Source organism: Podarcis vaucheri (assembly GCF_965113315.1).
Source record: "Podarcis vaucheri genome assembly, chromosome: 8".
NCBI lineage: Eukaryota > Metazoa > Chordata > Lepidosauria > Squamata > Lacertidae > Podarcis > Podarcis vaucheri.
In genome coordinates this window covers 87,436,767-87,508,575 of record NC_138766.1, presented here as the reverse complement: position 1 = coordinate 87,508,575, position 71,809 = coordinate 87,436,767, and the positions used below count along the sequence as shown (strand labels likewise).

Below are 71,809 nucleotides of genomic sequence, written 5' to 3'. Positions count from 1 at the left end.
CCCACACAGACATAAAACTCACTGGATAACTTCAAACCAGAGTTCCTCAGCCTGACCTACCTCACAGCTTTGTTGTGAGGATAAAAAGAGGAGCAAGACGAACCATGTATACCACCTTGAACACATTGGAGGAAAGGTGGGTATAAATAAATAAATGGACTGAATTTTAGGAGGCAGCTTCTTATACTTTTCTGTTCCTAAGACCTCATACAGAATCTTTCACAGCTGTGTTATCTTTTTACCTTTTAACCCCAGGGGTTGAAGCTTTGCTTGTCAATCATCATCATCATCAATCGATGCTTAATTCTGCCACACCAATTACTCGTCTTTCTGCTCTTGCAAGTGAAGAATTTCTAATGAGCTTTTCGCTTACCTGCGACTAATGTTGGATCAGATATTGAGATAGAGAGAGAAAGATAAACAAAATAAGTAATCCTGTGCTGGAAGGTTTGCAGACACCAATGCAACTCTCGAGTCTTGAGGAAGCATTCAATGCATTTAAGAGCGCATGACAAGATGTGCTGGAATGTGCCTGCTTGCCTTCATTTATGCTTAATCAGTTTGCCAGTGTCATGTGACACTGTCAATATAGTCTTTAGGGGATTGTGAATATGTACACTAACAGCTCCATTTGTAAAATATACAAAAGTGCTTTGAAAGGCTCCATTACTCTTCAAAAGCCTCCAAGTAAGTTATAACCACTGAGAAGCACTTTGCTCCCCACGCAGGAGATTTCCAATACAGTCAGGGAAAGAAAGCCCAGCAAATGGGCTGGAAAGAGCAGGATAATGGTACAGAGGGGATACAGAACCTTTTTCCAGCAGGAAGAACTCATTTTTTATGGGAAACCTCGAGAAGGGAATACCTATAGCCAAACTACTCCCACTCTTGATCGGAGAGTCCTCTTTCTATAAAAGTAGGAAGCTTGGAATCTCACTTTGAATCTCACACCCACTTGTAAGCAGAGAGTTCTGTTTGGATAAAAGTAGGATGCTTGATATTTCTCAAGCCTCTTTCCTCCCAGATGCAAGCTACACAAATTCCATGCATGGCAGGAGAGAGTGCAGGAAGGTAAGGAAGCCCTTCTCATGGCAGAATTGGGGTGAATGGGAAGGATGAAGGCTGGAAAAGGTGCAGAAAGACTTTGGGAGTACATTTGCACCTCTGCTTCAGGCAGTAAAATGTCTTGCACCAGCACTAACACATCACATCCTTTCTTCTTGCTCCCCCCCTCTTTGGTGTCCACACATATTTCTTTTCCTTCATGCTGCTCCTCAAAGGCAGCCTTTATGGTGAAGCTTCTGGACTCCTTTATATTCATCTCTCCTTCAGTCTGTGTTGGTATCCAGCCCAACCATACACACATCCATTTTAAAGCCATGCATACGTTCAAAACTATATATATATATATATATATATATATATATATGCCGGAATCAATCCTGTCTCTACCTGGAGCTGCCACTGAGTGAATCCTTTCTGCACACTAAGTCAAAGCTCTGCAGATGAACAAGAGCCCTCAAAACACCTGCAAGCATAAAGTGTATATGTCTCTGGAGACTTTGATAAGTGTTTTCTTTTCTTCTTTCTTTGTAATAGGTTCATTTCCTGAACACACAGGAGATTGTTGAAGTATCTGGACTGAGAAAATAGAAACCTCCCCATGAATAATTGGAACAATAACTAGCGGATATGAACATTTTACAGGATATGAATTAGCCCTACCCGGCAGAGACCGAATCTGGAATCTTCTGCATGCAAACCACTCAGCCTCAGATTTTGGATACAAAACTCTATGTATACCTCTCTAACATACATTGAACTGGGATTTCTATGGCAGGATATGAGAGGTTATTCTTTTGTTCCATTAGTTTCCCAATGAAAATCTGAAGTTTACTGTTGATTTGGGCCAAACATCCGCAGGGTCTTTGAAGGGACATTCAACAGCCTAGTGTTAGTCCTTAAGCTACTAAGGCGATCAGGCACTGTAATCTCCAGAACTCATTCTTTCCTAGCCTGCCACTTGGGATCCCTATGATTATGTTCATGTCAGTGTACAAAATGCTTGCTAATTATCCCACTGAGCAGTGGCTCTCCTGCCACCCTTGCATGTTAAGTATGTCCACATACCTGTGAGAATCTGTGGCTCAGATATCATGGGCAGGAGGAAGCAGGAGTAACAGTGTTCTGTGGTGGGGAAAGTAGGCAATCGAAGGATTTGCAGGAATCAATGCAATCCCCAACTTGCAAGGAAAAATCGGCTCAGCGGTGGATGGGTCTTTGCCGTGCCGGCGACACGGGGACCCTTAAAAACCGCAGGCGCGGATGCCTGCGGACTGAAGACTCGGTGGGCACCTTAAGCGCCCCCCCTGATTCGCGAAGAGCCTTTTTAAAGGCTTCGGAGGGGATACGGGGGACGGCGCGGTGCTGAGAGTCGATCGCTACCGCCGCTGAGTGAAGCCGCGAGCCATGACTGGAGAGTGCTGACTTCCTTCCTTGAAATTTGGCTGAAAAGAAGAACCCGTGAGTAAATTGGATTTGGAATTTAAAAATTTTATCTACTGAATTTGAGACGATCGGGGGGTGTGTTAAAAGGAAGTCCGCACCCCCCCTTGCAGACGATCCAGAGCAACGATAAAAGAACTAAGCTGGAGTGCCTACCCTTTAAAGGGTTAGCTTAAAAAGACAGTAACTTCCAAGATTTGGAAAAGAAACTTTTGAGCAGGAGAGAGGAGTGTTAGAAGTGGTGTTTTCTGATGTAAACAACCCCCCCTCCCGGGCCCGGAAGCGTCCTGTTTTGGAGCTTGCAAAGAAGTGCAGAGTTTGACAGCTGTCAAAGCTGTCAAACGGACTGTTAATAGTAGAAAAATTGCTACTTAAGATCCCTCTGGATTAAAAGGAGTTACAATTGAACCAAAATTGTTGGAAACAAAGAAACAATAATAAGGCAGAGGACTGTTGGAGAAAAGAATATTAAGTAACCAGATTCCCTCTAGGGGGAACTCTGTGGAATTACAATGGCTGTGGATAGAAAGATACTGGGAGAAATCGAAAGGATGTTCTATTTGGTGGGAATCTTACAGGAGCAGACTACGGCTATGAGCGAACAATTGATGACCTTGACTTCTGAAACAAGTAGTTCTGCTGAATGTAACGAAGACCTGCCTGAGAAACAATCCACAGCTGAACCAGAAATGATAATTAAAGAGGAGGAGAAGACAAAACAAGAAAGACAAGAACTGAAGTTGGAAAACACTGATCAGAAGCTGACACCTGTGGAATATAAACAAGGAGACTATTGGAGTAAACCTACAATAAACCTACGAAAGAGGCAGAAGATGAAAGTGGAGGCCCTGGGAGTCTATGAAATTAAGGAATTTAAAATAAAGAAATATAACTGGGGCCTCCACATAGACTCTGACTTTGAATACCTTCAAGATTCATACCTTGTGGAAATTTTTCAGCAGCTGTTTGCAAATATGGGAAGAGATTTTGGACTGACTGTGAAAGAATTCTTTCGAGACGTGATGACCGGCATAAAGGATTACCAACAAGACCGGCGGAGAGGGACTGAAAGAGATTTGAGAGCCTCGGACGTGAGGAACCCGGGCTAAGAACTGTTATTTTGGACATGTTTTTAGAAGGGACGCAAACCGGGGATGGGAGGGAGGGAAGAATCTAGTTTTAACAACACTCAAGACCATGGGATTTAGTCAATAAGATTATTACTTAAGACAAAATGGGAAATCGATGGAAGGGAACTGAGGTCCAACTTAGAAAAAATTTAATTTTGCTTTTTTTATATATATATATAAAAGGGCTAACATTAGGATGGATAAGGAAATGTCAATTTGCTGATATAAATTTGGGAATAGGGATGCAAGGGAGGGGGTGGGGGGAAGTCAACGACCAGGGTTAGAAAATAACTTTTTTCGGAAAGTATACATGTTTGTTGTTTTCTTTTTTTCTGTGTGTCTATTTTTGTGTTTTTGTCTTTGTCTATATAAAATGTGAAAACCCAATAAAAATTCTTTAAAAAAAGGAAAACTTGTAAGTCTGAGCAAGCTGAATTCAATATGTCCTGTAAATTATCCTCTTCTCTTTGTCTGTGCTTAATCAGTTTGCCAACATCTTGTGACAAGAAGAAACTGTTTCTTTACTGGTGATCAAGATAGCCATCAGCAAAATTAGGAGGAGGTTGTTGTTGTCTTAAGTCTCATTGTTTCAGAAAGTACTCTTGATAAAAGGTGGTTTCCTAGTCATTGGGGAGCGGGAAGCAGTTAACAACTCTGTGACTTGATAGAGTGATATTCATTTATTGATTAATAGCATAGTATGCTTCTATCTTTCCATGCTCATCTTGATTAACATAACACAGTGGTACCTCGGGTTAAGTACTTAATTCATTCCGGAGGTCCGTTCCTAACCTGAAACTGTTCTTAACCTGAAGCACCACTTTAGCTAATGGGGCCTCCTGCTGCTACCGTGCCGCCTGAGCACAATTTCTGTTCTCATCCTGAAGCAACGTTCTTAACCTGAGGTACTATTTCTGGATTAGCAGAGTCTGTAACCTGAAGCATATGTAACCCGAAGTGTATGTAACCCAAGGTACCACTTTAATCTACATACAAAAAAGTACAAAAACACAGGGCATATTGCAGCCAATGGATACAGTAACATAAGAGCCATGAGAAGTTTCTTCTGGAAAAATTTAACACCAATTGAGAGAGAGAGGTTTCAGAATGAGACAGGTTTAACAGTGGTTAAGAAGGGTTGAAGTGAAAAAAGATTTGGAAATTTGGTCAATTTTGAAGCTTTCACTGCTAGGCCATATTGCTGCGATAAAAATGAATGTATTGCCTAGAATGTTGTTTTTGTTTCAAACATTGCAAATTGTGGACAAAATGGACTGTTTCAAGAAGTGGCAGAGAGATATTTCTAGATTTGTCTGGCAGGGCAAGAAGCCCAGAATAAAATTTAAAATACTAACAGATGCAATGGAAAGAGGTGGATTTGCCCTGCCAGACTTGAAACTTTACTATGAATCAGCAGCTTTTTGCTGGTTGAAAGAATGGCTGCTTCTTGAAAATGCTGACATTTTGGATTTAGAAGGTTTTAACAATGTATTTGGATGGCATGCATATTTGTGGTATGATAAGGTCAAAGCGCATAAAGCATTTAAAAACCATATTGTCAGGAAAGCATTGTTTAATGTTTGGATAAGATATAAGGATTTATTGGAAAATAAAACCCCAAGGTGGCTGTCACCGATCGAAGCGAAAGCCCTGAAAAAGCTCAATATGGAGGTCAAATGGCCGAAATATTGGGAAATATTGGAACAAGATGGAGATAGATTGAAATTGCAGAGTTTTGAAAAACTAAAGAACAAAGTGTGTGATTGGCTTCATTATTATCAGATAATGGAGGCATATAAATTGGACAAGAAAATTGGCTTCCAGGTGGAAAAATCAAAATTAGAAACCGAACTGTTAGAACTTAAAACTAAGACTTTGTCAAAGATGTATAACTTGCTGTTGAAATGGAATACTCAGGATGAAACGGTGAAATCTGCTATCATTAAATGGGCACAAGATGTTGGACATAACATTATGTTTGCTGACTGGGAACAGTTGTGGACCACAGGTATGAAATTTACGGCATGTAATGCCCTAAGAGAGAATATTATGAAAATGATATACAGGTGTTACATAACCCCAGTCAAGCTTGCAAAAATCTACCATTCGCCCGATAACAAATGTTGGAAATGTAAAGAAACTGAAGGTACATTCTTTCACCTTTGGTGGACATGCCCAAGGATTAAGGCTTTCTGGGAGATGATATATAATGAATTGAAAAAGGTATTTAAATATACCTTCTTGGGACTTCAGGGGTGGCGCCTCTGGTGATGGCGGACTCCCTCTGAACTGGAAGGACAAGCTCCACAAGAAACGGGTCTTTTCCGCTGCGGCGTAGCGGGGACCCTTCTGAAAATCACAGGCGGATGAAGCCTGTGACCGTGGGACTCGGCGGGACCTTTATCGCCCCCCCAACCCATTAAGGAACCCATAAACGGGCTCCGAAGTGAAGAGGGGGAAGTGGCGCGGTGCTGTGAGTCGATTGCTTTTTCTGCGGAGCGAAGCCGCACAGCCGTTGCCGGAGAGCGCTGTCTTTTTCCTGGGACAATTTGGCATTGAAAATAACTAACCGTGAGTACTGGAACGCTAAATACCTGGATTTTAAACATTTCTTTGGCGAAATAAAAGGAACTTGGACTCAAAAATTTACCCTAATTTGGTACTGAAACGGAAAGGGCTAAACAGGAAGTCACCCTTCCGTTTTCTTGTAGTTACAACAAAGCAAAGACAATGTAAACTAGAGCCTTAAAAATCACTTTTAAAGGATCGTCTTTCACCATTCAAAATTGCGGAACCCCCCTTCGGAAGCAGGAGAAGAAGGGGGATTTTTACTGAGTTGTTTAAACCTGCGGAAATAAAGTTAAAGTAAAGTAACTTTCCACTGTCCCGACCCTGGAGCGGGGTGTCAGATTTGACGTTTGAAGCTCATTGACCAGAAATAAATGCTTTGACAGATAGTTAAAAGGAGGGAAACATTGCGATTCAATTGTTTCCTTTCGCTTTTTTTAAAAAAGAACAAATATGGACAAAATATCTTAAAGAAGAAACTGTTGCTATTGTTTTCAAGGAAAAGAGCAATCAGAAGTCTCTCCCCCTAGAGGGGAACTATGAAATTGTAACTAAATCCTGGGAACTTGCAGCGGTTTACTGATTACAACTGTGGGAAAGAGTTTTGTGACCTTGCAGGACAATGCCTTCAGAAGCACTGTTGGGTGCTTTCTGTAATATAAGTGCCCTATTGGACCAGTTAAGTCAGAAGATGGATTTTATGACAAAAGCTGCCAGTGCCTTTGATCAGGTAGTGGAAAATTATATGGAGCCCACTCAGGAACTAAAACAGGAGTGTGCCACGTCAGAACAACAGAAAGAAGAGGACCCTGCTGAATCTGGGACGCCAGGGATGGAGGGACTCTCGGCCCAGCAGGAAAGTGAGCTTTTGGATTTGGCAAATGAACTTGGAAAAAAAACAGACTTTGAAAGATAAAGTTTGGATTGAACTGGAAATGGGGGGTTGGATTCACCACCCTATGCAGGGATGTTTGGACTTTCCGAGTCTGGAAATGGGTCGCCAGAGGTTTGGAGCTGTTGGGACTTCCAATTTTGGAGGGAATCTGAAATATGCTTTAAAACATTATATGGAGCTTAGTCTGGACTATGAGAAAGGGGCTGATTTGTTGAAAAGGGTCAAAGACACTACAAAGCTGGAGTTCCCGCGAGTGAAAGGAAAATATGAAGAAGAGCTGCAATAGGGACATGGAAGAGATTTGAAGGCCTCAGATATTAGGGCACCAGGTTAATGTGCCAGACTAATGGGAAAAAGAAAAGACTGACAACCCCGGGACCAGGGGGAGGGGACGCTGGAAGAAGATTGGATTGCTTTTAATCTATTGTATTTTCTTTTTTGCATTATTATTACTAGAAATGTTTGATGAATGTTGGGAAAATGTTGAAATGAAATTATTTGGCTCTTGTTAAAATGTTTAAAGAATTTGGTAAAAAGGTAATGATTATGAGAAGTTGGTTAAAAAGATTTAAGTTTTAAGCTTTAAGGTTGTTTCTATAAGACAAAACGAGAATAGAGTAAGGTAACATAATGATAAAATATTATGAATTATGGATTTAAGTTTTAAGCATTAAGGTTTTCTATAAGATAAGATGATAATAGAGTAAGGTAAAGTAATGACAGAATATTATGAACTTTCTTTTTTTTATAAAATTTTTTATTGGTTTTTCAGTTTTTATAAACACAAACAATACACAATACAAACAGACAAACACACAAACAAACAAACATGTATAATTTCATATCCCTTTTTCTTAAACCTTACTTCGCCGACTTCCCCCTACCTCCCCTTTCTACATCCCAATTTCCAAAATTATTTCAGCAAATCCTAACATTTAGTTTTATCAAATTTTCCCTTATTCTTTTCTTTTACTTAATCTTTTACAGCTGTAATCTCCTTCCCCCCCTAGAACCACGACATTTTAGCATTCATTAATTTTGCAATGTTTCTTAAGATAAACTTTAAATTTCTTCCAATCTTCTTCTGCCGTCTCTTTCCCCTGATCACGGATTCTGCCAGTCATTTCAGCCAGTCCCATATAGTCTATCACCTTCATCTGCCATTCTTCCAAAGTGGGTAGATCTTGAGTCTTCCAATGCTTTGCGATGAGTACTCTTGCTGCTGTGGTGGCGTACATAAAAAAAAAATCTATCTTTCTTTGACACCAATTGGCCGAACTTTCAAAAGGATTTGCTGTGACAATTATTAATCAAGATACAAGAGATGGGAGGAGGAGGTGGCCATGGAAAGAAGGTAATGGAAATTGGAGAATTTGAAAAGGATGTGTAATGAGAATTGGGGTTGCTTGTGCGTAAACTGCAAACTGCTCCAAGCTAGCCGTGTAGGTAAAACTTTCCCCGGTTGACAGCCCTTGAAACGCGACTGTCTTAGTCACTGGAAGAATCCGTCAGTGGGCGGGACCTAAATTTGCGCCAACATAAGAGTTGTTTGACTCCAAGTCTCCACCTAGATTCCCTGCGTGGAAGCCTTCTGCGCAGCGTGGGCGTGCCAAGCGGAGGTCCTGTGCTCTCTCCGCTGATTTCACTGGAAGAGTCTCTGAACCTCCCCTCCGCCTTGCTCTCGGCTTCCCCTTTCTCCCTGGTGTCCCCTGGATTTCTTTCCCCCATGGGAACCCTCTCTCTCTCCTTGCTAGTTCCCTCCCCTGCATCCCTGGAGCGACTTTCCTCTCCTCTTCCCTCTGGTGGCAGTTCCCTGACATCCACCTCCCTCCCAGGGCCCTCCCCCTCTCCCCTCCGTTCCTCGGACGGCGACGCGGGAAACCCCTGGAAAGAGCTCTCCCCTTCCTCAGAGGATTCAAACACCGCTCTCCATCTGTTGCTATCTCCTTCCGCTGCCCAATCTCCCCAGTCGGATTCCTCTTCCTCGGCTTCCCCTCCTTCCTCCTCTGCTGAGGCTGGCCACCCCTCAAACTCTTCTTCATCCTCAGTGGTGCCAAATTGCTCTCTCCAGAACCTACCAAGGGGTTTGGGCTTCCTTGGGAACCTGCTATGAAACTCCTCCTGCAGGTACTCATCCCTGATCTCTTCCGCAGGAACCCAAGCGTTTTCCGACTCTGGTTCCCCTTCCCAGGCCACCAAATATCCCACCCTTCTCCCTCTCCACCTTGAATCGAGGATTTCTGCTGCCTGCCCACTGAATTCCCTTTCCTCCACCTGTGGATGCCTGGGGATTTCTCTTTCTCCTCCCTGCCATTCCCACCCTTCCCGGTACGGTGAGAGCAAGGACCTGTGGAACACCGGGTGTAGCTTCATGTTGGTGGGCAATCTTAGTCTAAAGGTTACCGGGTTAACCTGCTGCGTTACTTCAAAAGGTCCCAGTCATCTTGGTTGTAATTTCCTACACCCCCCTTTGAACGGTAACCCTTTGGTTGACAACCACACCTGATCTCCCACCCTTATAGTCTCCCCTTCTCTTCGGTGCTTGTCTGCCTGCCTCTTGTATACTTCTTTAGCCCTCTCCAGGTTAACCTTAAGTTGCTGGTGTAAAGCTTCCATTTCTTCCACAAATTGCTCGGCCGCCGACACACTCCACCTCCCCTCCACCTCCCCTGGGAAGGCCCTGGGGTGACACCCGTAATTGGCCATGAAGGGACTCATCCCCGTGGACACATGTTCAGCGTTATTGTATGCAAATTCGGCCAGCGCTAGCTTTTCCACCCAATCATTTCCCCTTTCGTTGACATAGCACCGAAGGTACTGCTGAAGTACGCTATTAGCTCTTTCTGCTTGTCCGTTGGTCTCCGGGTGTCTGGCCGTCGAGAAGCTCACTTCGATGTCCAGCAGGCCCATGAGCTTCTTCCAGAACCTGGAAGTAAATTGTCTGCCTCTGTCGGACAAAACCCTCAAGGGTGCGCCATGCAACCTGAAAACGTGATCTATAAACAGTCTAGCTGTCTCCTCTGCTGTCACTGCATGCGAGCAAGCAATAAAATGGCACATTTTGGTCATCAAGTCCACTACCACCATGACTGCTGTTTTCCCCCTGGACTTGGGTAAATCGGTCATAAAATCTATGGATACCACCTCCCATGGCCTTTCCGGGATGGGTAAGGGCTCCAGTAACCCCGCGGGTGGTGCCCTCTCCCCTTTAGCCCTCTGGCAGCGCTCGCACCCCCTTACGTATTCTCGAACATCTTCCCTCACTCTTGGCCACCAGAACTGCCTGGTGACTAGTAACATGGTCTTGTGTTGACCAAAATGTCCCGCCGTGGGGTTATCATGGAGTTGTTTGAGTACTTTTCTCCTCAAGTCCCCTTCTGGTATGTACAATGCTCCCTTATAGTACAGCGCCCGTCCTTTTCCTCAAAACCCCCCTGATTTTCTTCTGCGTCTCGTATCTCCCTGATTTTAGTCTGTGCGTACTCGTCATTCCTCGTCAACCCGGTTAGTTCTTGTCTCCCTATCAACACTCCCCCCACACACATCGGTCCTCGGGTATCACATGTCGTGCTTCTGGCTCTCCCTCTCCCTCCACGTACTCTGGTTTATGGGAGAGGGCGTCTGCCCTGACGTTTTCTTTACCGGGCACATACTGAATTTCAAAGAAGAACTTGGAAAACTCCTGTGCCCATCGCACCTGTCTTTGGTTGAGAACTCGAGCAGTCCTCCAATATTCCAGGTTTTTGTGGTCCGTGCACACCTGGATCTTGTGCTTCGCGCCTATCAGGAAATGTCTCCAACGTCGAAAGGCTTCATGAATTGCCAGTAATTCCCGGTCATACACTGTGTAATTCTGCTCCGACTTGTTCAGCTTCCTAGAAAAAAATGCACACGGCTTCCACTCTGATCGATTTCCTGGCTGGAGCAGCACGGCTCCGATCGCTCTGTCTGACGCGTCTGTCTCCACCCTCATAGGCTTTTGCAGATCCACATGTAAGAGTTGCTCCTCCGAAGCAAACACCCTCTTTAGCTTTTCAAAAGACTCCTGAGCTGCTGCTGTCCACTCGAACTTCTTCTTGCTGCTGAGACAATCAGTTATGGGTGCCGTCAGAAGTTGCCAAACCCCAGGCACCTCTGCACGTCCTTCCGGGTCTTAGGAGCCTTCCATTCTAGTACTGCCTGCACCTTGCCTGGGTCCATTGCCAGACCTTTGTCTGACAACCTGTAGCCCAGGAACTCCACCTCTTGGGCATGGAATTGGCATTTCTCCAGTTTGACCCACAGCTGATGCTCCTGCAGCCTTTTCAGTACTTCCCTGACATCTTTCACATGCTGCTCCTCCTTCTCTGAGTAGATAAGCACGTCGTCCAGGAAGGCCACGCAATTCTTGTACAGCAGGGACCCCAGCACGTGGTGCATGAATGCTTGAAATGTGCTGGATCCCGATTGTAATCCGAAGGGCATAACAAGATACTCAAAGGCCCCCAGAGGGGTGAACATCGTGGTTTTCCATTCATCCCCCTCCCTCATCCTTATCAAATTGTACGCCCCTCGAAGGTCCAACTTGGTAAAAACCTTCCCTTTCCTTACCCTGGCCAAAATGTCATCAATCCTGGGCATTGGGAAGGTCACTGGTTCCAACACCCGGTTGACAGACCTGTAATCTACGACTAAGCGGGGTTCCTTGGAGTCTCTTTTGTCCACAAAGAACACTGGACTGCCCCCCACCGCCCTTGCTTCACGTATAAAGCCCCTCTTCAGATTCTTGTCAATGAACTTCCGCAACTCCTGCATCTCCCTGTCTGACATGGCGTACAGCTTACCCACTGGTAACTGAGCCCCTGGGAGTAGGTTGATCTGACAGTCAAAGGGCCGGTGAGGGGGTAGTCTATCCGCCTCTTTCTTGCTGAAGACTTCTTCCAGGTCTGCATACTGAGGTGGTACTCTCACCTTTTCTCCCACCGCCATCCCTGCCACCCTGGCTACTGCAATCCTCGGGGTTTCCCCTTCGTGGCAGTGCTCTACGTAGTGAGCTGACCCAAAGGTGACTGTTCGCTGGTGCCACCCCACTACTGGATCGTGCAGGGCTAGCCAGCTCATTCCCAGTATGAATGGTAGCCCTGCTAATGTGGCAACGTGAAAGGCAATTGTCTCAGTGTGTCTGGAGACCCTCATTTTCATGGGAGGGGTCTGGTGGGTCACTTCCCCCCCCAAGAGTTCTCACCCATCAATGGTTGTTACTTGCAGGGGGTGTTCAAGAGGCACCACCTGGAGTTGGTGTTCTAGTGCAAAATCCCTGCTAAAGAAATTGCAAGAGCTGCCAGAATCCAGCAATGCCTTCACCTTAATAGGGTGTCCGTTGGGGAGCTCTAGCACCACCTCTATGGCTATGGCTGCCCGGGGGGGGTCTGGTTTGGGCACCTTCACTGGTTGCTCGCCTGGCTGCTGTGCCCGCTCTCCTGCAGCCAAGCCTTGCCGTTTCCCTGCTCCTGCTCTCCCCCAGCGGCCCCCACCATTCCTTGCCACGCCTTTCTCTGAGGGCAGACTCTGGCAAAATGTCCCGGCTGTAGGCAGAGAAAACACTTCCTGGTCGTTTTCCCCTCTTTCTTGTGAACCTCGCCAGAGTTTGAAACCCCGCGCGCACGCACTCCTCCAATTTCCATTGGTTCCGCGGGCGGCGCGGGCGGTGCAGGTGGCTCAGGCATGTCTGGAATGCGATTGTCATGCCAACGCTCCACTCTCCCTTCCCGCCGTTCCAGAGCGCGTGCCTCTTGGCGTACTCCCACAGCAAGCGCCATTTTAGTCAGTTGGTCCATCGATTGCGGGCGGGGTGAGCGGGAAAGTTCATCTTTTACCCAAGGGGATAAGCCCTCCTTAAATAGCATTTGTACTGGTTCGGAACCCAGTTCCCACCCGAGTTTGTGGATTAGCATTGCAAATCGTGACCAGTACTCTCTCACTGATTAGTTCCCTTGTTTGCACCCCATCAGCTCCTGGCGTGTCACGCTTTGCTCCACATCACTTGAGAACATATGGTCCATGGCGCTAAAAAAATTCCTCAAGTCCTTTAAGGTGGCATTCTCCGATGCCATTAAGGGCCTAATCCATTCTCTGGCCCCGCCTTCCAGGTGCCCTATCACAAAAGCGACCCTCCCCCCATCGTCTACAAAGTTCTCATACTGCAGGTCCAGCGCATATTGCACTTCTGTCTTAAAAGCATTATAGTCTCTGGTGTTGCCTGAAAACTTCTGCACAAGCCCCGGTACCTTCCTTGCGATGGGGGTGGGCTTTCCCCGAGCATCCTGAGTCCTCCTTTCATCCAGCCGCGCCGCTAGTATAGCCAGTTGCTGCTCCAACACTCTGTTTCTCTCTTCGAGCGTTGGTTCCTTCCTGGCCCCCTCTCCGGCACCTGCTCCTCCAGTTTGACTCATGACGCTACCTCTGCTGCTCTCCGCACAAGCAACGAAGGACTGACGGATTGCTGTAATGAGAATTGGGGTTGCTTGTGCGTAAACTGCAAATTGCTCCAAGCTAGCCGTGTAGCTAAAACTTTCCCCGGTTGACAGCCCTTGAAACGCGACTGTCTTAGTCACTGGCAGAATCCGTCAGTGGGTGGGACCTAAATTTGCGCCAACATAGGAGTTGTTTGACTCCAAGTCTCCACCTAGATTCCCTGCGTGGAAGCCTTTTGCGCAGCGTGGGCGTGCCAGGCGGAGGTCCTGTGCTCTCTCCGCTGATTTCACTGGAAGAGTCTCTGAGCCTCCCCTCCGCCTTGCTCTCGGCTTCCCCTTTCTACCTGGTGTCCCCTGGATTTCTTTCCCCCGTGGGAACCCTCTCTCTCTCCTTGCTAGTTCCCTCCCCTGCATCCCTGGAGCGACTTTCCTCTCCTCTTCCCTCTGGTGGCAGTTCCCTGACAGGATGGTTCTATTTTTTCTTCTTATTATGATTTTCTTTTTTGTAACTTTGTTTTTTTGTGTGTATTTTTTTAAAAAATTCTTTTTTTCAATAAATATCATATATATATATATATATATATATATATATATATATATATATATATGCTTTCGTAGATTTTCACGGGTACAGGAATGCAGGTTTTGGTGTCTTCGGGTGTCTTCCCGTGTAAGAGTCGGGGTGTCTGTGCGACGTTTCGACGAGGTCTCACTCGTCATCTTCAGGCTGGTGCTTTCGGCTTCTTGTTACTGGAACAGAGCAGAGTCTGGTGTTTGAGTTCCTATAAATACTGTTGAGGGGTGTGGTGTATAGCCTCCAACGTTCTGGGCAGAGAGGAAGTTCCTAGATTAGTGTGCCTTTTCTTCTTTTGTTCCTTAATTACTTGAGGGATATCTTGGGTGATTTCATGAGTGATATTCTGAATACCACTGGGTGGGTCATTAAGTGTAGATTAGTTGCTAAAGCTTTCGTGTCTTGACCTCTTGAGCTTGTGAAGAGTTTTTCTGAGAAGATGGCTGTGCTGCATTTAGTTGTGCTCTGGCTTGGCTTCGTGTATAGGGGCGAGCTGTGGTTTTGTGCCTTGTGCCAGCCAGATCTGTGTAGGGATTGCAGGGGGGTGCAGCATCCGGAGGTGCCACTATAGTTTGGCTACTGGATGGAGTCTGTAATATGTCTGTGGAGAGGGTCTGGGTTTGGGTCTGGTGTGGTTGATTGGTGACGGCGTTCTGTGTGCCTCTGGTTCTGGTGTCGGTTTTTGTGGGGAGGGCTAATTTCCAGATGTCTGGCAGGCGGGACGTGTCGTCACGCTTGTTCATGTTGTGAGGGTGTTTCTCTATCTCGATGGCTTCCATGATTATTCTACACCACTCAGACCAATAGTCAGCTCCATAGGCTCACCTCTACAAAATCTCGCTAAATTTCTCGCTAAGCAACTTCAGCCCTATGCAGAATCCATCGCTTCACACGTTACTAACTCCTTCCAGTTCATAGAAACAATAAAGAAGCAATACCTACATCCCGATGACCTACTTGTGAGCTTCGATGTTGTATCTCTCTTCACTCAAGTGCCCATTAATGAAGCCTTGACAGCCATTCAAAACAAATACAACCCCCCCAAATACATCCTGGACCTGACCAACCACTGCCTAACCAACACGTACTTCATCCACAATGGACAAAGATACAAACAGATAGAAGGAGCACCTATGGGATCACCCCTCTCACCGGTCATCGCAAATTTGTACATGGAACACTTTGAAACCAATGCTTTAGACAAGTCAGAACACAAACCCAAACTTTGGCTCAGATATGTTGATGACACCTTTGTAATTTGGCCACACGGGAAAGAAAAACTAGATAGCTTCCTCACACATCTCAACAGCCTACACCCCAAAATACAATTCACTATGGAAATAGAAGACAACAACCAACTCCCCTTTCTTGACGTCCTAATCTACAAAAAACCTGATGGCTCCCTAGGACACACTATCTACCGGAAAAAAACACACACCAACCGCTACTTGCATGCACAATCACACCACCACCCTGCACAAATAAACTCCGTAGCCAAGACTCTCATCTCCAGAACCAAACGCCTGGCTGACAAAGACCACTTGACAACTGAGTTACAGAATCTCTCAAATGTGTTAATCGCCAATGGATACCAGAAAAACAGGGTTACGAAGCTAATCCAAAAAGAAACACCCCCCAAAAACCAAGACACAGAAGAAAACAATGGCATGGCCCTCCTTCCTTATATCAAGGGCACTACAGACAAAATCAGCAAAATCCTCCATAAACACAATATCAAAACAGCCTTCTGCACCAACCAAAAAATAGCCAATATCCTCAGAAACCCAAAAGACAAAATCCAGCTGGAAAACCAAGGGGTCTATGAAATACCCTGCAAAGTCTGCCCAGCCACGTACATTGGACAAACAAACAGACGAATAAATGCACGTATCGCAGAACACAAGAATGCCGTCAAAAAAGAAGAAAAAACTTCCTCTCTTTTCCAACACATGAAAGAAACAGGACACGAAATTAATTTTGCAGATTCCAAATTGCTCTTTAACATGGAACATCACCACAAGAGAATAATCATGGAAGCCATCGAGATAGAGAAACACCCTCACAACATGAACAAGCGTGACGACACGTCCCGCCTGCCAGACATCTGGAAATTAGCCCTCCCCACAAAAACCGACACCAGAACCAGAGGCACACAGAACGCCGTCACCAATCAACCACACCAGACCCAAACCCAGACCCTCTCCACAGACATATTACAGACTCCATCCAGTAGCCAAACTATAGTGGCACCTCCGGATGCTGCACCCCCCTGCAATCCCTACACAGATCTGGCTGGCACAAGGCACAAAACCACAGCTCGCCCCTATACACGAAGCCAAGCCAGAGCACAACTAAATGCAGCACAGCCATCTTCTCAGAAAAACTCTTCACAAGCTCAAGAGGTCAAGACACGAAAGCTTTAGCAACTAATCTACACTTAATGACCCACCCAGTGGTATTCAGAATATCACTCATGAAATCACCCAAGATATCCCTCAAGTAATTAAGGAACAAAAGAAGAAAAGGCACACTAATCTAGGAACTTCCTCTCTGCCCAGAACGTTGGAGGCTATACACCACACCCCTCAACAGTATTTATAGGAACTCAAACACCAGACTCTGCTCTGTTCCAGTAACAAGAAGCCGAAAGCACCAGCCTGAAGATGACGAGTGAGACCTCGTCGAAACGTCGCACAGACACCCCGACTCTTACACGGGAAGACACCCGAAGACACCAAAACCTGCATATATATATATATATATATATATATATATATATATATACCTTCTTGAAGAAACCAGAGGCCTTTCTTCTTTTTTAAAAAATAATATTTATTCAAAGTTTAAGGTTTCAAAAAGAAAAAAGAACAATACATAATATAAAAAAGAATACAACAATAACAGAAAAAGAGAGAGAGAGAAAAAAAGATATAAAAATACATTCAGTTAAAAAAGATTTTATAAAAAGGAAAAAAAGAACAGATTAAACCTTTACATAGCTTTCTTCCTTTACTTATTTCCTTGACCTCCTCACACCTCCCAATTTTGTATTCTAATTCAAATCGTTTTTTCAGCAAATCCTTCCAACCTTATTTTCATTTAAATAATTCAATTTAAGATAATATAATTTAACATTAACTCTTTCATCACATTCATCAACTCATTTTTCCTTAATCCTTTATCTCATATCTACCAAAACTACCTAATTTTCTTTTCCCAACACCTTTCTAACAGTCCTTAATTTTACAGTATTTTTGAAGATATACTTTAAATTTTTTCCAATCCTCTTCCACCGAATCTTCTCCTTGGTCCCGGATTCTGCCAGTCATCTCAGCCAGTTCCATATAGTCCATCACTTTCGTCTGCCATTCTTCTCGGGTGGGTAATTCTTGTGTCTTCCAATACTTTCCGATGAGTATTCTTGCTGCTGTTGTGGCGTACATAAAAAAAGTTCTATCCTCCCTTCGCACCAATTGACCGACCAAGCCCAGGAGGAAAGCCTCTGGTTTCTTCTGGAAGTTATATTTAAATACCTTTTTCATTTCATTATAAATCATCTCCCAGAAGGCCTTAATCCTTGGGCATGTCCACCAAAGATGAAAGAATGTGCCCTCCGTCTCTTTACATTTCCAACATTTGTTATCGGGCAGATGGTAAATTTTTGCCAGCTTGACTGGGGTTAAGTGCCACCTGTAAATCATTTTCATTATATTTTCTCTTAAAGCATTAAAAGCCATAAACTTAATACCTGTGGTCCATAACTGCTCCCAATCAACAAACATAATATTATGCCCAACATCTTGTGCCCATTTAATCATAACAGATTTAACCGTTTCATCTTGTGTATTCCATTTCAACAGCAAGTTATACAGTCTTAGTTTTAGGATCTAACAATTCTGTTTCCAATTTTGACTTTTCCACCTGAAAACCAATTTTCTTATCTAAATTATAAACCTCCCTTATTTGATAGTAATGAAGCCAGTCTCGTACTTTAGTCTTTAAATTGTCATAGCTCTGCAGCTTTAATCTATCTCCGTCTTGTTCTAAAATTTCCCAGTATTTTGGCCAGTTTGTCTCCATATTGATTTTTTTCAGATCCTTAGCCTCCATTGGTGACAGCCACCTTGGTGTTTTACCTTCCAGCAAATCCTTATATCTCACCCAAACATTAAACAATGCTTTCCTAACAATATGGTTTTTAAAAGCTTTGTGTGCTTTGACCTTGTCATACCACAGATATGCATGCCATCCAAAAACATTATTAAAACCTTCTAAGTCCCAAAAGTCCGTGTTTTCCAGAAGCAGCCAGTCTTTCAGCCAACAAAATGTGGCTGATTCATAATAAAGTTTAAGGTCTGGCAGGACAAATCCCCCTCTTTCTTTAGCATCAGTTAAAATCTTAAATTTTATTCGAGGTTTCTTGCCCTGCCAGACAAATCTCGAGATATCTCTCTGCCATTTCTTGAAACAGTCCATCTTGTCCAAAATTTGCAATGTTTGGAACAGAAACAACATCCTAGGCAATACATTCATCTTTATCGCAGCAATTCGGCCCAGCATTGATAACTTCAATTTTGACCATATTTCTAAATCCTTTTTCACTTCCATCCAACATTTTTCATAATTATCTTTAAATAAATTCACATTTTTAGCAGTCATATGGACCCCTAGATACTTAACTTTCTTGACCAATGTTAATCCTGTCTCCTTCTGAAACCTCTCTTTCTCAATCTCTGTTAAATTCTTCTCTAACACCTTAGTTTTCAACTTATTCAGCTTAAATCCCGCAACTTGACCAAATTCTTGAATTAATTGCAATACTCTTTTGGTACTGGATTCTGGCTCCTGTAATGTCAAAACCAAATCATCAGCAAAAGCTTTCAATTTATACTGTTTGGCTCCGATTTGTATACCTTTAACCAATTGGTCCTTTCTAATCATATTGAGCAAAACCTCCAGGACCGAGATAAAAAGCAGTGGGGAGATTGGGCAGCCCTGTCGTGTTCCTTTCTCAATCTTAAACTCTTCTGAAACTACGTTATTCACAATTAATTTTGCCTTTTGTTCTGAATATATTGCACCTATACCGTTTTCAAAACCTTGGCCTATCCCCATTCCCTGTAAATTTTTCTTCATAAAACTCCAAGAAATATTATAAAAGGCTTTCTCCGCGTCCACAAATATAAAAACTGCTTTAGTATTGATATTCACTTGTAATTTTTCCAAAATATTAATTATGTTCCTTGTGTTGTCTGACAAATGTCTCCCCGGGAGAAAGCCCGCTTGATCTTTATGGATTTCTTCTACCAGCACCTTTTTTAATCTTTTAGCCATAATTTCTGCAAAAATTTTGTAATCCACATTAAGTAAAGATATGGGACGGTAGTTCTTAAGCTGTGTCTTTTCCGCTTCTGTTTTCGGTATCAGTGTAATATAAGCTTCTTTCCACGACTCGGGTGCCTTTCCCCCCCGCCCCCTAATATTTCATTGCAAACTTCCTTCAAAGGCTGTATTAACCATTCTTTCAAAGATTTATAATATTTTGCAGTCAAACCATCCGGCCCTGGAGATTTGCCCAATTTCATATTCTGAATGGCTCCTTCCACCTCTTGGTCAGTTATTTTGTAGTTTAACATTAATTTACTCTCTTGAGAGATTTTTTGTAATCCATTTGTTCTCACGAATCGGTCAATGTACATTTCTTTCTGAGTCTCCTGTGTATATAATTGTTTAAAGTACTTCTGAAAACACTTCCTGATCTCCACAGGATTCCAGAGGCCTTTCTCCTGGGCATAGTCAGCCAATTGGTGTTAAAGAAGAACAGAACTTTCTTTATGTATGCTACAACAGCAGCAAGAATACTCATCGCAAAGTATTGGAAGACACAAGATTTACCCACTCGGGAAGAATGGCAGATGAAAGTGATGGACTACATGGAATTGGCGGAAATGACTGGCAGAATCCGAGACCAGGGAGAAGAGTCGGTGGAAGAAGATTGGAGGAAATTTAAATACTATTTACAGAAATATTGCAAAATTAAGGAATGTTAGATTGATGTTGGATTGAAGTTACGGGGTTTCTAGCGGTAATGGTTTAAAAGAATATGGAAAAATTGGATTTTTAATAGGTAAAAATTTAATGTTATAATATATTAAGATTAAACATCAGGATAATAAGGAGGGAAAGGAATTGCTGAACTAATAAATTGAACTGGAATACAAAAAAGGGAGGTATGAGGAGGTCAGGGAAACAAGTAAATGAAAGATAAGTGATGTAAAGATTGAATTATTTTAAACTGTTTTTTATTTCTTATTTTTTCTTTTTCATTATGTAATATTGTGAAAACTTTAATAAATATTTATGAGAGGTTTCTTCTGGAAAGTGGCAATTTCCTGTAGATTTTCCCCACTCCCACATGTCACCCCCTGCTAACTACTCAAAACTCCTGCCATTTCGTAAAACCTCCACTTTCCTCATATAAGATTCCCCCAAGGATGCACCATCCTCAAATATACCATTGCTTGAATGTATTTAACTCAAACTGCTGCTTTATTTAAAATTGTCATTCCCCCCTCTCAGTTCCCTCCATCACTGCTTTGCACAAATGTCCGCTGTTGTTATAAGTCACCATATCCCCCTTGAAAAGTGCCTCTTCTTTCGTTGGTATCTCTTCTTGTTCCATCTTTGGGCTAATAATATTCTTGCTGCAGTTGTTGCATATAAAAACAATGTTTTATCTTGCTTAAGTATTACTCTACCCACAATACCTAATAAGAAGGCTTCTGGGTTGTTGTTTTTTATAAATGTATATTTCAACATTTTTTAAAGTTCATTATATAGCATTTCCCAGAAAGCCTTCACCTCCTTACACACCCACCACATATGATTAAAGGTACCATCTTTTTCTTTACTTTTCCAACATTGGTTATTTGTTCCATATATTTTTGCTAGTTTCACTGGCGTTAAATGCCCATCCTTGCTTATAAAACCTAGCCGGGAAGGGCTGGGCGATGGGCTTCGCAGTGTGCTGAATGCTTCTGTGAGGGAGCCTTCCCAGACCCACTAAAAGAGACGGTTATCAAACAGATTCTTAAAAAAACATCTTTAGATGCAGCCAATATGGCCAACTATCACACAGTCTCAAATCTTCCATTCCATCATGGGACTGAAACTGTCATGTTAGCACTGGTCGATGATCTCCGGCGGGCTAGGGACAAAGGTGAGAGCTGTTTCCTAGTTCTGCTGGATCTCTCAGCGGCTTTTGACACCATTGACCATAACATCCTTTCGGACCGTCTAGAGGAGCTGGGAGCTGGGGGCACTGTCATACAGTGGTTCCGCTCCTTCCTCCTGGGCCGTGTTCAGAAAGTGGTGGGGGGGATGAGTGTTCAGACCCCTGGGCTCTCACTTGTGGGGTGCCTCAGGGCTCTGTCCTCTCCCCCATGCTTTTCAACATTTACATGCAGCCGCTGGGAGAAATCATCAGCGGGTTTGGGCTGGGTGTTCATCAGTATGCGGATGATACCCAGCTCTACCTCTTTCAAATCAGAACCAACGAAGGCAGTGAAGGTCCTGTGTAAGTGTCTGGAGGCGGTTAGAGAATGGATGGCAGCTAACAGACTGAGGTTGAATCCCGGCAAGACAGAAGTACTGTTTTTGGGGGACAGGAGGCAGGCAGGTGTGGAGGACTCCCTGGTCCTGAATGGTATAACTGTGCCCCTGAAGGACTAGGTGCACAGCCTGGGAGTCATTTTGGACTCACAGCTGTCCATGGAGGCACAGGTCAAATCCGTGTCCAGGGAGTAGCAGTTGATCAGCTTGATCTGGTATGCCGGCTGAGACTCTACCTGCTCGTGGACTGTTTCGCCAGAGTTGTGCATGATTTAGTTATCTCTTGCTTGGACTACTGCAAAGTGCTCTATGTGGGGCTACCTTTGACGGTGACCAGGAAACTACAACTAATCCAGAATGTGGCTGCAAGACTGGTGACTGGGAGCAGCCACCAAGACCACATAACACCTGTCTTGAAAGACCTACACTGGCTCCCAGTACATTTCGAGCACAATTCAAAGTGTTGGTGCTGACCTTTAAAGCCCTAAACGGCCTCGGTCGTTACCTGAAGGAGAATCTCCACCCCCAATTTTTTGCCTGGACACCGAGGTCCAGTGTTGAGGGCCTTTTAACAGTTCCCTCACTACGAGAAGCCAAGTTACAGGGAACCAGGCAGAGGCCCTTCTCAGCAGTGGCACCCGCCCTGTGAAATGCCCTCCCACCAGATGTCAAAGAGAAAAACGTCTACCAGACTTTTAGAAGACATCTGAAGGCAGCCCTGTTTAAGGAAGCTTTTAATGATTAATAGACTATTGTATTTTAATATTCTGCTGGAAGCCGCACAGAGTGGCTGCAGAAACTCAGCCAGATGGACTGGGTATAAATAATAAGTTATTTTTATTATTTTTATTATTTGTATTATTTCATTACATTTTCTTTGAGCAAACTGCACAAAGTAAAATTTATTCCATCTTTCCACAATCTTTCCCAATCTTCTAGCTGTATGCTATGCCCAGTATTTTTTGCCCAATGTATCATTAAAGATTTAGCTTCTTCATCTTTTGTATGCTATTCCAAAAGTAACATACATTTTTGACATCATTTTTACTTTATTACTTAATAAATCCAGTTCAAACCTAGATCTTATATATTCACATCCTTTTTTTTTTTTTGGGTCTTCTTTAAACACTTCATTTATTTGATGATAATGCAGCCAGTCATTTACCAAGGTTTTTTATTTCCTTATAAGGTTTAAGTTTCCACTGGTCATCCATCTCCATCACCAAATCTCCATAGGTGGCCCATCATTCCCCCCATATTTAACTTTTTTTAATAGTTGTTGCCTCTAACGGCAACAGCCACCATGGTGTTTTACATACTATTAAGTCTTAAATCTATTCAACAACTCATATGTTGATTTTGAATTATGTGGTTCACAAAAGCTTTATGGACTTTTGCCTTCTGATAACAAAAATATGCATGTTACCCAAATCTCTCATCAAATCCTTCCAGATCTAATAGAGCTGTATTTTTTAACAATATCCAATTCCTTAATCAACAAAGGCAAGAAGCTTCGTAATACAATTTCAAATCTGATAGAGAGAAACCTCCTCTCTCTTTGGTATCTGTAAGTAATTTAAATTTTATTCTTAGTTTCTTTCCTTGCCAGATACGGTAAATCTTGGAATTACATTTTGCCACTCTTTAAAATCACGAACACCATTTATAATCTCCTATGTCTTCCAACAGGGAAATACATGAAAGGGTTAACATAGCTGTTCAGGCAGGCACAAAAGTAGTCCTAATATAGGATCTAGGGAGGTTCTGAACTGAAAACAAAAGTGGTTGCATAAGGCATTCAAAGTGTGTGTAGAGGTTCCCTTCTGCCAGCCAAATCTACCTTCCCACCCCAGCCTACATCTTTCCCCAGCAGCTCCAACCTCAAGCTCAGAGCTCCCTGAATACATTAAATGTTCTTCCAATGAATGGACCCAGGCTTCCTCCATAGTCGTATACTATCTAGATTTATAAAATAATAAGGATAATAAGAAGTTCATCAAGTCCATCCATCTGTTCAAGACTGAGATTCTATGCACACTCTGAAATCAACAGCCAGCACTGAGCACAGGTCAACAAGGTTACAGACAGAAAGTTTGTAAATTGGGAACTAGATTGTGTCATCAGACTCACAATGATAAAGACAGATTTTGGCAATATTTTTGAGCCATCATAACTGAGTTTCCAAAGAGATCTCCCCTGCCTCTGCAGGGTTTTCATCCTCTTTGAAAATATTCTGGAATGTGGCTTTCATGCTCTGCCTACACCTGCCTCTTTTCTGTCTTCCAACCAGGAAATAAATCAAAGGGTTAACACTGCTGTTCAGAGAGCCGAGTATGAAGGCATATTGTGAGAAAAAAGGAGGTACCGAATGAAGAACAAAAAGAGTGATGAAAACAGCATTGAGTGGGAAAGAAAAAATGATGAAGAAGAAGAGAGCAAGCAGGACCATAATTAGAAGTTTTCCCCTCCTCCTCTGGTGTGATTTAAAGCAGACCCTGACAAAAAGGATCAGAGTGGCGATAGTCATGAGGGGGAGACAAAGGAAGCCATTCACAATAAGCTGAATGCCCAGTGTGCTAGAAATATTGAAATCAGACAGAAGGAGAGTGAAGTGAATTGCAGGGGAAATAGAACAAACTCCCCATATTGAGGCACAAACAGCGGTGGACATATTTGGTGGTCGGTGGCATCGATGCCAAAGTGGGAAAAGGACAGCCACACACCTATCAATGCTGATGGCTGTCAGCAGAAATTGACCGTTGGTGTACATAAATAGGAAAATCAAGTAAAACATGTACTCTTCAAGGTAAGTGAAGTATTTTACCACTATGAAACACATTCTATTAATAAACACAACTGTGAGTAAACCAAAGTCAGCTATGGAGAGGTTCAGGATGTAAGTGGTGAAAGGAGTCCTCTTAATGCAGAAACCAAGCAGCCGGATGACAGTCCCATTCCCCAAAAGCCCAAAAATGCTGATTAAAAGGTAGCTGATATTCAATATATACTGTCCTAATGTCAATCCTGAATGATTACCAGTGCAGCTATTGTTAGAGAGAACAGTTCCATTGTCCATTCCGTAATATTCCTCTCCAGTATTCATTGGGGACGGTGATGGGAGGGTGTAATTGAGCATCGTGATCAATCTTTGCTTTTCTACTTTGTCCGTTGTTTTCCTGCTGGAAGAATTTAGAGAACAGTAGAATTAATCTTTACTAACAGAAATAAGCAAATAAAAAAACTAAAGCTTTGGAGATTAGTCTTTCATACTTTGTAGCTATTTTGGAGTGGGTGGTTAAGGTGACATGACTTGCTCTTTAATTGCCAGGTAAAGGGGCCAGTGGGGCTTGCAGCTACCCGAATATATTTGGGGTTTCAGAGAGTCTCTATGATAGGGTTCCCATATTCCCCAAAGTAAAAATGCTCCCGAGGGCAAGGAACATAGCTCTGTGGTGCAACATCTGCCTCCTGTGTTGAAGGGTTCCATCCCTGACACCCTTGTCTGAAACCCTTGAGAAGTGCTGTCAGCTAGAGTCACACAACCATAGAATCTTAGAGTTAGAAGGGACCCAAGGGTCATCTAGTCCAACCCCCTGCAATGCAACAATGTAAAGCAATACTGGGCAAGTTGGAAAGAGCCAATGTGGCATTGTGATTCCAATTTTGGAGTAAGATCTGGGAGACCAGCCATCAAATTCCCACACAGACATAAAACTCACTGGATAACCTCAAACCAGAGTTCCTCATCCTAACCGACCTAACAGGTTTGTTGTAAGGATAAAAAGAGGAGCAAGACGAACTATGTATACCACCTTAAAAGCCTTGGAGGAAAGCTGGGTATAAATAAATAAATGGACTAAATTTAGGAGGCAGCTTCCTATACTTTTTTGTTCCATAAAACTCATACAGAACCTTTCACAGCTGGGTTATCTTTTAATTTTTTAACCCCAGGGATCGAAGCTGTGCTTGTCAATCATCATCATTATCAATGCTTAATTCTGCCACACCAATAACTCGTCTTTTTACTCCTGCAAGTGAAGAATTTCTAACTTGAGCTTTTCGCTTACCTGTGACTAACGTTGGATCAGATAGAGAGAGAGAGAACCAGAAGTAAGTAATCCTGTGCTTGAAGATTTGCAGACAGCAATGCAACTCCCAAGTCTTGAGGAAGCATTCATTGCATTTAAGAGCTCATGACAAGATGTGCTGGAATCTGCCTGTTTGCCTTCATTTATGCTTAATCAGTTTGCCAGTGTCATGTGACAAGAGAAAAACAATTGTCACTGGGTTCTCAATATAGTCTTTAGGGGATTGTGGTCATGTACACTAACAGCTCCATTTGTAAAATATACAAAAGTGCTTTGAAAGGCTCCATTATACTTCAAAAGCCTCCAAGTAAGTTTTAAGCACTGAGAAGCACTTTGCTCCAAACACAGGAGATTTCCAATACACCCCGGGAAAGGGAGCCCAGCTAATGGGCTGGAAAGAGCAGGATGATGTTACAGTAGGGATACAGAACATTTTCCCAGCAAGAGGACCTCATTTTTTTATGGGAAACCTCATAGAAGGAAATACATATAGCCAATCTACTCCCACTTGTAAGCAGACAGTTCTATTTGGATAAAAGTAGGAAGCTTGGAATCTCTCAAGCCTCTTTGGTCCCAGATGCAAGCTACAAAAATTCTATGCATGGCAGGAGAGAGTGCAGGAAGGTAAGGAAGGCACTCCTCATGGCAGAATTGGGGTGAATGGGAAGGATGAAGGCAGGAAAAGGTGCAGCAAGGATTTGTGAATACATTTGCTCCTCTGCTTCAGGCAGCAAAATGTCTTGCACCAGCACTAACACATCACATCCTTTCTTCTTGCTTTCCCCCCGTTTTGGTGTCCACACATATTTCTTTTCCTTCATGCTCCTCCTCAAAGGCAACCTTTATGGTGAAGCTTCTGGACTCCTTTGTCTTCATCTCTCCTTCAGTTATAATATAGGATCATTTCCTGAACACACAGGAGATTGCTGAAGTATCTAGGCTGAGAAAAAAGAAACCTGCCCATGACTAATTGGAGCAATAACTAGTGGATATGACCATTTTAACAGGATATGAATTACCCCTACCCAGCAGAGACTGAATCTGGAATCATCTGCATGCAAACCACTCAGCCTCAGATTTTGGATACAAAACTCTATGTATAACTCTCTAACATACCTTGAACTGTGATTTCTATGCAAGGATATGAGAGGTTATTCTTTTGTTCCATTGCTTTTTCCCATGAAAACCTACTGTTTACTGTTGTTTTGGGCCAAACATCCGAAGGGTATTTGAAGGGACATTCAACATCCTAGTGTTAGACCTTAAGCTACTAAGGCTATCAGGCACTGAGATTTCCAGAACTCATTCTTTCCTAGCCTGCCACTTGGGATCCCTATAATTATGTTCATGTTAGTGTGCAAAATGCTTGCTAAATATACAAAAAAGTACAAAAACACAGGGAATATTGCAGCCAATGGATACAGTAACATAAGAGCCATGAGAAGTTTCTTCTGGAAAGTGGCAAATTCCTGTAGATATTCCCCCACTCCCACATGTCACCCCCTGCTAACTACTCAATATGTTGATTAAAAGGTAGAATCCCAAAGTATATACCAATGGCCACTTGGATGACTTTAAAAGTGTACTGAGCACATCAATGGATGATCAATTTATATTCTGCCTCCTCTGTGTGATGCAGTATGCCTCTGGTGACCAATATGCAATATATACTGTCCTAATGTCAACCCTGAATCGTTATCTCCCATGGCTAGCAGATACTCTCCCACGGCTAGCAGATACCTTGCTGTCACCCAGAAGCTTGGGGCGCGCTGAACTCCGCACGCCCCAAGCTTCGGGATTAGCGCAGCGGTCCGCTAGCCCTGGGAGATCCGCGTGGCTCTCCCACTGCTAGCGGAGACTTTGCTGGCACCCAGAAGCTTGGGGTGCGCTGAGCTCCGCACGCCCCAAGCTTCAGGATTAGCGCAGCGGTCCGCTAGCCCTGGGAGAGCCGCACGGCTCTCTCATGGCTAGCGGAGACCTTGCCGGCACCCAGAAGCTTGGGGCGCGCTGAGCTCCGCACGCCCCAAGCTTCGGGATTGGCGCAGCGCACCTGGGGGGGGAATAATTTTTTCCCCTTTATTCCCCCTCCCAAGAAACTAGGTGCGTCCTATGGGCCGGTGCGTCCTATGGGGCGAAAAATACAGTCCATCGCTTTATTTCTGACTCTTCAGCACTACATAAAACATGTCCGATCACTTCAGACTCCTTCCAGCAAGTGGCATATACTTCCTTTACATACGCAAGAGTAAGGTCTCAAATTACACTCTGAGCAAATTCTGGTGAATCGCCCTGTAAACTGACTGTAACACTGTTTCCCACAGACAGTTCCTGTCGGAGCCAGCCGTTATACAAATGGTGCTTTTTAAGCATAAAATAAAGACACAGAGGCCAGCAATATTTCCATGGACGGAGGGCAGCTCAATTCAGACTTCTCCTCTCCCTCCAGTCCTTTTATTACTTATTACCCTTTGTTCCTCTCCAGCCGCATGGCTGCATTCCAATGACTCACGTTACCTACATCCGGTCAAGCTTTAACCCACCCACAAACGATATAGGGTTACACTGCCCAGAGGGGGGGGAACATAACTCCTTATAAGGTCAATGCATTCCAACACATTGTAAAGCTCACAGTGCTGGTCAGCCGAGGTCAGGGGGCACCCTGCAATATTACAAGCCTTTACCGTGGCTATGACTCCCACATGCCCTCTTTCTTTATTTAATTAATCAGTACCAATACGGTTATATCGAGAGCGATAGACGTCTCATGTGAGACCGGAAGCGGGCCGCGGACTGGAGAACCATGCAGTACATATAGAGATTATAGAAAGAATACATTGTATACAGCAACACAAAATAATGCAAATAACTACTATAATGATCACTAAAATCAATAAATGTCGAAGCCAACTTCCATCCGGAAGCCAAGAATATAAGAATTCTGATTCCAAGCTACATGGTAGCTTCCTTTCTAGTTTATTAGCCATGCACTGGTGTCACTCCTATAGCACTGAGATTGGTCACTGTGTGTTCCTGTAAGAGAACAAGAGCTATTAAACATGAATTTCAATGTATATTGACAGTTTGGATATATGCCCCATGATTCTTTCCCCTCCTTAATTTGAAAATAAATGGGTGCAGGCTCATGGAGGGTCAAGTGTACTGGGGGCCAAAAAGTTTGCTTAGGGGATATAATATTAGTAAATCGAAAAGATCCATTGACAGGCACATCATGAAGCATTATGCCTGAATGACTCACAAAAGGGCGGCATGTGCATACATAACCAACATTTAGAAGCATGCAATAAACTGGTAAACATAATCATATCTTGTACAAAAATATTCCTCCATATCTTATGATAATTTTCTACCCTAAAAGTCTTATTCAACAATGCTGTTCTTATAGTTCGAGAGTGGCTGAGCCGTGGATGCTGCCAGCCAGAGTAGGAAGCTGACAACTGCTTGCCAGCCGATGAGGTGAAATATGGTGGTTTCAACTGGACTGGGTCATCTGCTTCTCCTTGTATAACGGTGCAGCAAAGGATGGCAAGGCAAATGGTTAGGAAGGCGCATCCGCGGTTAAAGAGGCTTGCCATGGCCGCACGCATCGAGCTGGAACCCACAAAGTCTTGTCCTAGACGTCCACTGCCACGTCCCCTCGTCCCCACGTGATCAGCGGGACAGGTCCATGCCACGCGGGGTCAGGCAAGCGTCGGTACACCACCAAGGGAGTGCCTCCTCCTTCCTAATATGCAATTCAGTGGGGGTATGGGTCCTAAGATGTGGATATAAAAAATGGTTAAGTACAAAAAGAACTTGGTGAACAGCCGAAGGGATATCTGCTGTTGGTATGCTTCGGCCGCCAAGCTGTTTAAGCAATAGGGTTTTGAACGTCAGGTGTTCCCTTTCCACTATAGCTTGACCTGTGGAGTTAAAGGGTATGCCATGAGTTAATTTCACATTCCACAACATACAAAATTCTGAAAATGTTTTAGAAATATAAGCTGGACCATTATCAGTTTTGATATGCGCAGGTTTACCCATGACTGAGAAACAGCGGATAGTGTGCTGAATGACATGCCGAGCTGTTTCCCCCCTCATGGGCGTAGCCCATATGAATCCAGAGTGGGTGTCCACCGTGAGGTGAACCTTGGAGAGTGGAGCCAACACAGGTGTGTGTGTGACATCCATCTGCCAACACGCCAATGCAGACGTGCCCCTAGGATTGACAGCATCAAAAGGAATGGCCAGCTGAGATTTACAACAAGAAGCACATTGGGAAACTATATCCCTTGCTTGGGCCAAGGGAATAGAAAATGCTTTGCCAATGCTTTTGCAGGAAGGTGAAAGGTGTTATGACATAGTATAGGATCAGAAAAGAGAGAAAAGGTAGAAATGTCCCTCAGAGCCGCATCTGCTCTTGCATTGCCCTCTGCTAAATACCCTGGGTGCGATGTGTGAGAGCGAAGATGTGCAACATAATAATGGAACTCTCTATGCTGAAGTAAGGCCTGCAGGGTAAGAAACAAGGAAAACAAGTCAGAATCCAAGGAAGGAGTTATATAAGATATTGGTAAAATAGCAAAAAGGCGATATACATACTGAGTATCCACAATAAGATTGAAAGGTTGAGTAGGAAAGGATTGAAAGGCAAGAATCACAGCTGCTAGCTCTGCTCGCTGGGCAGAAGACTGTGGAGGGGTAAATAACATTTCCTTTTTCCTCCCTCCTCCCATTTCACCCCCCCTACTTTTCGTTCCATCCGTGAAGAGGGTTAGTGCAGAGGGGAGAGGTGTGAGAGACAAGGGGGTAGCCAAAACATAGGTGACCTGTGTCAGAAATGTCAAACGGTCATCCTTTGGAGGATTAAAAATGATGACATTCCGCATGCCTTGAGGCAGGACAATCCACTGATATTGTTGGATGGGCTGTGAATTGTGATATGCTGGCAATGTAAAAGCAAACTGTTCCCTGCCTACTGGAGCCAGTGGGATGAAGATGGTTCAATGTGGCCGAAAGTCAATTGTTCAGAAATAAGCTGTTCAGAAACAAGATGGTGCCATTGCTGCGGATTTTTCTTTTGGTGGAGGCCACCGTTCTACCCACACTGAGGTATCGGTGATCCTGGTTTGCCACGCTGGAAACGTCGTATCGGTGGCTACAGGCTGGTTTTCATTGAGCGCTGCTGCCAGCAAATGGGCCTTGTGGGTGGCTGTACCAACAGACTGAAAAATGCGAAGCATGGCTGCTGTATCTGTGGCAGGGTTGTGTATTATGGTTGTAACGCAACCTTACAATCCTCATTGGCATTTTCAAAGGCCAATTGTTTGATAATTATTTGTTTGGCTTCAGGATTTTCAATTTGATGACTCACTGCTGTAAGCAGCCTGTCCATAAAGGAAGAATATGATTCTCTTGCCTCTTGCCTGATTGAACCCCATCTAGACTGAATACTGGGTTCTGGGATTTTTCTCATTGCTTGTTGATCAGCAAGAGCAGTATCCCTCAATAAGATCTGCAGCAGTGTGGCTTGTACTGAAGCCTGAGCGAAAGGATCACGCCCTATCATGGCATCTATGACGTCTGCGAGGGTAATATTTGGATTATTTCCCCTGATTTGTTGTAACAAGGCTGGAGCATCTGCATAGCAAGCAGTTTCCCATTCGTGGGCAAACAAAACACCAGCTGATGGGGGTAACACTGTACGTGCCAAAAGCTTGATGTCATCTGGAACCAAAGGCTGGGCTAATGTGGCTTCCAAAAGAGCCTGTGTAAATAGGGCTTGAAGTCCATTTGTCCTTACTGACAATTGAAGCTCTTTCAAGATTTTAAAGTCAAAAGGTTGGTGCTGGGCTTGAGTTCCTGCTGGAGCACCAGCAGGGGGCACAATGACAGGGAATGCCATAGTATCCTGAATTAAGGAACAGGCAAGGACTGCACGTTGAAAGGGGGTAGCTGGTCCTGCCTCTGAAAGATTTGGATTATTTCCAGCCAGACCATAGTATTTTTGCAGGATTGGGTCCTCTGGTGAGAAACTGTAGTCTGGAGGCTTGGGGTCTGGAGCTGCTGCTGGCAAGGCAAGTGCTGGTAAGGCAAATATCGGAACAGAGGCTAACACAGCAGACTCTAACACAGCAGGCTGGATTAAAGAAGCTGGAGGTTGTGTTGGCAATGCAGCCAGGGAGATATTTTTTGGTGATAAGGAGCCCATGGCATAATGAACCTTGCACCATGCATTTAAAATCCGAATACTGATGCTGGGGAGCTCATGAAAATGTTCACCAATCTTGTCCCAAAGTTTCAATTCACATGTTCCATTCAAAGGGAACCAGGGATAGTGTTCATCAATACACAGAATAAGCTGTAGCAAATCACCCTCTGGAACTTCCAATTTGTTGGAGGAGAGGAGAAATTGTAAGTCTTTTAAAAATTTCTGTTGGGGATTAGACAAAGAGCTGCCCATTTTTCAAAAATCAATATAATAGAAGGGATCAGACTCACCAGGGATCCTAAGATGCTTCAGCGCTGTGCAACCCTTGCTGGGCGTGGTAAGCCGATGATATCCACTGCTTGGATAGAAAAACCTCTCACGGTTTCTTTTAAAATCCTCTTAGTCTGCCTCAGACTGTTTGCTTTAATTTTGCCTCTTTTCTTTAAGTTGCCTCTTCTTTTAAGTTAGCCTCACACGGGGCACCACTTGTCAGAGCCAGCCATTATACAAATGGTGCTTTTTAAGCATAAAATAAAGACACAGAGGCCAGCAATATTTCCATGGACGGAGGGCAGCTCAATTCAGACTTCTCCTCTCCCTCCAGTCCTTTTATTACTTATTACCCTTTGTTCCTCTCCAGCTGCATGGCTGCATTCCAATGACTCACGTTACCTCATCCGGTCAAGCTTTAACCCACCCACAAACGATATAGGGTTACACTGCCCAGAGAGGGGGGAACATAACTCCTTATAAGGTCAATGCATTCCAACGCATTGTAAAGCTCAGAGTGCTGGTCAGCCAAGATCAGGGGGCACCCTGCAATATTACAAGCCTTTACCGTGGCTATGACTCCCACAAGTTCCATCATGTGATGTTTTCAAGCTACCACTTTGCAGCTGCGTTGCTTTAATATCGTAACACTTTGCTTGTCAAAGTCTAACAAAATGTCTGGAGTCATGACCAAACCCCCGGGTAAGTCTCCAACTTATCTTTCTCATCCAACACTCAGCCGCTAATGATCAGGCATCCCTCCAGAGCTGTGGTACATCTTCAAAAGCCATAGCCCTAATTGCGGTTCAGTGGAAGATTGGTGCTTTAAATAGTACCAATATTCTCACACAGTTCTATTTTTGTAACGATCCATATACCGTATTTTTCGCACTATAGGACGCACTTTTTCCCCTCCAAAAATGAAGGGGAAATCTGTGTGCGTCCTATGGGGCGAATGCAGGCTTTCGCTGAAGCCTGGAGAGTGAGAGGGGTCGGTGCACACCGACCCCTCTCGCTCTCCAGGCTTCAGGAGAGCCCCACCGCCAGCCCCACAAACTCGGGGGACAGCGGGAGAGGCGCAGCGCGCCCTTCCCGCTGTCCCCCGACTTGGTTAGAAGGCTGGCGGGGGGAGAAGCCTGCTCCTCCCCATCGCCAGCCCCGCAAACTCGGGAGACAGTGGGAGAGGCGCAGCGCGCCTTTCCTGCTGTCCCCCGACTTGTCTAGAAGGCTGGCGGGGGGAGAAGCCTGCTCCTCCCCGTCGCCAGCCCCGCAAACTCGGGGGACAGCGGGAGAGGCGCAGCACGCCTTTGCCGCTGTCCCCCGACTTGTCTAGAAGGCTGGCGGGGGGAGAAGCCTGCTCCTCCCCGTCGCCAGCCCCGCAAACTCGGGGGACAGCGGGAGAGGCGCAGCGCGCCTTTGCCGCTGTCCCCCGACTTGTCTAGAAGGCTGGCGGGGGGAGAAGCCTGCTCCTCCCCATCGCCAGCCCCGCAAACTCGGGAGACAGCGGGAGAGGCGCAGCGCGCCTTTGCCGCTCTCCCCCGACTTGGCTAGAAGGCTGGCGGAGGGAGAAGCCTGCTCCTCCCCGTCGCCAGCCCCGCAAACGCGGGAGACAGCGACAGGGGCGCAGTGCGCCCTTCCCGCTGTCCCCCGACTTGGTTAGAAGGCTGGCGGGGAGAGAAGCCTGCTCCTCCCCGTCGCCAGCCCCGCAAACTCGGGAGACAGCGGCAGGGGCGCAGCGCGCCCTTCCCGCTGTCCCCCGACTTGGCTAGAAGGCTGGCGGGGGGAGAAGCCTGCTCCTCCCCGTCGCCAGCCCCGCCAACTAAGTTAGTTGGTCTTTAAGGTGCTACAGGAAGTAATTTTTTTATTTTGACTATGGCAGACCAACACGGCTACCTATCTGTAACATGTGTACAAAGAAAGGGTAAAAGCAGATTATCATGTCCTATTGGTCCAGTACACATCTGTAAATTACATCCAATTTCATTCTAAAAAACAGAAGAACCTCTGCCCATAATGGCTGCATCAGATTGTTACCAATAAGCGAATTGCTTTGCACTCAGCGCCTCCTGTAATCCATGTCGGGATGAAAGCTAGGTATCAGACGATCTGCGAGTGTAGTTCACCCCCTCCCGAACACTGTGGGGGGAGGGCTTTCAATGACAGTTACCCTCAAATCGTCCTTGTTTATGATCTGTGATCGATCTCCACCAACATGGGAGCTGCCTTCATTATGGCAGAAAGCACCAGAAGTCTCAGGCTTCACTCATCTGAGACCTCCGGGTATAGGGCAGTATATAAATTCAATAAATAATAATAATACATACATTCAATAAATAATAATCTGCCGATAAAAAAATGGAAATGGGGTTTACCTCTATGCCTCTCCAGAGATATACAATCTCTAGAAATTAACAAATAGATTTCTAATAAGTTAAACTAATTATAATAGAAGCTTTGCCACCCACCCCACCTCACTCATGTTTAGCCCTCCACCGCTTTCCCCCTTTCCTTCACTAATGTTTCAACAAATGAAATTTGAAAAAAGAGACATTGCACATACTTTTGTAAACCAAGAAATCTTTAATTAAAATATTTTAAGACGAAAAGGAGGAGGAAGAGGGGAGGGGGAGATACTGAGTTCAGAGTAGAACAAGTGCAAAGAAGTATAAGAAGCATTTTTTTTTAGGGGGGGGGATTAACCAGTCATTTTTTATTAAAGCCTTTGTATTACAAAGCAAAGAGATAAGCAGGGAAAGGTATATCTGTCGTCTCCACTTTCAGTACATAGTCTTTTTCATGGCTCAATTCTTCTTTGAAGTCATCAGATCCAGGTTTGGTCTTGAACGTTTCGCTTCTTTCTCCCATCTTCCTCCTCCTTAAAAAGCCTCTGTAATATGACCTTCAAGCTCTCTGTTGACCGATTGTGTTTCTTTTTTCCAACCAGGAAATATGGAATAATAAAATGCAGGTATATGGGTTTCTTTGAACTTCTGAACAGCCCGAGGACCTTGCCAAAAGTATCAGAATAGCAAGAGGGAAAAAGTGAATCATTCTGATTCTTTTGAAGCATCATATCTGTGGGCTGACCCGGAGTTCTACATCCTCTCTTCCCTGTTCCTCCTTGAAAACCCTCTGGAATATGACCTTCAAGCTCTCCCTTGATCGACTGTGTTTCTTCCTTCCAACCAGGAAATAAACCAAAGGGTTAACACTGCTGTTTAGGTAGCTGCATAAGAGCCCAATAAATATTTTAGTACTGTTTCCACTTTCAAGGGAAAAATGGATTAATGAAATGCAAGTAAATGGGAAAGCTAAGAAGAGGAAGAAGAGGAGGCCAAGTAGGATGGCTGTTACAATTTTCCCCTTCTTCCTCTGTTGTGATCTAAAGTAAACTTTTATAAACAGTGACTTGCGATCTCGGTCACACACAGTCTGTAGTCCGCTAGCAGCAGGAGTTCAATATGGGTATGTCTTTGAGTTAACATCTTACATCAAAAACCTGACAGTACCTAACTATTGAAGGCTTTTCACCAAAGCCAGACTAAATGTCTTCCCCTCTGCAGTGCTGGATGGTAGGTTGAGAGGAGTTCCCTACCAGGACAGACTTTGCTCGTGTGCTCAAGACATCGATTCCATAAATCAGATTTTGTTGCATTGTGCAAAGTATGAGCAGGCCAGGGCTGAACTGATACTACCCTTGCTGGTGCCTTTCCCGGGAAAATCAGAGGCTCACTATGTCAGGTTCCTACTGGAAGACCGGACAAAAGCCAGAACGTTGGCAGTGGCAAAGTTTTTATCGGTGGTTGCAAGAACAAACGAGCCCTATATTCTAAACAAAGTGCTTGATTAACCTGGAGGTAGGCTGTATGAACTCTGTATTGATTTGTAATGTTTTGTTGGGTCTCTGGACCATAATAAAGATTGTTGTTGTTATAAACAGGACCAGAGTGGAAACGGTCATGAGTGGGAGGCAAAGTATAGCATTCATTAGAAACAGGTAGAAAAGGGAATTCATTATAACTAAAAAAATAAAAATAATCATGCTGATTACAGTGAGCAGGAAAGCAATGATCTATATTAAGGCACACACAAGGGTGGAATAGTGTGGTGGTCGGTGGCATCGATGCCAAAGGGGAAAGACGACAGAAACACACCTGTCCATGCTAATGGCTGTCAACAGATATTGACCAGTGTTGTACATGAACAATAAAGCAAAGGTGCCAAAAGATATTATATTGAAATAATAATCACTGGCATGTAAGAATGAAAATGACTCCAGAAGATATATAATGGGGAAAGTAAATAAGCATATGATTGCCCCAAGGTCAGCAGCAGCCAGATGCAGGATGAAGGTGGTGAAATGATTCATCTTCATGCAAAAGCCAAGAAACCAGATGACAGTTCCATTCCCCATAAGTCCAAAAATGCTAATAAATAAAATGGAGACGGAGATAAAAATGTCTTCTATAGGATATGGTGATAATTCATGATCAAAACCATCCTGGGGAGGGGGGGGGGTTAGGAGGTCAGTTCCATTTTCTGCTCCAAGATCTTCCCCTGAAGCATCCAAAGTGGACCAGGATCCCAGGCCATCATTGCTCATTTTGCTTAATCTCTGCTTCTGAGCTATTTCTTCTATGGATCTTCCTACCAAGAGAAAATAAACAAATGTGGAGTCAGTTTTGGCAATAAAGCTCAACCATATTAAACTGAGACACTCAAACAGTAACAAAAGAGACATGCTGTTTAGTGGGAATTCATGACTGATAAACAAAGAAAGAAACAAAAACTTTAGGAATATTCTTCTTTAGAATGTTTTTCAAAATTTATCAGTTTCAAAAGTTATGGGTGGGTGGAATGCAGTTTGGCGGTGGGTTATGGATTTTTTCCCCAATTAAGGAATCTGCAGGCATAGCATCACTAAGAATATCATTTTAAAACTAAAATTCCCCTCTTCTGCTCTCTGAGTCAGACATAACATCTGAAATTAACGTGTTGTGTGCTATCCACTGAGAGTGGGGCGGTTGGATGGGGTCAATGTTTCAAATCTGGAGTGGAGAAGAGGAACGGGAGAAGGAGTTGAACATCAAGAAAACAAAAGCCATTATCAGTAGTAGTACCCCAGCCACATCGGACAGCTTCCAACATATATAAAAACATAACATAACACTGGGTAGGCATGTGTAAGTTTTTATTATTATTAAACTGTGATTTTTAACAAAACCAGATTAAATAAAACTCAAGTCAAATCCACTGTCCTGGTCTCACAGTGGCCAAACAGATGCTTAAGGGAAGCCTACAAACAGCTTTGGAACACAAAAGTCCTCTCCTCTGCTGTGGTTTTCTGCTGCCCCAACAGCTCTTTGATCTCCCAACCCCACTCAGGGCAACTGACATTTGTGGGAGACCAATCTGCTTTTTTTTACGAGGGCATGGGGACACTTCTCTCCAATCCAAGATTTGATAACATGACCCCTAACATTCTTCAGATGGAAATAGGGATATTTTTCACTCCTCTCCTATTGACCCTCCTCGACCCCCATTATTTGTCCCCCACATAGTATTTCCTAACATAAGAAGGAGGAGTGTCACCACCAGTAAATGGTTTATGAAAGAAACACACACTATGAACGATAACAGAAAAATAATCTACACAAGTTAAAATGAATTCAAAGCAGCAAAATGAGAGCTAGTATCTGTATGTGTGTGCATGCTCACATGTGCTGATGAGCCTGACATTGAGATTTTTTTAAAATAAGGTTGTACCCCTATAGTAGAGCACTTGTGAGGCAGATTATTGGTTTCTCCAGCCCTGTATTCCCTTCCCCAGGGATTCAGCCTAGGATTTTCTGCCTTCAATGCATGTACACTTCTGCTTATGGTTCCCCTTCTGCTTTTGACGTGTGCAGGAAAATCTGGACATATGGCAGCCCTACTCTATGAAACTCATCGTCTTCCTTGGCATAAGCTCTCAGTTCCCTTTCCCTGTTAAGCCTGTAACCCAATCAAAATACATCTTATTGAAATAACTGGCTAATATTTCCCTGTTAGCCTCACCTCCCATTCTTTCTTTGTTTGCTTCTCCATTGTTCAATTTTAGATTGAACACAGCCTCTCCAATCCAACATGAATGCAATTCTTTTGTTCCCCTTTTCTATACATTTATGCAGGGGCAGAGGAAGGGTGTATGTGGTGGGGGGCAGTTCTCCCTGGGTGTCACCACTGAGGGGGGTGACAAAATGCCAGGTGGCACTCACCACGGGGCCTGCAGCACGCCAGAGCCACATTTCTCTTCTGGTGGGGACACGTGGTTTGGGCACCCATTGGCTCCAGAGCCAGTGTGGTGTAGTGGTTAAGAGCGGTAGTCTCATAATCTGGGGAACCAGGTTCGCGTCTCTGCTCTTCCACATGCAGCTGCGGGGTGACCTTGGGCCAGTCACACTTCTCTGAAGTCTCTCAGCCCCACTCACCTAACAGAGTGTTTGTTGTGGGGGAGGAAGGGAAAGGAGATTGTTGGCCGCTTTGAGACTCCATCGGGTAGTGATAAAGCGGGATATCAAATCCAAACTCTTCTGCTTCTTCTTCTTCTCCACACTGCGCCAAACAGTCTGCCCGCCTCCTCCCCATCAGCTGTAGGGTGTCTGAGTGGGAGGAGGCAGGCAGACTCCTTGGAAGCCCCACGGAGTGTCCTGCCCCAGTGCCCAGTTGGCTTGTTCTGCCGCTGCATCTATGAGAAGTTGCCTGTTGAGAAAAACTATCTGTATTCCAAGAGGCTACATTTTTAGTTCAGCAGGAAGCAGGGCTGTCACAAGACTGCGTAGATACTCCGTCTCCATTCTGTCTCTGTAAAGCAGTTTCGTGCAAAATGCACGTGTGCCAAATGCATGCATAATTCTGCCACTGTGCTATGGCTCCCCTGCCACCCTTCCAAATGAAGTATGTTCACATACGTACTGTACCTGTGAGAAGCTGTGGATCAGATATCATGAGAAGGAGAAAGCAAGAGTCACAGCATTCTGTGCTGGGAAAAGTAGGCAGTTGGAGGATTTGCAGGAATCAATGCAATTCCCCAAGCCACTTCTACGTCTGACCAAGCAGATTGCAAGATGTTCTGTAACCTAACCGCTCTTCTTCATCTGTGCTTAATCAGCTGGCCAACATCTTGTGACAAAAAGAAACTGCATTAACTGGTGAACAAGATAGTCATCAACAAAATTAGAAGGAGGCTGTTGCCCTCTAAGTCTCACGGTTGTAGAAAGTACTCTTGAGAAAAGCTGGTTTGCCAGTGTTACGGAAGCGGGAAGCAGCTAACACCTTTGTGACTTGATCGGGAGTAATTCATTTATTGATTAAAACCACACCATGCTTCTATATTTCCATGCTCAATATGTTTAACAAAATTACAAATATACATGACAGTAGAAAAACACATGGAATATTGCAGCCAATTTCTATAACGATTAACTAACATAAGGGGCTTGAGAAGTTGCTTCTGGAAATTGGTAATTCCCTTTAATTTTCCATCCAGTCTGAGAAATTCATGGAGGGTAAAACTACATATCAGGTTCTTCTTCTGCTCTTATATTCGCTTGCCTGGGAGTAGGTCAAATACATCTCTTAAGTTTTCACTGCAGAGTAGACGAGTACATGGTCTGCATGCTCTTATTTATTTGTGCTATTGGATGTGTATGGCTATATGTAGAAATTAAACTTTTTCTTAGATTCAATTAACTTTTGTTTTCTAGCTCCAACTTAGAGCAGAACACGAAAAACAGACAATGTAACCACAAAACCTTCGAAGTGTCTGGAAGAGAAGACAGTTTTTCAAACCTGTTTTTGTTGACAACAACCAATAATAGATTTTTTCCATATGTGAATAACAGAATAAACCCAAAAATATACATACATGATTATTTCATATGTAAGTAGCAATGTAAGAGAAGAAGACCATATATCATCAGTTGTAGGGCATGATGATACATACACTTGAGAAAAGTTTGTTTCCTAGTCATCAGGAAGCAGGAAGCAGCTAACAACTCTGTGACTTGATCGAGTGATAATCATTTATTGATTACTAATAGCATAGTATGCTTCTTTCTGTCCCTTCTCTGAAGGATTAATCTTCATATTTTCTGCACATAGTGAGTTTCTGCAAAATTTACTTCTGCATTGTGGTCAAGCCAGCTAGCAGACAGACAGGGGCCATTTCCTGCCTTGCGCTTCCTGCTTCAGTAATGCAAGATAAAAAAAAGACACGTACAAGGGGCTGCTTAAGCTAGCAAAAAAAAAGGACACGTGTACGAAGGAGAGGGGAGGGACTGCTAAGCAAGCAGAAAAGGCACACGTACAGGGGTAAGACGAGGGACTGCTTAGCAAGCAATAAGGGACTGCTTAGCAAGCAATAAGATATGCCCTAAAAGGGAATAAGTGAAAACTTGCCAGCTGATTGGGGGAGGTCTTGAGAGGTGGGGGAATGCTTTCAGGTATAAGAAAGTTTGCTGATGTGTATTACTTTGCAGTCAGATTTCAGAAACTATATTCTGCTGGCTGTCTCTGTGCACAGATAAAACCCTTTTCTCCAAAGAAGAAACTTTCCTGGTGTTATTTTACTCTTTCTTTGGTCCTGGGGACGCGGGAAAAATGATTCCCTGGCGAAATAAGGCTTTATCTCAACCTGGTTAACAGAATAATGTATATACAAAAAGGTACAAAAACACAGGGAATATTGCAACCAATGGATAAGTAACATAAGAGCCATGAGAAGCTTCTTCTAGAAATTGGGGGTTTCCTGCATATTTTTTCCCACTCCCACACGTCCCCCCTGCTAACTACTCAAAACTCTGCCATTCTTTACAACCTCCACTTTCCTCATATCAGATTCCCTCAAGGATGCAGGGTCGTCAAATATTCCATTGCTTGAAGGGATTTAACTCAAACTGCTGTTGTTTACAATTGCCAATTTTTCCTTCTCATTTCCCCCCAATTTATACAAATGTCTGCTGTTGTTTTAATTCACCATTTCCCCCTTGAAAACTGCCTCTCACTGTATGCAGTGATGGCCACCAACTTGGAAGGCTTTAAAAGAAGAATACACAAATTAATTGGGAATAGGCCTATCAATAGATACAAATCATGGTGGAGGCTGTGCTCTGCTTCCACAGCACAAGGCAATGTGCTTTTGGATGCCAGCTGCTGAAAATTGCAGAAGGGGAGAACGCTTTTGTGATCAGGCCCTGCCTGCTCATTTCCATCATGTATCTGGTTCAGCGGTGTGAGAACAGGATGGTGGAGTCAAAGGGCAATTGGCCAAATTCATCAGGTTCTTCTTATGGTCTTAGATTCACTTCCTTGGGAGTAGGTCCTATTGAATTCTAAAGGGCTTACTTCTGAGTAGACATATATAAGATTGCTCTGCATGCATGCCATTTATTTGTGGTGCTGGATGAGTATAGCTATGGGCAGAAATTAAACATTATTCTTTGATTCAGTTAACAGCAGAAACAGACAACGTAGCAACCAAGATTTAACCGTGTTAACAACAACCATAGAATAGATTTTTCCATATTATGTGATTCCATCTCTGTTCTTTTAATGCTGCTTTTGAGGCAGCAGTCAATTTGTGTTTTGTCATATCCACGATAGTCATTTTCTGACTTTACCTCTTGAACATTTCAAAATGTGCCTCCACTGGTGAAAACTGGCTTAGTTGGAGCTAGAATGCCTAGATAGGACTGAAGTGATAAAACTAAAAGTGATAACCTTTTAGAGCTTCCATAGCTTGAGTTTCAGTGGCGGTCTTGACTCCATAGAGTTTTTCTCATTCCAGAAGGCTTCTGGGATATGGCTTTCATATTCTGCCTACACCTGCCTCTCTTCTGTCTTCCAACAGGGAAATAAATCAAAGGGTTAACACAGCTGTTCAGGCAGGCACAAAAGTAGTCGTAATATGGGATCTTGGGAGGTTCTGAACTGAAAACAAAAATGCTGATGCATAAGGCATTCAAAGTGTGTGTAGAGGTTCCCTTCTGCCAGCCAAATCTACTTTCCCACCCCAGCCTACATCTTTCCCCAGCAGCTCTAACCTCAAGCTCAGAGCTCCCTGAATACATTAAATGAATGTATGAATACAATGGACCCAGGCTTCCTCCATAGTCGTATACTATCTAGATTTATAAAATAATAAGAATAATAAGGAGTTCATCAAGTCCATCCGTCTGTTCAAGACTGAGATTCTATGCACACTCTGAATAGCCAGCACTGAGCACAGGTCAAGAAGGTTACAGACAGAAAGTTTGTAAATTGGGAACTAGATTGTGTCATCAGACTCACAGTGATAAAGACAGATTTTGGCAATATTTTTGAGCCATCATCACTGAGTTTCCAAAGCGATCTCCCCTGCCTCTCCAGGGTTTTCATCCTCTTTGAAAACATTCTGCAATGTGGCTTTCATGCTCTGCCTACACCTGCCTCTTTTCTGTCTTCCAACCAGGAAATAAATCAAAGGGTTAACACTGCTGTTCAGACAGATTAGTATCATGGAATATGGTGAGAAAAAAGGAAGAACTGAATCAAGAACATAAACAGTGGTGAAAACGGCATTCATGATGATGAAGAAGAGAGCAAGCAGGACAATAATTAGAAGTTTCCTCCTCCTCCTCTGGTGTGATTTAAAGCAGACCCTGATGAAAAGGATCAGAGTGGCGATAATCATGAGTGGGAGGCAAAGGAAGCCATTCACAATAAGCTGAATTTCCGGTGTGCTAGAAACAATGAAATAAGCCAGAAAGCGAGTGATTTCAATTGCAGGGGAAATAGAAGAAAGTACCCATATTGAGGCACAAACAGCGGTGGACATATTTGGTGGTCGGTGGCATCGATACCAAAGTGGGAAAAGGACAGCCACACACCTATCAATGCTGATGGCTGTCAGCAGAAATTGACCAGTGGTGTACATAAATAGCAAAATCAAGTTAAGCATGTAAAATGCAAGGCAAGTGGAGAAGTCTGCTACCACTATGAAACATATTATAATAATAAACTGAACTGTGAGTAAACCAAAGTCAGCTATGGAGAGGTTCAGGATGTAAGTGGTCGAAGGAGTCCTCTTAATGCAGAACCCAAGCAGCCAGATGACAGTCCCATTCCCCCAAAGCCCCAAAATGTTGATTAAAAGGCTGCTGATATCCAGTATATACTGACTTAATGTCAACCCTGAATTATTATCAATGTAGCTATTGTTAGAGATAACAGTTCCATTGTCCGTTCTGTAATATACCTCTCCAGCATTCATTGGGGACAGGGATGGGAGGGTGTAATTGATCATCGTGATCAGTCTTTGCTTTTCTCCTTTTTCCGGTGTTTTCGTGCTGGAAGAATTTAGAGAATGGTAGAATTAGTCTTTACTAACGGAAAAAAGCAAAGACAAAGCTAAAGCTTTGGAGATTAGTCTTTCATACTTTGTAGCTATTTTGGAGTGGGTGGTTAAGGTGAAATGACTCTTGCTCTTTAATTGCCAGGTAAAGGGGCCAGTGGGGCTTGCAGCTACCTGAATATATTTGGGGTTTCAGAGAGTTTCTATGATAGGGTTCCCATATTCCCCAAAGTAAAAAATGCTTCCCAGGGCAAGGAACATAGCTCTGTGGTGCAACATCTGCCTCCTGTGCAGAAGGGTTCCATCCCTGGCATCAACCATTACGGCAGACCCTTATCTGAAACCCTTGAGAAGTGCTGTCAGCCAGAGTCACACAACCATAGAATATTAGAGTTGGAAGGGACCCAAGGGTCATCTAGTCCAACCCCCAGCAATGCAACAATGTAAAGCAATACTGGGGAAGTTGGAAAGAGCCAATGTGACATTGTGATTCCAATTTTGGAGTAAGATCTGGGAGACCAGCTTTCAAATTCCCACACAGGCATAAAACCCACTGGGTAACCTCAAACCAGAGTTCCTCAACCTGACCTACCTCACAGGTTTGTTGTGAGGATAAAAAGAGGAGCAAGACGAACTATGTATACCACCTTAAAAGCCTTGGAGGAATGCTGAGTATAAATAAATAAATGGACTAAATTTTAGAAGGCAGCTTCCTACACTTTCCTGTTCCTAAAACCTCATACAGAATCTTTCACAGCTGTGTTATCTTTTTACCTTTTACCCCCAGGGGTTGAAGCTGTGCTTGCCAATCATCATCATCATCATCATCATCATCATCATCGATGCTTAATTCTGCCACACCAATTACTCGTCTTTCTGCTCTTGCAAGTGAAGAATTTCTAATGAGCTTTTCGCTTACCTGTGACTAATGTTGGATCAGATATTGTGATAGAGAGAGAGAGAACCAGAAGTAAGTAATCCTGTGCAGACACCAATGCAACTTCCACGTCTTGAGGAAACATTCAATGCATTTAAGAGCTCATGACAAGATGTGCTGGAGTGTGCCTGTTTGCCTTCATTTATGCTTAATCAGTTTGCCAGTGTCATGTGACAAGAGAAAAAACGATTATCGTTGGGTTGTCAATGTAATGGTTAGAGGATTGTGATCATGCACAGTAACAGCTCCATTTGTAAAATATACAAAAGTGCTTTGAAAGGCTCCATTACACTTCATAAGCCTGCAAGTAAGTTTTAAGCACTGAGAAGCACTTTGCTCCCCTCGCAGGAAATTTCCAAAACACCGGGGGAAAGAGAGCCCAGATAATGGGCTGGAAAGAGCAGGATAATGGTACAGTAGGGATGTTGCTGTTGTTATTTAGTCGTTTAGTCGTGTCTGACTCTTCGTGACCCCATGGGCCAGAGCACGCCAGGCACTCCTGTCTACATATAGACAATCTGCTCCCACTCTTAATAAGAGAGTCCTCTATGGATAAAAGTAGGATGTTTGAAATCTCTCAAGCCTCTTTCCTCCCAGATGTAAGCTACATAAATTCTATGTGTGGCAGGAGAGAGTGCAGGAAGGTAAGGAAAGCATTTCTCATGACAGAATTGGGTTGAATGGGAAGGATGGAGGCAGAAAAAGGTGCAGCAAGGGTTTGTGAGTACAATTGCTCCTCTGCTTCAGGCAGGAAAATGTCTTGCATCAGAACTAACACATCACATCCTTTCTTCTTGCTCCCCCCCCCTTTGGTGTCCTCACATATTTCTTTTCCTTCATGCTGCTCCTCAAAGGCAGCCCTTATGGTGAAGCTTCAGGACTCCTTTATATTCATCTCTCCTTCAGTCTGTGTTGGTATCCAGCCCAACCATACACACATCCATTTTCAACCCATGTGTACGTTCAAAACTCTGAATGAATGAATATAAAATATAAAAAACTGCCTTGTGCAAGGCAAGACTGCTTTTCTACCTAGCTCACATTGCTGACACTGACCAGCAGGGATATAGGCAGGAATCAATCCTGTCCCTACCTGGAGCTGCCACTGAGTGAATCCTTTCTGCTCACTAAGTCAAAGCTCTGCAGATGAACAAGAGCCCTCAAAACACCTGCAAGCATAAAGTGCATATGTCTCTGGAGACTTGGATAAGTGTTTTCTTTTCTTCTTTCTTTGCAATAGGTTCATTTCCTGAACACACAGGAGATTGTTGAAGTATCTGGACTGAGAAAATAGAAACCTCCCCATGAATAATTGGAACAATAACTCGCGGATATGAACATTTTAACAGGATATGAATTAGCCCTACCCGGCAGAGACTGAATCTGGAATTCTTCATGCAAACCACTCAGCCTCAGATTTTGGATACAAAACTCTATGTATAACTTTCTAACATACATTGAACTGTGATTTCTATGGCAGGATATGAGAGGTTATTCTTTTGTTCCATTAGTTTCCCAGTGAAAACCTGCAGTTTACTGTTGATTTGGCCCAAACATCAGAAGGGACTTTGAGGGACATTCAACATCCTAGTGCTAGACCTTAAGCTACTAAGGCTATCAGGCACTGAGATCTCCAGAACTCATTCTTTCCTAGCCTGCCACTTGGGATCCCTATAATTATGTTCATGTCAGTGTGCAGAATGCTTGCTAATTATCCCACTGAGCAGTAGCTCTCCTGCCACCCTTGCATGTTAAGTATGTCCACATACCTGTAAGAATCTGTGGCTCAGATATCATGGGCAGGAGGAAGCAGGAGTAACAGTGTTCTTTGGTGGGGAAAGTAGGCAATCGAAGGATTTGCAGGAATCAATGCAATCCCCAACTTGCAAGGAAAACTTGTAAGTCTGACCAAGCTGAATTCAAAATGTCCTGTAAATTATCCTCTTCTCTTTGTCTGTGCTTAATCAGTTTGCCAACATCTTGTGACAAGAAGAAACTGTTTCTTTATTGGTGATCAAGATAGCCATCAGCAAAATTAGGAGGAGGTTGTTGTTTTCTTAAGTCTCACTGTTTCACTCTTGATAAAAGGTGGTTTCCTAGTCATTGGGGAGCGGGAAGCAGTTAACAACTCTGTGACTTGATAGAGTGATATTCATTTATTGATTAATAGCATAGTATGCTTCTATCTTTCCATGCTCAACTTGGTTAACATAATGCAGTGGTACCTCGGGTTAAGTACTTAATTCATTCCGGAGTTCCGTTCCTAACCTGAAACTGTGCTTAACCTGAAGCACAACTTTAGCTAATGGGGCCTCCTGCTGCTACCGTGCCGCCTGAGCACAATTTCTGTTCTCATCCTGAAGCAACGTTCTTAACCCGAGGTACTGTTTCTGGGTTAGCAGAGTCTGTAACCTGAAGAATGAGTAACCCGAGGTACCACTTTAATCTATATACAAAAAAGCACAAAAACACAGGGTATATTGCAGCCAATGGATACAGTAACATAAGAGCCATGAGAAGTTTCTTCTGGAAAGTGGCAATTTCCTGTAGCTTTTCCCCACTCCCCCATGTCACCCCCTGCTAACTACTCAAAACTCTGCCATTTTTTAAAACCTCCATTTTCCTCATATAAGATTCCCCCAAGGATGCACCATCCTCAAATATACCATTGCTTGAATGTATTTAACTCAAACTGCTGCTTTATTTAAAATTGCCATTTCCCCCCTCTCAGTTCCCTCCATCCCTGCTTTACTCAAATGTTCACTGTTGTTTTAAGTCACCATATCCCCCTTGAAAAGTGCCTCTTCTTTCGTTGGTATCTCTTCTTGTTCCATCTTTGTGCTAATAATATTCTTGCTGCAGTTGTTGCATATAAAAACAATGTTTTATCTTGTTTATGTATTTCTCTACCCACAATACCTAATAAGAAGGCCTCTGGGTTGTTGTTTTTTACAAATGTATATTTCAACATTTTTTAAAGTTCATTTTATATCATTTCCCAGAAAGCCTTCACCTCCTTACACACCCACCACATATGATAAAAGGTACCATCTTTTTCTTTACATTTCCAACATTGGTAATTTGTTCTATACATTTTTGCTAGTTTCACTGGCGTTAAATGCCCATCCTTGCTTATAAAACCTAGCTGGGAAGGGCTGGGCGATGGGCTTCACGGCGTGGTAAATGCTTCTGTGAGGGAGCCTTCCCAGACCCACTGAAAGAGGTGGTTATCCAACAGATTCTTCAAAAACCATCTTTAGATGCGGCCAATATGGCCAACTATCACACAGTCTCAAATCTTCCATTCTTGGGCAAAGTGATTGAGCATGTGGTTGCTGAACATCTCCAGGCACGCCTGGAAGAAGTGGACTATTTGGATCCCTTCCAGTTGAGATACAGGCCTCATCATGGGACTGAAACTGTCTGAAACTGAACCGGGTTCGCGTCTCGTGCTGGGTGACCTTGGGCCAGTCACACTTCTTTGAAGTCTCTCAGCCTCACTCACCTCACAGAGTGTTTGTTGTGGGGGAGGAAGGGAAAGGAGAATGTTAGCTGTTTTGAGACTCCTTAAAGGGAGTGAAAGGCGGGATATCAAATCCAAACTATTATTATTATTATTATTATTATTATTCTTCTTCTTCTTCTTCTTCTTCTTCTTCTTCTCCCTGGTCGATGATCTCTGGTGGGCTAGGGACAAAGGTGAGAGCTGCTTCCTAGTTCTGCTGGATCTCTCAGCGGCTTTTGACAACATTGACCATAACATCCTTTCGGACCGTCTAGAGGAGCTGGAAGCTGGGGGCACTGTTATACAGTGGTTCCGCTCCTTCCTCCTGGGCCGTGTTCAGAAATTGGGGGGGGGGAATGAGTGTTCAGACCCCTGGGCTCTCACTTGCGGGGTGCCTCGGTGTTCTGTCCTCTCCCCCATGCTTTTCAACATTTACATGCAGCCGCTGGGAGAGATCATCAGGAGGTTTGGGCTGGGTGTTCATCAGTATGCGGATGATACCCAGCTCTACCTCTCTTTTAAATCAGAACCAGTGAAGGTCCTGTGTGAGTGCCTGGAGGCGGTTGGAGGATGGATGGCAGCTAACAGACTGAGGTTGAATCCTGACAAGACAGAAGTACTGTTTTGGGGGGACAGGACGCGGGCAGGTGTGGAGGTCGCCCTGGTCCTGAAAGGTATAACTGTGCCCCTGAAGGACCAGGTGAGCAGCCTGGGAGTCATTCTATACTTAAAGCTGTCCATGGAGGTGCAGGTCAATTCTGTGTCCAGGGAGTAGCAGTTGATCAGATTGATCTGGTATGCAGGCTGAGACTCTACCTGCTCGTGGACTGTGTTGCCAGAAGTAGATAGGTAGCCGTGTTGGTCTGCCATAGTCAAAATAAAAAAATTCCTTCCAGTAGCACCTTAAAGACCAACTAAGTTAGTTCTTGTTATGAGCTTTCGTGTGCATGCACACTTCTTCAGATACACTCAACTCTGTGTTGCCAGAGTTGTGCATGATTTAGTTATCTCTTGCTTGGACTACTGCAAAGTGCTCTATGTGGGGCTACCTTTAAAGGTGACCGGGAAACTACAACTAATCCAGAATGTGGCTGCAAGACTGGTGACTGGGAGCAGCCACCAAGACCACATAACACCAGTCTTGAAAGACCTACACTGGCTCCCAGTATATTTCAAGCACAATTCAAAGTGTTGGTGCTGACCTTACCTGAAGGAGAATCTCCACCCCCATCGTTTTGCCTGGACACCGAGGTCCAGTGCCGAGGGCCTTCTGGCGGTTCCCTCACTACGAGAAGCCAAGTTACAGGGAACCAGGCAGAGGGCCTTCTCAGTAGTGGCACCCGCCCTGTGGAATGCCCTCCCACCAGATGTCAAAGAGAAAAACATATACCAGACTTTTAGAAGACATCTGAAGGCAGCCCTGTTTAAGGAAGCTTTTAATGTTTGATGGACTACTGTATTTTAATATTTTGTTGTACGCCGCCCAGAGTGGCTGCAGAAACTCAGCCAGATGGACGGGGTATAAATAATAAGTTATTTTTATTATTTGTATTATTTCATTACATTTTCTTTGAGCAAACTGCACGAAGTACAATTTATTCCATCTTTCCACAATCTTTCCCAATCTTCTAGCTGTATGCTATGCCCAGTATCTTTTGCCCAATGTATCATTAAAGATTTAGCTTCTTCATCTTTTGTATGCCATTCCAAAAGTAACATACATTTTTGACATCATTTTTACTTTATTACTTAATAAATCCAATTCAAACCCAGATCTTATATATTCACATCCTTTTTTTGGGGGGGGGGGGTCTTCTTTAAACACTTCATTTATTTGATGATAATGCAGCCAGTCATTTACCAAGGTTTTTTATTTCCTTATAAGGTTTAAGTTTCCACTGGTCATCCATCTCCATCACCAAATCTCCATAGGTGGCCCATCATTCCCCCCATATTTAACTTTTTTTAATAGTTGTTGCCTCTAACGGCAACAGCCACCATGGTGTTTTACATTCTATTAAGTCTTAAATCTATTCAACAACTCATATATTGATTTTGAATTATGTGGTTCACAAAAGCTTTATGGACTTTTGCCTTCTCATAACAAAAATATGCATGTTACCCAAATCTCTCATCAAATCCTTCCAGATCTAATAGAGCTGTATTTTTTAACAATATCCAATTCCTTAATCAACAAAGGCAAGAAGCTTCGTAATACAATTTCAAATCTGATAGAGAGAAACCTCCTCTCTCTTTGGTATCTGTAAGTAATTTAAAGTTTATTCTTAGTTTCTTTCCTTGCCAGATACAGTAAATCTTGGAATTACATTTTGCCACTCTTTAAAATCACAAACACCATTTATAATCTCCTATGTCTTCCAACAGGGAAGGGTTAACATAGCTGTTCAGGCAGGCACAAAAGTAGTCGTAATATAGGATCTAGGGAGGTTCTGAACTGAAAACAAAAGTGGTTGCATAAGGCATTCAAAGTGTGTGTAGAGGTTCCCTTCTGCCAGCCAAATCTACTTTCCCACCCCAGCCTACATCTTTCCCCAGCAGCTCCAACCTCAAGCTCAGAGCTCCCTGAATACATTAAATGAATGTATGAATACAATGGACCCAGGCTTCCTCCATAGTCGTATACTATCTAGATTTATAAAATAATAAGGATAATAAGAAGTTCATCAAGTCCATCCATCTGTTCAAGACTGAGATTCTATGCACACTCTGAAATCAATAGCCAGCACTGAGCACAGGTCAACAAGGTTACAGACAGAAAGTTTGTAAATTGGGAACTAGATTGTGTCATCAGACTCACAATGATAAAGACAGATTTTGGCAATATTTTTGAGCCATCATAACTGAGTTTCCAAAGCAATCTCCCCTGCCTCTCCAGGGTTTTCATCCTCTTTGAAAATATTCTGGAATGTGGCTTTCATGCTCTGCCTACACCTGCCTCTTTTCTGTCTTCCAACCAGGAAATAAATCAAAGGGTTAACACTGCTGTTCAGAGAGCCGAGTATGAAGGCATATTGTGAGAAAAAAGGAGGTACCGAATGAAGAACAAAAAGAGTGATGAAAACAGCATTGAGTGGGAAAGAAAAAATGATGAAGAAGAAGAGAGCAAGCAGGACCATAATTAGAAGTTTCCCCCTCCTCCTCTGGTGTGATTTAAAGCAAACCCTGATAAAAAGGATCAGAGTGGCGATAGTCATGAGGGGGAGGCAAAGGAAGCCATTCACAATAAGCTGAATGCCCAGTGTGCTAGAAATATTGAAATCAGACAGAAGGAGAGTGAAGTGAATTGCAGGGGAAATAGAACAAACTCCCCATATTGAGGCACAAACAGCGGTGGACATATTTGGTGGTCGGTGGCATCGATGCCAAAGTGGGAAAAGGACAGCCACACACCTATCAATGCTGATGGCTGTCAGCAGAAATTGACCGTTGGTGTACATAAATAGGAAAATCAAGTAAAACATGTACTCTTCAAGGTAAGTGAAGTATTTTACCACTATGAAACACATTCTATTAATAAACACAACTGTGAGTAAACCAAAGTCAGCTATGGAGAGGTTCAGGATGTAAGTGGTGAAAGGAGTCCTCTTAATGCAGAAACCAAGCAGCCGGATGACAGTCCCATTCCCCAAAAGCCCAAAAATGCTGATTAAAAGGTAGCTGATATTCAATATATACTGTCCTAATGTCAATCCTGAATGATTACCAGTGTAGCTATTGTTACAGAGAACAGTTCCATTGTCCGTTCCATAATATTCCTCTCCAGCATTCATTGGGGACGGTGATGGGAGGGTGTAATTGAGCATCGTGATCAATCTTTGCTTTTCTACTTTGTCCGTTGTTTTCCTGCTGGAAGAATTTAGAGAACAGTAGAATTAATCTTTACTAACAGAAATAAGCAAATAAAAAAACTAAAGCTTTGGAGATTAGTCTTTCATACTTTGTAGCTATTTTGGAGTGGGTGGTTAAGGTGACATGACTTGCTCTTTAATTGCCAGGTAAAGGGGCCAGTGGGGCTTGCAGCTACCCGAATATATTTGGGGTTTCAGAGAGTCTCTATGATAGGGTTCCCATATTCCCCAAAGTAAAAATGCTCCCGAGGGCAAGGAACATAGCACTGTGGTGCAACATCTGCCTCCTGTGTTGAAGGGTTCCATCCCTGACACCCTTGTCTGAAACCCTTGAGAAGTGCTGTCATCCAGAGTCACACAACCATAGAATCTTAGAGTTGGAAGGGACCCAAGGGTTATCTAGTCCAACCCCCTGCAATGCAACAATGTAAAGCAATACTGGGCAAATTGGAAAGAGCCAATGTGGCATTGTGATTCCAATTTTGGAGTAAGATCTGGGAGACCAGCGTTCAAATTCCCACACAGACATAAAACACTGGATAACCTCAAACCAGAGTTCCTCAGCCTGACCTACCTCAAAGGTTTGTTGTGAGGATAAAAAGAGGAGCAAGACGAACCATGTATACCACCTTAAAAGCCTTGGAGGAAAGGTGGGTATAAATAAATAAATGGACTAAATTTTAGGAGGCAGCTTCCTATACTTTTCTGTTCCTAAAACCTCATACAGAATGTTTCACAGCTGTGTTATCTTTTTACCTTTTAACCCCAGGGGTTGAAGCTGTGCTTGTCAATCATCATCATCATCATCATCATCATCGATGCTTAATTCTGCCACACCAATTACTCGTCTTTCTGCTCTTGCAAGTGAAGAATTTCTAATGAGCTTTTCGCTTACCTGTGACTAATGTTGGATCAGATATTGAGATAGAGAGAGAGAGAAACAAAATAAGTAATCCTGTGCTGGAACCAGAAGGTTTGCAGACACCAATGCAACTCCCAAGTCCTGAAGAAACATTCAATGCTTTTAAGAGCTCATGACAAGATGTGCTGGAATCTGCCTGTTTGCCTTCATTTATGCTTAATCAGTTTGCCAGTGTCATGTGACAAGAGAAAAACAATTGTCACTGGGTTGTCAATATAGTCTTTAGGGGATTGTGGTCATGTACACTAACAGCTCCATTTGTAAAATATACAAAAGTGCTTTGAAAGGCTCCATTATACTTCAAAAGCCTCCAAGTTAGGTTTAAACACTGAGAAGCACTTTGCTCCCAACGCAGGAGATTTCCAATACAGCCAGGGAAAGAAAGCCCAGCTAATTGGCTGGAAAGAGCAGGATAATGGTACAGTAGGGATACAGAACCTTTTTCCAGCAAGAGGAACTCATTTTTTATGGGAAACCTCGAGAAGGGAATACCTATAGCCAATCTACTCCCACTCTTGATCAGAGAGTCCTCTTTCTATAAAAGTAGGAAGCTTGGAATCTCTCAAGCTTCTTTGCTCCCAGATGCAAGCTACACAAATTCTATGCATGGCAGGAGAGAGTGCAGGAAGGTAAAGCCCTTCTCATGACAGAATTGGGGTGAATGGGAAGGATGAAGGCAGAAAAAGGTGCAGCAAGGGTTTGTGAGTACATTTGCTCCTTTGCTTCAGGCAGTAAAATGTCTTGCACCAGCACTAACATTTCACATCCTTTCTTCTTGCTCCCCCCCCCTCCTTGGTGTCCTCACATATTTCTTTTCCTTCATGCTGCTCCTCAAAGGCAGCCTTTATGGTGAAGCTTCTGGACTCCTTTGTGTAGGAATGAAAAATCACGGGAGACTAGAGAGGCAGGTGTAACATGAGGCGTCTGCCTGGGCGGACCCTGAGAGCCTCTTTTATCGAATATTACAAGCATTGCCACAGGTGGGCCTGTGGCTGATTGGTTGATACATACACAAAGAAACTTGTGGTTGGTTAACATAAGTACTAAGGCGGGAATTACATGTGAGAGGTGGGGATTCCATGTGATCATTTATCATCGATGGAGTAAAGGCTGGGAATCGAAGCTGGAACTAGACAGGCATGAAGCCTCCTAATTAAATTGTAAAAGGTAAAGGTAAAGGTACCCCTGCCCGAACGGGCCAGTCTTGACAGACTCTGGGGTTTGTGCGCCCATCTCACTCAAGAAGCCGGGGGCCAGCGCTGTCCGGAGACACTTCTGGGTCACGTGGCCAGCGTGACAAAGCTGCATCTGGTGAGCCAGCGCAGCACACGGAACGCCGTTTACCTTCCCGCTGGTAAGCGGTACCTATTTATCTACTTGCACCCGGGGGTGCTTTCGAACTGCTAGGTTGGCAGGCGCTGGGACCGAGCAACGGGAGCGCACCCCGCCGCGGGGATTCGAACCTAATAAGAAGGCTTCTGGTTGTTGTTTTTTTAAAAAATGTATATTTAAACATTTTTAAAAGTTCATTACATATCATTTCCCAGAAAGCCTTCACCTCCTTACACACCCACCACATATGATAAAGGCTACCATCTTTTTCTTTACATTTCCAACATTGGTTATTTCTTCTATACATTTTTGCTAGTTTCACTGGCGTTAAATGCCATCTATACATCATTTTCATTATATTTTCTTTGAGCAAACTACATGCAGTAAAATTTATTCCATCTTTTCACAATCTTTCCCAATCTTCTAACTGTATGTTATGCCCCATATCTTTTGCCCAATATAGCAAAATCTGTTATCCACCCAAATCTGTTATCAAATCCTTCCAGATCTAATGGATCTGTATTCTTAACAATATCCAATCCGTTAACCAACAAAGGCAAGAAGCTCCGTACTGTAATACACTTTCAAATCTGGTAGAGAGAAACCTCCTCTCTTGCTGGTATCTGTAAGCAATTTAAATTTTATTCTTTGTTTCTTTCCTTGCCAGATAAATTTTGTAATTACTTTTTGCCACTCTTTAAAATTACAAACACCATTTATAATCTCCCTGAATACATTAAATGCTCTTCCCATGAATGGACCCAGGCTTCCTCCATAGTCGTATACTATCTAGATTTATAAAATAATAATAATAAGAAGAAGTTCATCAAGTCCATCCATCTGTTCAAGACTGAGATTCTATGCACACTCTGAAATCAATAGCCAGCACTGGGCACAGGTCAAGAAGGTTACAGACATAAAGTTTGTAAATTGGGAACTAGATTGTGTCATCAGACTCACAATGATAAAGACAGATTTTGGCAATATTTTTGAGCCATCATCACTGAGTTTCCAAAGAGATCTCCCCTGCCTCTCCAGGGTTTTCATCCTCTTTGAAAACATTCTGGAATATGGCTTTCATGCTCTGCCTACACCTGCCTCTTTTCTGTCCTCCAACTAGGAAATAAATCAAAGGGTTAACACTGCTGTTCAGAGAGCTGAGTATGATGGCATATAGTAAGAAAGAAGAAGCTTCTGAATGAACATAAAAAGTGATGGAAACAGCATTGAGTGGAAAAGAACAAATGATGAAGAAGAAGAGGGCAAGCAGGTCAATAATTAGAAGTTTTCCCCTCCTCCTCTGGTGTGATTTAAAGCAGACCCTGACAAAAAGGATCAGAGTGGAGACAGTCATGAGTGGGAAGCAGAGGAAGCCACTCACAATAAGAAGAATTTGCACTATGTTAGAAACATCGATATCAGCCAGAAGGAGAGTGAAGTGAATTGCAGGGGAAATAGAACAAACTCCCCATATTGAGGCACAAACATATTTGGACATATTTGGTGGTCGGTGGCATCGATGCCAAAGTGGGAAAAGGACAGCCACACACCTATCAATGCTGATGGCTGTCAGTAGAAATTGACCAGTGGTGTACATAAGTAGGAAAATCAAGACAAGCAAGGAATCTGCAAGGTAAGTGAAGTATTTTCCCACCATGAAACACATTCTATTAATAAACACAACCGTGAGTAAACCAAAGTCAGCTATGGAGAGATTCAAGATGTAAGTGTTGAAAGGAGTCCTCTTAATGTAGAAACCAAGCAGACAGATGACAGTCCCATTCCCCCAAAGCCCCAAAATGCTGATTACAAAGCAAATATATATCTGTAGAAACCATCCAAATGTCAATCCTGGATCATTATCAGTGAAGCTATTGTTAAAGAGAACAGTTCCATTGTTCATTTGGGACAGTGGTGGGCGGGTGTAATTGATCATCGTGATCAGTCTTTGCTTTTCTACTTTGTCCGTTTTATTTCCTGCTGGAAGAATTTAGAGAATGGTAGAATTAGTCTTTATTAATGGAAATAAGCAAAAACAAAGCTAAAGCTTTGGAGATTAGTCTTTCATACTTTGTAACTATTTTGGAGTTAGTGGTTAAGGTGAAATGACTTGCTCTTTAGTTGCCAGGTAAGGAGGCCAGTGGGGCTTGCAGCTACCTGAAGATATTTGGGGTTTCAGAGAGTCTCTATGATAGGGTTCCCATATTCCCAAATGTAAAAATGCTTCCCAGAGCAAGGAACATAGCTCTGTGGTGCAACATCTGCCTCCTGTGCAGAAGCGTTCCATCCCTGGCATCAACATCGGATTGTAAATTAGCCAGGGAGAGTGTGAGGTGAATTGCAGGGGAAAGGAAACAAAATACCCATATTAAGGCACACACAGTGGTGGACATATTTGGTGGTCGGTGGCATCGATGCCAAAGTGGGAAAAGGACAGCCACACACCTGTCAATGCTGATGGCTGTCAACAGAAATTGACCCGTGCTGTACAAGAATATGAAGATAAGAAAAAGAATGTCAACTAGAAGGTGTTTCTGGCCATATACTTCTAACAGGAACCATACAGCCAAAATAAGAGTAACTGTCAGTAAACCAAAGTCAGCCATAGAAAGGTTCAGGATATAAGTGGTGAAAGGAGTCCTCTTAATGCAGAAGCCAAGCAGCCAGATGACAGTCCCATTTCCCAAAAGCCCCAAAATGCTGATTAAAAAGCAAAATAAATTAAATATATAATGTCCTAATGTCAATCCAGAATCATTATCTTGAAATCTTGAAATCAAACCTTTATTAGGCATTATGCAAATAAAAACCATAAGAAGGAAAATAACATGTAAAAGCCTTGAAATATATATAAAAAGGCAGCAGTTGGTTACAGTCATATATATATATATACACATATAAAATCAGTGGTTTCCTTGTTAACCTGCTCCTTGGAGGACTGCAGCCAAAAACTCGGCTACCCCCGCCGTTACCCTTTGGTCAACGTCGGATAGGCAGAATCCCGCACATTCACCTTGCTGGGGTTCCAGACCACCCAAAAGAGGGGACAGCACGCGTTGACGGAGCGTACTGTACAATGGGCAATGAAAGAGAATATGCTCTACAGTGTCCGGGGACATTCATAGAGCATCTGCCCTCTCCCCAAAATGCATAGTCCAAAAGAGAGCTACTAATGGAACTTTCAAATGTATAGATGCAGAGCTTCAAATCCAGCCTCCTCTAAAATATGAAATGGCAAGGAAAAACTCCAGTAAAGAGACCACAAATTCCTGGCTGGGATATCAAATACTAGCTCCAAACGAAATAGGTACCCTTTATTTAAGTACTACAAATGACTCTAACATTGCCGAACAAAAGATGACCTCCAACAGACCTGGCACACTGAGCCTAACGCCAAATGAGGCCAAAGAAATGGAAGTAGAGACCGAAAACAGCCCTACTGCCCATAACAGTCCACCAAGCACAGAAATCCCCCAGGAACAAGGAACAGCTAAGGAAGAAAATCAAGAAAGGGAGGAAATAATTCCCCGCACTTTAAAAAAGAATCTAAAAGATCCACCATTACCCTCCCCACCGAAAGCAGCGACAAATGGCTGTATTTGCAAAAGACAAAATTCCTCGCTGGACTCAATAACAGAACTAGAATGACTAAATGCTGTTAACCAGCCACCAACTCAAAAACGGATTCTACGCTTACTGTCCTGGAATATTGCAGGGTGGGGAAACAAAGGCGGAGACCCAGACCTAATGAACTTCTTCAAAGATTTTGAATTAATACTTCTACAAGAAACATGGTCAACTAGAGATATTAAAATTAATGGATTCACCTCCTATACGAAACCCGCTTTGAAAACAAACACGAAGGGCCGGCCGAAAGCAGGGTTCTGTTGTATGATCAAAGACAACTTAGGGTTTGAGATCAAGCAGCTAGAAAAATGCTTTCCACTTGCACAAGCTCTACTTTTAACACAAAAAGACGATACCTTGCTACTTGTAAACGTCTACATCCCCCCAACCAAAAACAACAGCAGCAGTGAAAATTGGTCACAGCTAACCTTCTATATAGAAAATTTGACCGATAAATACCCAAATGCTTCACTGATAATAGCAGGTGATTTTAATGCTAGAGTGGGAACCAACAATGAACAACTATGTAGCAAATTAAATTGGAATACTGATAATGATATCGCACATGCCCTGAAAATAGGACGTTTCTCCAGAGATAGGGTTGTAAACAACGAAGGCTTACGCCTACTTGAATTATGTAACAACTTTAATTTGCAGATTGTGAACGGCTCAACAGAAGGCGATAGAAGCGGGGAGTTTACATACTTCTCCCCCCGAGGATGCAGTGTCATCGACTATATTCTTGCCCCTTATAATATTATAAATTCGATCATGGACCTCAAAATTGGAACGCGTACTGAAAGCGACCATCAGCCACTATCGCTGTCTATAAACTTAAAGAACGAAACCAAAATAACTAAGTACAATATCATAGAACCTTCTCAATACAAACAAATGACTCAATTAAAATGGTCTCAGGAAATGAGTGCAGCAGTGGGGCAAAAACTTACAGCCAACCTGAGAAAACAAGTATTATCCAATTTAAAGACCACTAATCCCTGCAGTGATATTCTGAAAACTTATAATGAAATCTTCCAAATGTTTGTAGAGCTTAGTACTCCACTTAAAGGTTGGATACTTAAACATAGCGCTAGCCCCTGGTTTGACGATGAATGTTTCCAGCTAAAAAGAAAACTGCGTCAGAATCATTATCAGTGTAGCTATTGTTAGAGAGAACAGTTCCATTGTCCGTTCCATAATATTCCTTTCCAGCATTCATTGGGGACAGTGATGGGAGGATGTAATTGATCATTGTGATCAATCTTTGCTTTTCTACTTTGTCCGTTGTTTTCCTGCTGGAAGAATTTAGAGAACAGTAGAATTAATCTTTACTAACAGAAATAAGCAAATAAAAAAGCTAAAGCTTTGGAGATTAGTCTTTCATACTTTGTAGCTATTTTGGAGTGGGTGGTTAAGGTGAAATGAGTTGCTCTTTAATTGCCAGGTAAAGGGACGGGTGGTTCTGTGGGTTAAACCACAGAGCCTAGGACTTGCCAATCAGAAGGTCGGCGGTTTGAATACCCACTTTGGGGTGAGCTCCCGTTGCTCGGTCCCTGCTCCTGCCAAGCTAGCAGTTCGAAAGCACATCAAAGTGCAAGTAGATAAATAGGTACCGCTCTGGCAGGAAGGTAAATGACATTTCCGTGTGCTGCTCTGGTTTGCCAGAAGCAGCTTAGTCATGCTGGCCACATGACCCAGAAGGTGTACACCGGTTCCCTCAGCCTATAGAGTGAGATGAGCGCCGCAACCCCAGAGTCGGTCACGACTGGACCTAATGGTCAGGGGTCCCTTTACCTTTTAAAGGGGCCAGTGGGGCATGCAGCTACCTGAATATAGTTGGGGTTTCAGAGCGTCTCTATGATCGCGTTCCCATAGTCCCCAAAGTAAAAAATGCTTCCCAGGGAAAGGAACATAGCTCTGTGGTGCAACATCTGCCTCCTGTGCAGAAGGGTTCCATCCCTGGCATCAACCATTAGGGCATATCCTTGTCTGAAACCCTTGAGAAATGTTGTCAGCCAGAGTCACACAACCATAGAATCTTAGAGTTGGAAGTGACCAAAGGATCATCTAGTCCAACCCCCTGCAATGCAACAATGTAAAGCAATACTGGACAAATTGGAAATAGCCAGTGTGGCATTGTGATTCCAATTTTGGAGTAAGATCTGGGAGACCAGCGTTCAAATTCCCACACAGAAATAAAACTCACTGGGTAACCTCAAACCAGAGTTCCTCAGCCTGACTTATCTCACAGGTTTGTTGTGAGGATAAAAAGAGAAGTAAGAAGTAGGAGGCCCAGGGTTTGCTCTGATTGTTTAGAAATACACAATCGCTTTGAAGTCCTCTCCCCTAGCATGGAAGACGAAGAACAGACTCCATCTCAGGATCTCTCCCTCATTACAGTCGATCAGGTATATGAAGACGAGCAGCAAAGTCAGTCCTCAGGGAATGTGCAGGCGACCTTGGAACGGACAGCTCACGGTAGAACCCCGACCAAACCTAAGAGGAGGTGTGTAGTGGTGATAGGGGATTCCCTACTGAGGGGAACAGAAGCAGTGATCTGTGGGCCTGACAAGATGTCTTGGGAGGTGTGCTGTCTCCCCAGGGCTAAGATCCAAGATGTAACTGAACAACTGCAAGGAATCATAAAACCCACTGACAAATACCCCTTCCTCTTGGTTCATGTGGGAACAAATGACACTGCAAGCAATAGCCTCCAGAAGATCAAAAGAGACTACGAGGCTCTGGGCAGGAAATTGAAGCAATTAAATGCACAAATTGTCATCTCAATTGTCCTCCCAGTTGAACGACGTGGCCCAGGGAGAGAGGGAAAAATAGTGAAAGTGAACAGCTGGCTTCGCAAATGGTGTAAACAGGAACGGTTTGGATTCTTAGATCACGGACTGCAGTTTCTTGAAGATGGACTTCTGGCAAGCGATGGGCTGCAGCTCACAACGGTTGGGAGGAATGTTTTTGCCAAAAATCTCAGAAACCTCATCAGGAGGGCTTTAAACTGACTAATGTGGGGGAGGGAGACAGTGCTCCTGAAGGTAGGAGTCTATCAATTGATGAAGATGATCATCCAAATGTCATAGACCAAATGGAGCAAACAGCACACAGACCTAGTGGTGGGAGGAAAAAATCCTTAAATAAGAGACACGGGGGAATGATTAATGGACTTCAATGTCTGTACACTAATGTGCAAAGCAACACTAATGCGCAGAAGAAACACAGCCCAGAATAACTAATGAGATAGTACAAGAATACTTGGCTAGTTTAGATGTATTCAAGTCTCCAGGGCCAGATGAACTGCATCCAAGAGTATTAAAAGAACTGGCAGATGTGATCTCAGAACCACTGGCAGTCATCTTTGAGAATTCCTGGAGAACAGGCGAAATCCCGGCAGACTGGAGGAGGGCAAATGTTGTCCCTATTTTCAAAAAGGGGGAAAGAGAGGACCCAAATAATTACCACCCAGTCAGTCTGACATCAATACCAGGGAAGATTCTGGAGCAGATCATTAAGCAAACAGTCTGTGAGCACCTAGAAAGGAATGCTGTGATCACCAATAGTCAGCATGGATTTCTGAAAAATAAGTCATGTCAGACTAACCTGATCTCGTTTTTTGACAGAATTACAAGCCTGGTAGATGAAAGGAACGCAGTGGATGTAGCCTACCTTGATTTCAGCAAGGCATTTGACAAGGTGTCCCATGATATTCTTGTAAAGAAGCTGGTAAAATGTGGTCTTGACTATGCTACCACTCAGTGGATTTGTAACTGGCTGACTGACCGAACCCAAAGGGGGCTCATCAATGGTTCCTCTTCATCCTGGAGAACAGTGACTAGTGGGGTGCCACAGGGTTCTGTCTTCGGCCCGGTCTTATTCAACATCTTTATCAATGACTTGGGTGATGGACTCAAGGGCTTCCTGATCAAATTTGCAGATGACACCAAACTGGGAGGGGTGGCTAACATCCCAGAGGACAGGATCACACTTCAAAATGACCTTGACAGATTAGAGAACTGGGCAAAAACAAACAAGATGAACTTTAACAGGGAGAAATGTAAAGTATTGCACTTGGGCAAAAAAAAAAAATGAGAGGCACAAATACAAGATGGGTGACACCTGGCTTGAGAGCAGTACATGTGAAAAGGATCTAGGAGTCTTGATTGACCACAAACTTGACATGAGCCAACAGTGTGACGAGGCAGCTAAAAAAGCCAATGCAATTCTGGGCTGCATCAATAGGAGTATAGCATCTAGATCAAGGGAAGTAATAGTGCCACTGTATTCTGCTCTGGTCAGACCTCACCTGGAGTACTGTGTCCAGTTCTGGGCACCACAGTTCAAGAAGGATATTGACAAACTGGAACGTGTCCAGAGGAGGGCAGCCAAAATGGTCTAAGGCCTGGAAACGATGCCTTATGAGGAACGGCTAAGGGAGCTGGGCATGTTTAGCCTGGAGAAGAGGAGGTTAAGGGGTGGTATGATAGCCATGTTCAAATATATAAAAGGATGTCACATAGAGGAGGGAGAAAGGTTGTTTTCTGCTGCTCCAGAGAAGCGGACACGGAGCAATGGATCCAAACTACAAGAAAGAAGATTCCACCTAAACATTAGGAAGAACTTCCTGACAGTAAGAGCTGTTCGACAGTGGAATTTGCTGCCAAGGAGTGTGGTGGAGTCTCCTACTTTGGAGGTCTTCAAGCAGAGGCTTGACAACCATATGTCAGGAGTGCTCTGATGGTGTTTCCTGCTTGGCAGGGGGTTGGACTCGATGGCCCTTGTGGTCTCTTCCAACTCTATGATTCTATGATTCTAGGATTCTATGATTCTAAGACGAACTATGTACACCACCCTGAACTCCTTGGTGTAAAGGTGGGTGTAAATAAATAAATGGACTACATTTTAGGAGGCAGCTTCCTATACTTTTCTGTTCCTAAAACCTCATACAGAATCTTTCACAGCTGTGTTATCTTTTAACCTTTTAACCCCAGGGGTTGAAGCTGTGCATGTTAATAATAATATTAATAATAATAATTGCTTAGTTCTTGCACAGTAATTATTCCTCTTTCTGCTCTTGAAAATGAAGAATTTCTAAATTTTTGCTTACCTGTGACTAATGTTGGATCAGATATTGTGATAGAGAGAGAGAGAACCAGAAGTACGGTAAATAATCCCGTGCTTGAAAATTTTCAGACACCAATGCAACTCCCAAGTCCTGAAGAAACATCCAATGCATTTAAGAGTTCATGACAAGATGTGCTGGAATATCCTTGTTTGCCTTCATTTATGCTTCATCAGTTTGCCAGTGTCATGTGACAGGAGAAAAATGATTATCAATATAGTCTTTAGAGGATTGTGATCATGGACACTAACAGCTTCATTTGTAAAATATACAAAAGTGCCTTGAAAGGTTCTAAACTTCAATAGCCTGCATGTAAGTTTTAAGCACTGGGAAGCACTTTGCTCCCCACCAAGGAGATTTCCAAAACACCGGGGGAAAGAGAGCCCAGCTAATGGGCTAGAAAGAGCAGGATGATGATACAGTAGGGATACAGAACCTTTTTCCAGCAAGAGGACCTTTTTGTTTTCAGGGAAATCTCTTAGTAGGGGATACATATAGCCAATCTACTCCAACTTGTAAGCAGAGAGACCTCTCTGGATAAAAGTAGGATGCTTGAAATCTCTCAAGCCTCTTTGCTCCCATTTGCAAGCTACACAAATTCTCTGTGTGGCAGGAGAGAGTGCAGGAAGGTAAGGAAGGCCCTTCTCGTGACAGAGTTCTGCCAAGAGAACAAGCTAGTCACCACAAACATGCTTTTCCAACAACACAAGAGATGACTCTACACATGGACATCACCAGACGGGCAGCATCGAAATCAGATTGATTATATTCTCTGCAGCCAAAGATGGAGAAGCTCTATACAGTCAGCAAAAACAAGACCTGGAGTTGACTGGAGTTGACAGATCATCAGCTTCTTATAGCAAAATTCAAGCTTAAACTGAAGAAAGTAGGAAAAACCACTGGGCTGGTAAGATACAATCTAAGTCAAATTCCTTATGAATACACAGTGGAAGTGAGGAACAGGTGTAAGGATTTAGATTTGGTGGAGAGAGTGCCTGAAGAACTATGGATGGAGGCTCGTAACATTATACTGGAGGCAGCAACTAAAACCATCCCAACAAAAAGGAAATGCAAGAAAGCAAAGTGGCTGTCCAACGAGGCCTTAAAAATAGTGGGGGAGAGAAGGCAAGCAAAATGCGAGGGAGATAGTGAAAGATACAGGAAATTAAATGCAGATTTCCAAAAAATAGCAAGGAGAGACAAGAAGGCCTTCTTAAACGAGCAATGCAAAAAAAAGAGGAAAACAATAGAATGGGTAAAACCAGAGATCTGTTCAAGAAAATTGGAGATATGAAACGAACATTTCATACAAAGATAACCATAATAAAAGACAAAAGTGGAAAGGACCTAACAGAAGCAGAAGACATCAAGAAGAGGTGGCAAGAATACACAGAGGAATTATACCAGAAAGATATGGATGGCTCGTATACCCCAGATAGTGTGGTTGCTGACCTTGAGCCAGACATCCTGGAGAGTGAAGTCAAATGGGCCTTAGAAAGCACTGCTAATAACAAGGCCAGCGGAAGTGATGATATTCCAGCTGAACTATTTAAAATTTTAAACGATGTTGCTGTTAAGGTGCTACACTCAATATGCCATTAAATCTGGAAAACTCAGCAGTGGCCAGAGGATTGGAGAAGATCAGTCTACATCCCAATCCCAAAGAAGGGCAGTGCCAAAGAATGCTCAAACTACCACACAATTGCACTCATTTCACACGCTAGCAAGGTTATGCTTAAAATTCTACAAGGAAGGCTCAAGCAGTATATGGACCGAGAAGTCCCAGAAGTGCAAGCTGGATTTAGAAGAGGCAGAGGAACCAGAGACCAAATTGCAAACATGCGCTGGATTATGGAGAAAGCTAGAGAGTTCCAGAAAGACACCTACTTCTGCTTCATTGACTATGCAAAAGCCTTTGACTGTGTCGACCACAGCAAACTATGGCAAGTTCTTAAAGAAATGGGAGTGCCTGATCACCTCATCTGTCTCCTGAGAAATCTCTATGTGGGACAAGAAGCTACAGTTAGAACTGGATATGGAACAACTGATTGGTTCCAAATTGGGAAAGGAGTACGGCAAGGCTGTACAGTGATGCCCCGCAAGACGAATGCCTCGCAAGATGGAAAACTCGCTAGACGAAAGAGTTTTCCGTTTTGGAGGTGCTTCGCAAAATGAATCTCCTATGGGCTTGCTTCGCAAGACAAAAATGTCTTGAGAGTTCCTGCGGGTTTTTTCCCTCCCCCCTTTTTCTAAGCCGCTAAGCTGCTAAGCCGCTTATCAGCTGATCCGATAAGCCGCTAAAAGCCGCTAAAAGCCTCTAAAAGCCGCTAATAGTGCTAATAGCGCTAATCCGCTAATCCGTCAATGGGCTTGCTTCGCAAGACGAAAAAACCGGTAGACGAAGAGAATAACAGAACGGATTCTTTTCGTCTTGCGAGGCACCACTGTATATTGTCTCCCTGCTTATTTAACTTATATGCAGAATTCATCATGCGAAAGGCTGGGCTGGATGAATCCCAAACCGGAATTAAGATTGCCGGAAGAAATATCAACAACCTCAGATATGCAAATGACACAACCTTGATGGCAGAAAGTGAGGAGGAATTAAAGAACCTTTTATTGAGGGTGAAAGAGGAGAGCGCAAAATATGGTCTGAAGCTCAACATCAAAAAAACGAAGATCATGGCCACTGGTACCATCGCCTTCTGGCAAATAGAAGGGGAAGAAATGGAGGCAGGCAGTGAGAGATTTTACTTTCCTGGGCTCCGTGATCAAAGCAGATGGTGACAGCAGTCACGAAATTAAAAGACACCTGCTCCTTGGGAGAAAGGCGATGGCAAACCTAGACAACATCTTAAAAAGCAGAGACATCACCTTGCCAACAAAGGTCCATATAGTTAAAGCCATGGTGTCAGGGGTTCAGGAGCAGAGACGCAGAGAAGGGAGGAAACAGAGAGCGAGGGGGAGGAATCCGAAGGGAGAATGAGTGATGATGACGACCCGAGATCTCCAAGCCTAAGCAGTGAGTCAGAGGACTCCCAAAAGGGAGCCCCAGTAAGCAGAGCAAGGGGGGGATCCGGGGGGACACCCCAGGAGGAAGGGAACAGAGGGGATTCAGAGAGCAGCAGCTGGAAGTCGGGACCCACGCTCAAGACTGAGAGCAGCAGGGAGGAAGGTAGCCAGACATCGGGTGCCGGAGGCTGTCAGCAGGAGGGAGGGCACGCGTCAGGGGTGGTCACGCCCTCCTCAGAGAGCGAGGCGACGGTTAAGAGGAAGGTAGGGAGTTGGGCGCGCGCGCCAAGTTCAAATGCAGAGGAAACTGGCGCAGCAAGCAGCCCGGAGAGGGAGCCGGGTCCCAAAGCCCGCCGAAAGGAGGAGGAAGGAAGTGGGGGGTCTTCAGCGTCGGAAGAGTCTAGGAGGGAGGAGACTAGGAGAAGCAGTGGGACCCAGAGATGCAGGGAGAGGCGCAGGAGGTGGAGCAAGGCTAGGGTATTAAGCTGGTGCACAGGGGGCGGAGAGTCAGACGAGACTTCGCCGACCTAGAATGGAAGGTGTAGAGCTGCACGCTGCAGTTCAGAAATGAAACGTGTAACTCAATAAAGACTCTTATAAAGTGAACGTTGGCTAGCGTGGTCCTGTGTGAGCTGGGACCTGGTGGCAGCTCTGACAGTAAGTCTCGTCTCACCTAACAAAGAAGTTCCAGACGCCTGAAACACCGCAGCGGGAGAAGACGCAGCGAGGGGTGAAGTGGGGTGTCTGGACTCAAGCTCACAAAATCGGCAGGCATGACGGCAGAACAGCGAATCGCTACTCTGCAAGAAGCGGTGACACAATTAAACACAGAGATATTAGCATCCCGAAAGAGAGAGGAGGAAGCAGCGCTCGCCTACAGAGATCTCCAAGCCAGGTTTGAAGCGTTTGCCAAGCAGGTACAAACGGGACCCAAGCCGGAGGGAGTTGGGTTGGCAAGGAGATCAGGCGGTCTTGTGCAGCATTTTGATGGGAACCTGCAACAGTACCCCAATTTTCGAGCAGATGTACTGTGTGCACTGCAACTGCTGGCAAAGGACTTTAGAGATGAGGAAGAGAAGGTGGGGTTTATCCTATCCCATTTGCATGGAGACGCTAAAGCTTGGCTGCGCAATTTGTGGAGGGATAAGGATCCAGCGCTTCGAAGTGCGGATGCCTTCATCAAAGCGATGGATGCATGCTTTTTATCTAGCATAGATGTGGATCTTGCGCGACGGGAGATACATGGACTTAAACAAGGCAGGGCCACGGTCCGACAGTACCACGCACGCTTTTTCGCACTCGTCAGCGCCTTAGAATGGGACCGAGATTCGCCTCCAGTAAGAGATCTCTTCTGGGAGGGTCTCAGCAACCCAGTTAAGGACGAAATTGCGAGAGGGGAGAGACCCAAGAGCACGCAGGAGGTGGTCCAGAGGGCGCTATCTGCGGGAGTGCGGCTAGAAGAACGCCCATGGGCCAGGGAGGAGGGGCGTAGTGGGCGCGAAGCAGCGGGAAGTTTTTCCTTCGTTCCCAGAGAAGCAGCGCGTGCGCAATCCACGCCTCCGCCAGGAGGGGGAGCAGAACCTATGGAGGTGGGAGGTGCCAGGGCTCAGTCAGCAACCAGAGCCCTAGCACCAGGAGCAGGCAAATCTAAGACTCCTAGAGGGACCCGGAAGTGCTACATCTGCGAAAGTCCGCAACATTTGGCGAAAGAGTGTCCCCAGAGGAGCCTGAAGCACACTGCAGCCGCTGCTAAAGTGGAGACAGCTACACAGCACAAAGAACCTCTGCAGGGAAACGACGATGTCTGGCTGGAGACGGAAGTACTGGGGCCCAGCCAGACGTATCAGTGAAGCAGTCCCCAGAGATCTTGCAACCCACAGACCCCCTCCCGCCCAAACCGGTAGTGCAACTGACCGCATCGCTCCAGCTGCCCAATGGACTCACAATAGACGTCCCGATCACTGTGGACTCTGGGAGTAATGCAGATTTTATGGCGCAGGATTTTGTGAAGCGACACGCTATACAGCTACTGCCTGCCACTCTGCCCCTGCAAGTCGTCACGGTGGATGGGAGAGAGTTACTAGGGGGGCAAGTGGTGCAGCAAATGCCGCCAATGGTGATGCGATTGGGTAACCACAGAGAAGTCATCAGCTTTAATGTCACTCAGTTGTCGGACACTCCCATCGTCTTGGGCATGAGCTGGCTGGACAGGCACAGTCCGACGCTGGCGTGGTACCAGCGACAGCTGATCTTCGGTTCTTCTTATTGCGCTGAACACTGCATTATACCCAGAAGGGAGGGGGAGGAGGAAGAATCGCAACTACAGTTGGGGACGCTACACACAGTTCCCCACAAATACGCGGACTTTTTGGAGGTCTTCTGCGAGAAGGAGGCGGACAAGCTACCCCCTCACCGGCCATATGACTGCAAGATTGACCTCCTGCCAGGGGCGACGCTGCCTAAGGGGAGGCTATACTCCATGTCTGAGGACGAAATGCAGGAACTCAAACAGTTCATTGATCATAATCTGGAGCGTGGCTTCATCAGAGAGTCCAAGGCAGTGGGGGGCAGTCCCGTTTTCTTCGTGAAAAAGAAAGACACGCCCCAAAAAAGACTTGTTGTGGACTACCGCCTCTTGAACCAGATGACCAAGCCGTCTGATTACCCCATGCCCAGGATTGACGACCTCCTCGCGACGGTGCGCAAGGGACGCGTGTTCACCAAGTTGGACCTACGAGGGGCGTACAATCTCATCCGCATACGGGAGGGCGATGAGTGGAAAACGGCCATGTTCACGCCCCTGGGCACCTACGAGTACAGAGTTATGCCCTTTGGATTACAAAATGGCTCTCACTGTTTTCAAGCTTTCATGCATCACGTATTGGCGGGGCTCCTCTACAAGAAGTGCGTCTGCTTCCTGGATGACATCCTGATATTCTCTGAATCGCAGCAAGCTCACGACCAAGACGTGAGGGAGGTGCTGAGGAGGTTGCAACAACATAGACTGTACGCCAAGCTAGAGAAGTGCCAGTTCGACACGACGGAGGTAGATTTCCTGGGATACAAGTTGTCGGACAAGGGACTAGCCATGGACAGCACCAAGGTTCGCGCGGTGTTGGATTGGAAGAGCCCGCGAAACCGGAAGGAGGTACAGCGGTTTGTCGGCTTTGCCAACTTCTATCGCAAATTTATCAAGGGGTTCGCGATGCAGACGGCGGCCATTACGGACACGCTCAGCTCCAAGAAAAAGAAATTCATCTGGACAGAGCAGGCGGAGCAGTCCTTTCAAGCGCTCAAGCGTCTCTTCGCGTCGGAAAAGCAACTGCTGCATATCGACCCCAGTAAACCGTTGAGGGTAGAGACAGACGCGTCAGACAGAGCTGTGGGAGCCGTCCTGCTGCAGCGAGACCCGCAGGGGGTCTGGAGGCCGGGAGCGTTCTACTCCAGGAAGCTCAGCAAGTCGGAGCAGAACTACACCATCTGGGACAGGGAGTTGCTGGCCATTCATGCAGCGTTCAAGGCGTGGAGGCATTTCCTGATCGGCGCCAAGCATACAGTGCAGGTTTGCACGGACCACAAAAATCTGGAGCACTGGCGCACGGCGCAGTTCCTGAACCAGAGGCAGATACGTTGGGCAGAGTTCTTTGCGGACTTCGATTTCCGGATAGAGTACGTCCCAGGAGACACCAACATCATGGCGGATGCACTGTCCCGGAAACCGCAATACCTAGAAGAGGTGACGCCAGCGGCGGCCATGCACATCTTCGCACCGACGGCGTGGGCGTGTGCCTCAGCTACGGTAGACCTGGATGCGGTGCGGCGTGCGTTGCGGGACGACTCATTCGCGCAAGAGAAGATGGCAGAAGTGCACAGAGGCACGGCTAACACAGACGAGTTCCAGGTGCGGGACGGCTTGCTCCTCCATAAAGGGGCCGTCTATGTGCCTGGAGACGAACTTCGAGCCAAGGTACTGCAACAGTTGCACGACGCACCCACGGCCGGTCACTTTGGCACAGAAAAAACGGTGGAATTAGTCGCGAGAGACTTCTGGTGGCCCAGGCTGAGAGGGGAGGTCGCGGACTACGTCGCGAGGTGCGACACCTGCCAGAGGGCCAAGCCGGTACACAGACCGCCGGCGGGACTGTTAGAACCGCTGCAAACGCCGTTTGAACCGTGGGAGAGGGTGGCTTCTCCAAAAAAAGGTTTTGTAGCAAATTCACCCCTGCTATATATATTTTTCTCCTTTTTTGGAAGAATTTTTATTTAGGATTTACAAAGCTTTATATCATATATATTGCCCCCCCAAAAAGTAAAACATTGATCTGAAAACAATAAGAACATAGAGAAAAAGAGAGAAAAGGAAAAGCAGGAAATATAGAACAAGCGAGAGAGATAGAGAAATAAAGGAGAAACTGCCAGATTTCTGATCACACCTTCCATAATCTGCATCTTCAGGAAAAACACTTAGAGCAAGAGGGAAGCTTGTAGTTACCTCAGATATGGACAGGCAAGACACACAGCCAAAATCTGTAAAACTTGAACCCAAAACATGCGGTTCTTTCCCTCAGTTTATATTCTCTTAGGATTATAGATAACCACACAATCATGCACACAAAGCATATAACAAAAGAGTCTGCTTTTATTACTTAGATTTTCCACAAAATTTACAGTATATACTACATGATTGTAAGAAAAAAACCTCAAAGCAGTTTACAAAAAGAATAAAGCAATAAAATTCACACACAAAACATTTGATATGTCTATGATGCAGTAACAGAATCATAGATTTGTATAATTGGGAGGGATCTTGAGGATCATCTAATCGAACCACCTGGTATGCAGGAATCTTGGCTAAATAATCCCTGACAGATGGCCATCCAACCTCAATTTAAAAACCTTTAAGGAAGGAGAGCTCCAATGTTGAACAGCTCTTACCATCAGAAAGTTATTCCTGATGTTTAGTCAGAATCTCATTTCCTGTAATTTGAATCCATTGGTTCGGTTCCTACCTCCAGAGCAGGAGAAAACAAGCTTTGCTCCATTTCCCATGTGACAGCACTTGAGATATTTGAAGAAAGATATGCTATCTCCTCTCAGTATCCTATGACCCAGGCTAAACATACCCAACTCCCTCAACTGTTCCTCATAAGGCATGGTTTCCAGACCCTTGATCATCCTGGTTGCCCTCCTCTGCACATGTCCCAGCTTGTCAGCATCCTTCTTAAATGGTGGTGCCTAGAACTGGACACAGTATTTGAAGTCTGTTGGAGTGGCATCATCCTTTTTCTGAGGAAATAAGGTATTCTCTCTGTATCTTCTTGGATTGGAAGAAATGTTTCATAACTTTACGAGATTTTTACTTGTATTGCTTTAAACTATGAAAGACTTGATTCACTCGGTGCTCTCCATATGATTTGAACTACAGTGTCCACCACAGTTGATGGAGGGAACCAAGTGTGAGAAGGCTGAACTATATAACTCAAAGTGGGGAGCTTAAAATTCTATTTAGCCTATTGCATTTTGACTGGGGAACTCTGGTTTCTCTCTGCTTTCTTCCTCCTCCTTTAAGATATTCTCAAGGATAGTTTTATTTTTAAATGCTTTTTATTATATTTTCTTCATCATACACAACCAAAAAAAAAAAAAAAGGCACAACCAAAAAGAGACATTAAAAGTTAGACAGAAGAAGGAAAAATAAAGAGAGAAAAGTGAAAGAAAAGAAAAAACACATACGTTGCATCGACTTCCCTCCCTCCTGATTTCGGGTTTCTACTTTTAATAAAATCATATTACAGCTGGTGTTAG

General features: G+C 44.1%; 5 protein-coding genes and 1 pseudogene across 6 annotated transcripts in view; all 6 read right to left on the bottom strand.

The window, feature by feature from the left end:
* Positions 1–1,321, bottom strand: part of LOC309539762 (mas-related G-protein coupled receptor member H-like) — a gene marked incomplete at both ends in the record, with an annotated part of 2,859 nt that extends 1,538 nt beyond the window's left edge. The window contains one exon of the mRNA XM_082236110.1: positions 1,163–1,321. Coding sequence (XP_082092236.1) covers positions 1,163–1,321 — 159 coding nt within the window. The remainder of the gene's footprint in view (positions 1–1,162) is intronic.
* LOC309539531 (mas-related G-protein coupled receptor member H-like) overlaps positions 1–2,237 on the bottom strand; it is a gene marked incomplete at its 3' end in the record, with an annotated part of 10,801 nt that extends 8,564 nt beyond the window's left edge. The window contains exon 1 of the mRNA XM_082235882.1: positions 2,131–2,237. The remainder of the gene's footprint in view (positions 1–2,130) is intronic.
* A 21,607-nt stretch (positions 2,238–23,844) lies between these two features.
* LOC309538541 (mas-related G-protein coupled receptor member H-like) lies at positions 23,845–24,871 on the bottom strand (the record flags this gene model as incomplete). Its single annotated transcript, XM_082234099.1, has 1 exon — positions 23,845–24,871. The coding sequence occupies one exon, from the start codon at positions 24,869–24,871 to the stop codon at positions 23,903–23,905; it is 969 nt and encodes a 322-aa protein (XP_082090225.1). The 3' UTR covers positions 23,845–23,902.
* A 10,499-nt stretch (positions 24,872–35,370) lies between these two features.
* Positions 35,371–46,577, bottom strand: LOC309539813 (proto-oncogene Mas-like; annotated as a pseudogene). The gene is made up of 3 exons (XR_014224543.1): positions 46,379–46,577; positions 36,240–36,948; positions 35,371–35,527 (listed from the first exon to the last, which is right to left on the bottom strand). The product of XR_014224543.1 is annotated as a proto-oncogene Mas-like (transcript).
* On the bottom strand, positions 42,671–43,624 carry LOC309539532 (mas-related G-protein coupled receptor member H-like; the record flags this gene model as incomplete). Its single annotated transcript, XM_082235883.1, has 1 exon — positions 42,671–43,624. The coding sequence occupies one exon, from the start codon at positions 43,622–43,624 to the stop codon at positions 42,671–42,673; it is 954 nt and encodes a 317-aa protein (XP_082092009.1).
* Positions 46,578–50,969: 4,392 nt separating the features above from the next.
* LOC309539529 (mas-related G-protein coupled receptor member H-like) lies at positions 50,970–52,868 on the bottom strand (the record flags this gene model as incomplete). The annotated part of the gene is made up of 2 exons (XM_082235880.1): positions 52,740–52,868; positions 50,970–51,981 (listed from the first exon to the last, which is right to left on the bottom strand). Exon 2 carries the CDS (start codon positions 51,936–51,938, stop codon positions 50,970–50,972), a length of 969 nt encoding a protein of 322 aa, XP_082092006.1. The 5' UTR covers positions 51,939–51,981; positions 52,740–52,868.
* Between the last annotated feature and the right edge of the window lie 18,941 nt (positions 52,869–71,809).